Source organism: Peromyscus eremicus, chromosome 6 (genome assembly GCF_949786415.1).
Source record: "Peromyscus eremicus chromosome 6, PerEre_H2_v1, whole genome shotgun sequence".
Classification (NCBI taxonomy): domain Eukaryota; kingdom Metazoa; phylum Chordata; class Mammalia; order Rodentia; family Cricetidae; genus Peromyscus; species Peromyscus eremicus.
The window spans coordinates 34,333,684-34,405,772 of NC_081421.1; the positions used below are offsets into that span (position 1 = coordinate 34,333,684).

At 41.8% G+C, this 72,089-nt stretch overlaps 1 long non-coding RNA gene and 1 other non-coding gene across 2 annotated transcripts; one reads left to right on the top strand and one right to left on the bottom strand.

Moving 5' to 3' along the window:
* Positions 1 to 5,393: 5,393 nt before the first annotated feature.
* On the bottom strand, positions 5,394 to 35,310 carry LOC131913032 (uncharacterized). The gene is made up of 3 exons (XR_009379796.1): positions 35,180 to 35,310; positions 13,022 to 13,147; positions 5,394 to 6,365 (listed from the first exon to the last, which is right to left on the bottom strand). It is a non-coding gene; the product is annotated as an uncharacterized LOC131913032 (long non-coding RNA).
* Positions 35,311 to 43,580: 8,270 nt separating this feature from the next.
* On the top strand, positions 43,581 to 43,687 carry LOC131913997 (U6 spliceosomal RNA). Its single transcript, XR_009380058.1, has one exon. It is a non-coding gene; the product is annotated as a U6 spliceosomal RNA (small nuclear RNA).
* The last annotated feature ends 28,402 nt before the right edge of the window (positions 43,688 to 72,089 follow it).

Below are 72,089 nucleotides of genomic sequence, written 5' to 3' on the forward strand. Positions count from 1 at the left end.
GTTAGCAAGAAGCCTGCCATGGCCATACAGTTTGTAAGCAATATAAGTCTCTGTGTTTACTTGGTTGGGTCTGAGTGGCTGTGGGACTGGCGGGTGAGAGAGATTTGCCCTGACCATGGGCCAGGCAGGAAAACTCTAGCTACAGGAGGTTTCTGGAAAAAAGATCCTAGTTCTCCACTTCCCAGCCAGATGCCAGTGCTTACAGTCCTCAAAGGGACAAAGAGATTCCCAGAAGCTCACACTCACAAAAGCTCATTTTAAATGATTGTTTCTTACTTTTTACTCTTTGGGGGGGGGGTGTAAGGATTCTGTCCTTAATTATGTCATCAGCCTGTGATGGCGTCCCAGCCTAAAAAATTGGGTGGGCCCTCTGTGCGACCTTATCCTTCCTTTCCGCTCTCTCCTTCTGTCTCCCCTCCCTCCCTCCCTCCCTCCCTCCCTCCCTCCCTCCCTCCCTCCTCTCTCTCTCTCTCTCTCTCCCTCCCTCTTCTCTCTCTCTCTCTCTCTCTCTCTCTCTCTCTCTCTCTCTCTCTCTCTCTCTCCATCTCCCTTCTGTCCCAATAAAGCTCTAAAAAGGTAACCATGGCTGTGATTCTTCCTATCAGCACTCTCCTCTGCCAGCATGGCCACTGTGGGCAGTGGCCAGCCAGGAGCAGTGCGCTGCTTAACCAACATTGGTACTGTGACTTGGATACACCACCGAGCATAGAGGACCTGCTGTGACCGCTGCTGCCTGCTGCCTCCTCCCCCATCCAGTGAGACAGTGAGACTGTGAGCACGTGCTCGACCTTTGCCTCCGCTGGACTCCTATACAGCTACCAATACTGATAACACCATGATTCTTCACCACAGTGAGTCTGCCATTCTCGCGGCTGTAGTCTGAGCTATATTCTTTGTGACAGACACCCTGGGGGTTGTCCTCAGGCTGTACTGGCAATGGCAGGCACATTTTCACTCCTGACGAGGGGGTAAATGGTGTCTAGGGTTCAACGGTGGACCAACTGCAGTGCAGCCGAGCCCTCACTTTCCCTTGATGAAGAGGAAAGGTGACTTGAGCTGATTCACAGATCTCTCTCCACTCTTCGGGGATGCCCAAGATTGTAGTCTGATCCCAGTTTGTTATTTTAATTTTGTATTTTTCTCTCGGCTACAGCCATGAGACAAAGGGGCGGATACAATACATTTACCACCTACATTGGCAGATAGGGGTGGGCACAGCATCAACCTGGCCACATAACAGCATAAACCTGGCCACTGGGAACTTCTGCCAGTGAACGGGCAAATAAGAGTTACTTTATCTCCCAAGCTTTCTGCTAAAGCTCTAAACCCTTCTCCTTCTCCACTTCTGTGTCTGCCATGTGCAACCTTTTCTGTCTGACTTCTGCTGGCAGTGGACAGGCTCAAAAGGGAAGACTTGGGCGGTTTCTATGACTCACCCTAACTTACCTTAACTCCACCCACTCATCCTCATACTGCCTTGAGAAGCACAGATGGGTCTGGAAGCAGCTAAGATCCAAATAAGTTTACAGTAGTCAGGATGGCTCTTAAGCCAAAAATCAGCTTATAGCCTCAGACAAGTCTTCCAAAAGGATTGGTTTATAGTCTGCCTACTGGCAGATCTTCCAAAAGCTGTCCTTAAGCCATCAGTCATCAAGAAAAAAAATTAGGACATGGAGTAAAATCTGTCTCTTGTTTCCCAGACCTCCCCGACTAAAACTTAAGCATCTGGAGAGCAAGGCTCTTGACCCCACAGGCAAAAAAGTCATCTGTGGCATTTAAGGTGTGCCAGGGAAGAGATAAAAGCCTGAAAACAAAATTGCCAAGTGCTGGCACTCCCTGACTCTCAAAAGCTATTGGGTCCCTGTTTTAAGTGAGGAAAAAGGCCACAGGCTAGCAAATGCCCTGCCAGGCCATCAACAGCCTTGTTAAAAGTGCCACCTAGAAAGACAAAGTCAGCTGACTGCCCCCGGGCACCAGATGCATGGGTACATCAAGCTAAGACCTCCAACAGACCTAGGCTTGGCTACAGACATGGCAGGGAACCTAGAACGCAGCAAGGAAGTGATCTGTTTCTTTCCTTCTGGACACTAGAGCCACTGACTCAGTCCTGGGAGTTTTGGGATATCACCTCTTCTTTATTGTCAGGTACAGAGGACAGCCTTACCACCTCACCAGATTTAATTGCACTTGCAGAGTTACTTAATGAAAAAAGATTTCCACCTAACATAAGAGCTCATTGCTTCACTCCAGATCCACTGCCTGTGTTTCTCACGTACATACAGACAGGGCCCTGATCTTCACTTTGTCTCTAATTCCAAAAAAATAAATTCTCATGCACCACAAGCTTTTCTCTTCCCAGTTCTCTGTTCTAACTCAATGTTCAGCCAATGATACAGGACCACCACAGAACCGGAGTCCAGAGATCATCAAGTAAGAAACTGTAACAACTAAAAGGTATTTACACACCCAGACCCCAAAGTGTCTGGGCACTACAAAAAGACTTTAATGTAAACATCTATTACTGTAAGATGCTTTTAACTGTGATGCTGATCAAGTAAAAAATAATAGCTGGATATTCACACAGTAACAATCACAAACAAAACATGCTTACCACAGTTTCTTTTCTTTTGTAAACTCTTGCCCAATTGATAATATGTTTTCATTAGATGAAGAAATATCAGTGAGGTTACACTAGAATTATTTGTGCAAATGGTGACAGAAGGATTTAAAACTTGTAAATTTAAAACCTTGAAGGAAGTTAAGAGATTCACAGCTGTGGTCTTTGGGTGAATCCTTTGGCTTCAGGATTAATAGTCCTAACACATGTGGGGAGGGGAGCTGCTGTGGGATACCTTTGTGTATGCTGTGGATATGTGTTGTACCCATTGGCTAATAAATAAAGGTGACTTGGCCTATGGCAAGAAAACTTACAGCCAGGCAGGAAATCCAAGCAGAGATACAGAGAAAGGAAGGATGGAGTTGAGATGCCAGCCTGCCACCAACAGAACAATAAGATACCAGCAGACCAGTAATGTCACAGCCACATGGCAACAAATTGATTAATAGGAATGGGTTAATTTAAGATGAAGGAGCTAGCTGGCCAGAAGCCTGAAATATAGGCCATACAATTTGCAATTAACATAAGCCTCTGAGTGATTATTTTATAAGTGGCTGTGGGACAATAGGTGGGAGAAATTCTTCCCAACCCTGGGCTGTGCGGGACCAGAGAAACAAACTTCTGTCTACAATTGGTGCACAACACGGTAGCAAGAATTTCCACACAAAACCTGAGACAGATTTAAAAAAAGATTCTAAAATGTTGCTAAAAACAGCTTCTTAGTTGTGTCTCTCAGGAGAGTCATGATACAGAAACTCTGTAGCATGCAGGCTTGAACTGCAGTATGGCAGATTCCTGCTGTGGTACACAGAGGTGTCTCCAAGCCATGCAGTGTACTGCATGGTGGATTTAGCTTTTGCTAGTACAGAAAACAAAAGGTTTCTGGGCTACACACTGCTGGATGGAGGCATAGACCCACTGCTCCCAGAGTTGGTGGTGACCATGACTCCCAGAGCTGCTAGTAAATGTACCTGCACCATCTTGGGAAGCCGAGGTGGGTGGAGCCAGCAGCTGGAGCTGCTGCTTTGGTCCAAGCCATGCTTCAGGTTATCTCAATGGTAAAAAAAAAAAAATGATTGCAGATACACAATAGGACAGATTCAGATGGAAAAAACTTCTGAACAGTTTACAACATATGTCAAAAGATACATAGACTTGAGAGGGAGAAGAGAAAGGATATCAATAGTCATAAAAATAAAATAAAGTCTTTAAAAATATACAAAATATTTAATAAGCCATGTAAAGATTGAAATTACACAAAGTGGGCAGCCAACTATCTCTGTCATTTCTAGAACTTTGGAAGTTGCTTACAATGCACTTCCTGTTTACTTAGATACTATTATATCCTTCTGGCATCTTTGATGTAGTTGAAGACTAAATAGTTACAATTTTCCTTGATTATGATAAAAGATAAATTAGATATAAATCTTCAGACTCACAAATATAGGATAGATGACAAAATAGTTTCTTTAATTTTGACAAATACAAATAGACTAGATATTGTAACTGTAATTCTTGCATGATAACTGTTCTATTATATGTAATTTTACTATGTTAAAGGTAAAACCTTCCTTTTTGATTAGACAAAAAAGGATGTACTGTGGGATGTCTTTCTGTATGCTGTGAATATGTGTTGTTCCCATTGGCTAATCAATAAAGCTGTTTTGGCCTATGGCAAGAAAGCTCACAGCCAGGCAGGAAATCCATGCAAAGATACAGAAAGAGGAAGGTCAGAGTGGAGAGAGATGCCAGCCTGCTGCCAAAGGAGCAACAAGATGCCAGCAAATTGGTAATGCCACCGCCACATGGCAACATATAGATTAATAGGAATGGATTAATTTAAAATGAAAGAGCTAGCTAGCCAGAAGCCTGAACCACACTGAAGCCATACAGTTTGCAACTAATATAAGCCTCTGAGTGATTATTTTATAAGTAGCTGAGGGACTGTGGGTGGGAGATATTCATCCTAACCACAGGGCCAGGGAAGACCAGAGATACTTCCATCTACAGGCAGCTCCTGGATGGCCTTGTTGATATTAAGATAATTTATGTAGTCACTTGGCCTCACTGACAGGAAGGTAGAATTTTGAAGGTCACTCATTCTGATGGCATATCGGTTCTCATGTCCTAAGTAGAAAAAATACTAAATATAGATTAATGATAAGAGTGATGAGTGATCAAATAGACCTTTCAGTGAGCATAAGAACACATTAAAATGAGTTGCATGTTTCATCTGGCTCCTGGAGTCCTCAGGGAAGAATCTTTAGTAAAGCAGGTGTCTAAGTACAGGCTTTAAAAGTTCAGAGGATAAAATTTGAACATGTTGCCTAGTTACAAATCATGTAAACTACAGATCTGCAAGAGCCTTATAGCTCTAGACTAATGATCTCAGTCATGTGCCTTCCAAATGTCAAAGAGTTATGAAAGAAGAAAATATATTAATTTCTTGTTGTTTATTATCATTTCAATAATTTAACAACACATGTTAAAATGGCTCTGATCAGTATTTTCTCCAGTATGATTCCTGATAGAGTTATAGAGATAGCTCATTTCCCATTGTAAGTTTTGAAGCCAGGCTTCTCAAGTGGAGTGGAGTGGTTTTCCTTATGCTTTTTTCCCACTGTTTTCCATAAGACAACTATCAGGGAAAAGTCACAGGATACTAGAAACACAGAAGCCCCTGCAAAGCTGCATTAACAAGACAGAAGACCATGCACTCTCTTGTCTCCATTTACATGCATAATACTTGGTTTATTGTTTCATGCTTTCAGTCACTTCCTCTACAAAAAATTTTCAAAGATCCTGTACTGTCAAAATGGCTTTCCTTTTTTACAGGAAGTCTCCTTTCCTCATTTCTCATTAATCACTGATGAAACTGGGAAGCTCTTGCTTTCCTCTTCCTTGTAGAACAGATGCTATGCATTTGGGACAAAAACTACAGCACCGATGTAGGTTTTTTCCTACAGAAATGATTGGGGTCCAGGAAGCTCAGAAACATCTACAGATGGTACAGAAACATCTACAAGGGCACCAGGATAACATTTAATGAAAACATAAGAACTCAGTGTATTTGCATTGAGAAAGGAGCCTGTGCTCTTTGGTGTTATGTCAACCTAATAGAACCCAGAATCATTTGGGAAGAAAAATTCTCAATTGACAAAATGCCTTAATATTGTCTGACCTGAAGGTAAATCTGTGGTTCAATTTCTAAATAGTGATTATTTGCGACCTGCATGGCTTGGGTCCTGGGAATCTCTCTAGGAGTTGTGAGGGAATGAAGGAAATACTGACCCAGAGATATACATACAGTATAGCTAGGGAATTTTCTAACCCTCCACAACTCAGACTCTCAGGATATTTATTAGGTACACCACAAGTGTAGGGGTTAGCTCATTTCCCAGGAGGTCTCTGAAGGTGACCACTTTCAAGATGTAAACACCCAGGAGGAGGAAGCTGCAGCTGATAGTCTTACATACCCTGGTCAATAAACACTCAGACGAAGACTCCCAATGAAAGCTGTGTTATTTCTCTGGAGCCTGGTCCGTGTAAGGAGACAGATTTGCTGATTATTCCATGTGTCCAAGTCTTTGAAATCTCCAACATGGTCATGGCTTTGTCATAAAACACCTTCATTCAGGAATCCTCTAATCCACTAATTCAGGGAATTCTCTGCTCCTTACAGTAATTAACGTGGGAGGCCCCATCCAATATCTCGATGGTACCTCTTCTACACTGATGATCCTTGACACTATAAGAAAGAAGATGGAGCAAAGTAATATAGACCAAGACAAGTAAACAACAATTCTGCATGGCTTCTGCATCAGCTCCTGTCTCCAGGTCCCCAGCTTGTTTGAGTTCTTGCTCTGACTTTCTCAGCAGTGTACTCTTCTCCATTCTTCTCCAAGTACATTTGGTCATGGTGTTTATATGACAGATTATAAGGAAACCTCAAGCCAGACATGGTGCACAAAGCTGTTCTGAGTCTTGATGTCAAGATAACATTTTATAAAATTAATATACATATTAAAATAAAATAAATGTAGTTCCAGTTTCTGTCTGCTCTTTCCATGTGTATGTCTTGGGTACTATTTCTATTTTTAGACTGACCAGATATTGTTGCATGCAGAGATCTTAAGGTATGCAGTTACTCACAGCCAGTTGGAGAATAAGTGTTTGCAGGGTCCATAACTACAATTAGTATATCTACAAGGCAGTTTCTATATCTAAAGTTAGTCACCTTCCTGGAAGAGTAAGAAGAAAGCTTGTAAAAGCCAGAGAACCAGGACCTTTTCTAGGAGGTCCTGTCTTCAGTATGTCAGGGACAAGGATAAAATCTCTAGTTAGTGGAAAAATACAGACCCCCATAAGACAGGGAACTAGATCATCTTACAGTCAGGTTGCCTAGCAACAGGACATTGAGGCAGAGCCCTTGACCCTTTCACCCTGTAAACATCCTATACAAACATCCTTAGCTTGCCCCACCTTATGCAGATGACAGCTTCTTGCTTCCCCCCACCCTGCAGAAACTATATAAACCCTCTTGGAGAAAAATAAAGTTGCACCTTGATCAGAATCCAGACTTGGTGTGTTTTGTTGTATCTCCTGTCCCTATCACTCCATCCTTAGGGTGGTAGAGAACCCATTGAAGCCCTGCAGGTGGGGCAAACTGGCACCCAACGTGGATGAAACCACCTCTTGAGGATTCGGAACGTCGTCTCCTGGAGGAAGACCAAGGCCTTGGTGAAGTTGTTGGATCCCCCTGAAATTGCCCGGTTCAGGACGCGATCCCGGAGGAGGGCGGAGACAACGCAGGTAAGAAAGTGACGAGCCATGGGACAGGCAACTTCGTCACGAGATTTATTTATTTCTTGCCTAAATGAGCCCCTCAAGATACAAGGAACTAGAGTAAAGAAAAAAGACCTTAAAGCCTTTGTTGATTATTGATATTTTTAGGATCTATAAACATTCCCCTGACATAAAAGAGGTTATTAATATAGGAGAAGAAAAAAATCTTCAAAGAAGCCTTTCGCTCCCCCTCTACCTGCCCTAAGACACCCCCCCCCCCAGCGCTTTCTGGTCCACCTTCAGTCTGTCCCTCTGTTCATGACCTGCACTCTATGGAAGAGGGGATGCTCACAACTTTTAAACCTAACAATCCCCAGGAGTCTGCTTTTGCCCATCCTCATCCCTCTGTTAATAATTTGACCTCTAACTCCCCTCTAGACCCCACCGAGGAGGCTTCCTTAGAGGAAGGGGCGGCCCGTTACCATAATCCAGACTGGCCCCCTTGCAAAAATCTTCCCTTAACACAGGGGTCCTTGGGCCCTTTTATACCACCTCAAAAATCTCCAGCAGTTCCCCCTTCCGAAATGCCCCCTCCCTATATTTCTCCATCTTCCCATTTTTGTGGGCCTATTCTTGATGAGTTGGCTCCCCCTGTCCCAGATCTTGGTTCACTGAGACGGGCCCTTCAGGCTCGCAGGGAACATGTTGAGCTTTTAAGGGAATTGAAAACTCTTGACAAAGAACTTAAAGCTCTTGCCCTTGAAGTGGTGGCCCGGGTCCACTAAAACCATCTCAAAAATCTAGTAAATCCAAGAGTAAGCCTCAGCCTGTCCTGGCATTTCCTGTTACCAGGAGCCAGACCTCTGGGGACTCATCCGAGGCGGCCACCCAGAGTGGCCCCTCAGGGGGTTTGGAAGATCAAAATGAGGAGGGGGAGGAGGAGGAAGAACCATCACCAGAGGACCCCCAGCCAGGACAGACTTATCACAAATTAAATTTCCGCCTAGTTGAAAAGCTGAAATCTGCCTGTGCTCAGTATGGTCCTATGGCTCCTTTTACATTAGCCTTGGTGGAAAACCAGAGCGAACATTGGTTGACCCCTAATGACTGGTATTTTCTTGCCCGCACGCGCGGCTCTTTCTGGGGGTCACTTTGTCCTCTGGAAAACAGAATTTACAGAAAATTGTCGAGAAGTTGCTCAAAAAAATGCTGAACAGCCATCCTCAAAAACTTGGACTCTAAAGAAACTCCTCGGCAACCCCCCTTATGATACAAATGCAGCACAGGCAAAATTCCCTCCTGGCCTCCTGGCCCAGATTCAAAACGCGGGGGTCCGGGCCTGGAAATGCCTGCCCCAAAAGGGTTCGGCTGCCACCTCATTAGAAAAGATTCGTCAGGGCCCTGATGAACCTTTTAGTGAATTTGTCTCTCACTTAAATGATGCAGCTGAGAGACTTTTTGGGCCAAACGAACACGAAAGCACCTTTGTTAAACACTTGGCCTTTGAAAATGCAAACCCTGCCTGCCAGGAAGTCCTCTGCCCTCATAAAAACAGAGTGGACCTCTCTGAATATGTGAGACTCTGTTCAGGTGTTGGCGCCACCCATGCCATGGGATCAGCTATAGATGCTGCCCTCAGGGCTTCACAACAGCCTGGAGCCCGCACCTGTTACTTCTGTAAACAACCAGGACATTTCACTAGGGAATGTCCTCAGAAAGGTCACAGCCTCGCGCCCTTAGCCCAGCCAGCTCAGGAGGCCGCCTCTATGAGGCCCCTGCCTTCCACTCTCTGCCCCCGCTGCAACAAGGGCCGTCATTGGGCTACAGAATGCAGGTCAAAAGTCAATTATCTGGGTCAGCCTCTTCCTCCGTGGGTGCCGGGAAACTTCCAAAGGGGCCAGCCCCTGGCCCCAATGCCTCCAAGAGCGCACCCTGGGGCCTTGAGGTCCACTCACCCCCTGCCTCCCCAGCTTCAACAAATTCTCCTGCCCCAGTTCCATTCTCCTCCCTCCAGAGAGCAACTCCAGGCAGTGCCAGATTGGACTTGTGTGCCGCCACCGAAACAGTATTAAACTCCCTTGAAGGGGCTCAGGTCATCCCTACAGGGGTGACAGGGCCCTTACCTCCTAATGTTTATGCACTTGTCCTTGGCCGCGCTTCTGTGGCCCTCTGTGGTGTCCAGGTCTACCCTGGCATAATAGATAGTGATTTCACAGGTGAAATTAAGATTCTGGCCACTGCTGTAAACGGCATGGTCATGATTCCTCAAGGTACATGCCTGGCACAGCTAGTTCCTCTACCCTCCTCTGTCTGTGATAATCCCTCAATTACAAACACCCCTCGGGGGTCAGCTGGATTGGGCTCCTAGGACGCCTACTGGGTCCAGCCTGTTACTCAGGATCGGCCTACTCTCACCCTTACTATAGAGGGAAAGAAGTTTCAGGGTATCTTGGATACAGGGGCAGACACCACAGTCATTTCACAGTCTCACTGGCCGTCCGCTTGGCCACTGGTTCCATCCCTCACTGATTTAAAAGGAATCGGTCAGTCTAATAATCCTTTAATTAGTTCAAGGACACTTTCCTGGAAGGATAAGTAAGGAAACCAAGGGACTGTCACTCCTTTTATGGTTCTGCTAATGGTGTTGCAGCCTTTGTGGCCCAAGGCCACCATACCTCCTTCCTAATGCCTTTCTGGTCAGCGCAGCTGGTTGAACTTTCAGCAATTTTAAAGGTTTTTCAGACCTATTCTGATCAACCTTATTAATATCTATACAGATAGTGCCTATATTGCCTTTTCCATCCCCTTGTTAGAAACCTCTCCAGCCATAAGGCCTACCTCCAACGCCACCCCACTTTTCTCCCAGATTCAACAGCTTGTCCTGACTCGCCAACACCCATTTTTTATAGGCCATATTAGAGCCCATAGTGATCTTCCTGGACCATTAACTGATGGCAATGCACAGGCAGATGCTGCCACCAGGCTAACTTTCCCTGTCATGGTTGGCTCAGTCCTACAGGCCCAAACTGCCCATAAGATCCACCATTTAAATTCTCAGACCCTCCGTCTTTTTTTTAAGATCTCTAAACAACAGGCCTGAGAAATTGTCAAACAATGTCCCTCTTGTGTTGTTTCTCACCCTGCCCCACACTTGGGAGTCAACCCTCGAGGCCTCCTTCCCAACCAAATCTGGCAGACAGATGTTACTCATTGCCCCGAATTCGGCAGACAAAAATTTATCCATGTCTCTATAGATACCTTTAGTGGCTTTATCTTCGCCTCTCCTCAAGCTAGGGAAGCCACAAAGGATGTTCTTTCTCACCTGATTCTTGCCTTTACTGCCTTGGGAAAACCAGCTAAGATAAAAACAGACAATGGCCCTGCTTATACCAGCACAGGCTTCAAAAAATTTTGTGATAGTCTACAAATTATTCATACCATAGGGATACCTTACAATCCCCAGGGACAGGGCATAATAGAACGAGCCCACCAGACCCTAAAGACCTGGTTGGCTTGCCTCAAGTCTTCTAACCTTCATTTTACCTGCCCCAGAGATCAATTGAGCCATGCTCTGTTTGTTCTCAACTTCCTCACCATAGATGCTGCAGGGCACTCTGCCGCTGACAGGCACTGGCACCCTTCTCCAGATGCCACCCGGCCACTAGCCATGTGGCGAGATCCCCTCATGGGGTGTTGGAAGGGCCCCCGACCCGGTCCTTATTTGGGGACGAGGTTCAGCCTGCATTCTTGGCCAGATACACTCTGCTCCCAGATGGTTACCAGAACGCCTGGTTAGAGCTGTAAATATACCTGATCTGCCCAGGAGAGATAGCCCCTCTCCTGAGGAAACTTCTTCTGTTTCAAATGCTGTCCCTCCGGCAAGCCCTCCAGGCTGTTGTCCTCACCCACAGCAACCCCCACCAGCCCTTTAGCTCTGTTATCACTCTGTTCAGAGTTCCTGTGGGGGGACAGTGGGAACTTTACAGCAAACTGTGTTTGAGACCTTTCACACAGTATACAAGGCCCATAGTTAATCACGTTCTGGGCTGAGCAGGGACACTGCTTGTCACAAATCCAGTCTGACAGCAGGGGTCATGTTTCCAAGGGCAGTGCTGAATTTTTATCCAAGGTGTCAGAAAGACTTGTCAGACCTGCTGGCCTTGGTGTCACAGGCAGTCATAGCCATGTTGGGCCAGCTTGACACAGCCTGTGGCTGGCAGGTAGCACAGCAAACAGGGTAGCACCAGAGATGCCACTCAGGGCACCTAGGTCCCTTCCACCTAGACTAACCTATTATTCCTCAGATCAATTCCTAGATCTCTAGGAAGAGAAGCCGCCCTGAGATGACTGCCTTGACAGGAGCCTGTTACTGCTATCACCTTAGCAGTCCTTCTGGGGGTTGGAGCAACGGGAACAGGCACAGGAATTGCTTCTCTGGTCCTGTCCAACCAACATTACGCTGATCTTCAACTGTCCATAGATGAGGATATTACCCAATTTGAACAGGGAATTTCTGCCCTCAAGTCATCCCTTTCCTCCCTAGCTGAGGTAGTTTTACAGAACAGGAGAGGCCTGGATCTCCTCTTTCTACAACAGGGTGGCCTTTGTACTGGGCTCAAAGAGAAATGTTGCTTCTTTACAGACCACACCGAGATAGTCAGGGACAGTATGGAAGGTTAGAAAAGGACTAGAAAAAGAGAAAAAGAAAAGGAGAATAAGAGCTTGGGTGGTTCTAGAATTGTTTTTCCAACTTCCCTTAGCTAATAACCCTTTTTCCCTCCCTCCTAGGACCTGTTGTAGGCCTGCTCCTGGTCCTTGCCTTTGGGCCATGGGCACTTTCCTGGCTCACTCGGTTCATCCGAAGCCAAATAACAGACCTGCTGGCCAGGCAGATTCAGGTTCATTACCACTGCTTTGATATGCAGGACTCCAGGGTTGAAATTTCCCCTGAGAGAGATGCCCCACACAGACCCCTTCACTCGGGGGAGGCTGCACCTGTGTGTGGGAAAAAGGCTCACTCAAGGCATGATTGGAGTGCAGCTGGGACTGCACAGGCTGGGGACCATGGTACCCCAAAATCCGGAGAGCCTGGATTATATGCCCTGTTGCATAGCGGTTGTGCAGTAACAGCCTTGCGCTTACCCATTTCCGCTCCTTCAAAAAACTGCACGGTCCATTGATTCCTGCACTATGGGGACGCCTGTGGTGCTTGAGTATGGAGAGACATTCCCTCTCGGACCTTTTTTCACAACCTTTAGAGGGATAGGGCCTCTGTAATCCTCCATTGCAAAGCCTCTTTCAGAGCCCTCATTTTAGACCATTCGAACCTGGTTTATGCTGGCCCTTAGATTTATTACTAAGAAGGGGGAGATGTCAGGGACAAGGATAGAATCTCTAGTTAGTGGAAAAATACAGACCCCCATAAGACAGGGAACTAGATCATCTTACAGTCAGGTTGCCTAGCAACAGGACATTGAGGCAGAGCCCTTAACCCTTTCACCCTGTAAACATCCTATACAAACATCCTTAGCTTGCCCCACCTTATGCAGATGACAGCTTCTTGCTCCCCCCACCCTGCAGAAACTATATAAACCCTCTTGGAGAAAAATAAAGTTGCACCTTGATCAGAATCCAGACTTGGTGTGTTTCCTTGTATCTCCTGTCCCTGTCATTCCATCCTTAGGGTGGTAGAGAACCCGTTGAAGCCCTGCAGGCAGGGCACAGTATATGAGAGGAAGGCTGCACCTGAAATTTCAACAATATAATTGCCCCAATGATACTTAAAAAATGGCAGCACCAATTGAACTGCCACTATGCATGGGTAAATCTCACAAAACTTCATCCTTAGATGAAGAGCTAAAGACAGTCAATGGCTACTCAGAGGGAGAATCAGTCTCCCCCAGGGATTAGATAATTAATGGTTTATCCTGTCCCAATTGTTCATTTTTAAACACACATTTTTATGAGCAACATTAAATGTGCTTTTTCTCCCTGCCCTTCAAACACACACACACACACACACACACACACACATACACACACACACACACACACAAAACAACAACCAAACAAAAAAAAACCCAACCAAACACAAAAACAAGATTAATTTTTAGAGGTCATAAAATTAAAGAGGAGTGAAGAGGATGTGGGAAGGGATGAAGGGGCCAAATGAAGGGATGGAAATTATGTAAATACAATATTGATGTATGAAATTCTCAAATAGATTTAAATTCAAGAAGATTTTATCATATACTTAGATGAGGGTTAAGACTCACTAACTAGTATAAGTATTTTTTAAATACTTGTGAAAGAACATTTCATATGATATTTACATTTGAGGGTATTTAAGCTTAAGGGAAACAATGAAAACTTTAACAATTTTGGGTTACATTTTTTTTTAACTCAATCAATGCCTCCTTAGGTTTCTCAGATGCTTACTCAGGAGTGAGCATGATACTTCTTCCTGGCTAGAAGAAAAACACAGTTGATAATCTTCCTCAGCATTCTGGAAAACAGAACCAAAAGTCATAATGTACCTTCCCCAATACTCACTTTAGTACACATTTTCTTTCCTCTTCCGCATCTCTAAAACTGGAAAGTCTGAGGCAGGCAATAATAATTCTGTTCTGTGTAAGAGGAGGCTGCCATTAAAATTAACAGTGGTGAGTTCAGTGGTCCCTGCTCTCCCTGAGAATCTTCAGATTCCTGTCTTTTCATTTCTGGTAGAACAGATTTATCAATGCAAACTGTATTCTTTTTACTACATTTTTGTGACACTGGGAATAGGAAATCACTCCATGCCCTGTTTCCAAGCAAGAAATTGTCCCTGTCACCCATCTCCCTACAGGCCTTGGAGAAAATTGAGGTTTGCTATAATGTGTTTCTGTCCAGACAACTTATTATCCCAGTGCCATGTGTCCACCATGTCTATGATGACTGAGCAAAGCTAAATTTAGAAGCCTTGGAATGTCAGCAACCTGAGTACAGGAGACAAAAACTAGGGAGTCCTTGTGGGGGAACTAGAACATGAAATCAGCATTTCACCTTCATTCTGAGAATCTCCAAGGAGAAAGGAAGGTATCTAAGTTTTGTAATAACCCAGAAGAAAAAAAAAGATACAAAACACATTAACACTGGGATCCATTTGAAACAACCAAATATAAGTTATGTAGTAGCTATTGAATTGTGTCAGAGCCCCACATGAGGTACCAAAGAAAATGCATTAAGTAGAGTTATGGCTTATTAATAACTTGTTTACTTTTGATTCCTGATAGAAAATAATTACCTTTACATGCAGAGTGAAGTCCCATTTATTATATTATGATAGTAAATGAGTGCACTCCTACACATACATGTATACACACATGCTGTGGGATGGTCTGTATGTCAAGTGTGTTGCTGATTGGTCAGTAAATAAATTACTGATTGGCCATTGGCTAGGCAGGAAGTATAGGCGGGACAAGGAGAAGAATTCTGGGAAGTGGAAGGCTGAGAGGGAGACACTGCCAGCCGCCACCATGACAAGCCACATGGGAAGATCCCGGTAAGCCACGAGCCATGTGGCTAGGTATAGATTAATGGAAATGGATTAATTTAAGATATAAGAACAGTTAGCAAGAAGCCTGCCACAGCCATACAGTTTGTAACTAATATAAGTCTCTGTGTTTACTTGATTGGGTCTGAGCAGCTGTGGGACTGGCGGGTGAGAGAGATTTGCCCTGACCGTGGGCCAGGCAGGAAAACTCTAGCTACAAATGGCGTCCAACGTGTTGGCAAGAGTTTCCACCTAAAACCTGAGTAAAAAGATTCTAAAATGGAGCTAAAAACAGCTCCTAGTTGTCTCTTTCAAGCTAGCAGCAGCCTGCGTGTTTGAGCTACTATGGCGGGTTCCTGGTGTGCATGCTCAACCTGCAGTATGGCGGGAATGAGGCCTCTGCAAGTGGCACATTAAGCTGTGTGTTGGATTTAGCCTTTGCTAGTACAAAAAAAAAAGAGGTTTCTGGGCTACACGCTACTTTGATAGAAGCATAGACCCACTATTTCTGAGAGTTGATGGCTTCCAGAGCTGGCGGAAAACGTACTACCGCCATGTTGGGAAGCTGAAGTGGGCGGAGCCAGCAGCCATAGCGCCAGCGCCATTTCAGGCTTAGAAGGCTGCAGTTTAAAGCAATAGGCTCAAGCTAATATAAAAAAATAAGCCACGTAAAGATGGCTACCACACAGAGAATCTGGATTATGTTCTCTTTGATATTTGTGATTAAAGAAAAACATTTGATTACAAAAGCTGTTGAGTTATGCCAAAATGTATATTTTAAAGGTACCTTGACTTCAAAATTTGGATGTAAGGATATGTTGCTTTGGAAAGGAGGCTCTGATTTTGTTTCCACAGAAAGCCAGAGGCTATGGATTTGTTCAAGATTAAAATACATCAGGTTTGACCAGCCAAGACCCCCTGAAAGGTCTCCGATGACACCATGGCCCTGATGATCCAACATCCAGAATGGTTTCAAGGCAACTGGCTCAGACAACATACCCTCATGGACTATTCCATAATTCTAAAATTTTCTTTGTATCCCCATAAGATACAGCGCCCCCCTCCAGCAGGAAGTAGTAAGAGAAACTACGCCCAAATTCCCAAATATACCAAGCTGACTTTGGAGATATGTAAAGGTTAAAACCTTCCTTTTTAAGAAAAGAAAAGGGGAAGTGCTGTGGGATGGTCTGTATGTCAAGTGTGTTGCTGATTGGTCAGTAAATAAATCACTGATTGGCCATTGGCTAGGCAGGAAGTATAGGCGGGACAAGGAGAAGAATACTGGGAAGAGGAAGGCTGAGAGGGAGACACTGCCAGCCGCCACAATGACAAGCTGCATGGGAAGATCCCGGTAAGCCACGAGCCATGTGGCAAGGTATAGATTAATGGAAATGGATTAATTTAAGATATAAGAACAGTTAGCAAGAAGCCTGCCACAGCTATACAGTTTGTAACTAATATAAGTCTCTGTGTTTACTTGATTGGGTCTGAGCAGCTGTGGGACTGGCGGGTGAGAGAGATTTGCCCTGACCGTGGGCCAGGCAGGAAAACTCTAGCTACACACACACACTAAAATTAAAATGAATGGCCTATATTTAAGGTCATTTTCAAAATATGTTTCCCTCTTTACCAGTTATTTTCGGCATCATCTATTAGATCCTTGATACAAGTATTCAGAGGACACAGCTCTAGTGATATAGTCTAGATGAAATTGTATATCAAACCTATCATTCTGTAATTATTAATTTGAAACCTTGTTCTTAAGAAATAAATCAGTATCAAAAATGTCTACATGACAAAGAAGACATAGAAAAAGTGGCACCAAAGATATCTAATGTAAAATTGTATTGACAACTTTACATCATGTTCATTGTGTGTATACATATATTTACAAACAATTCATACAATTCATGTATACATGCATTTTCATATCTCTCTCTCTCTCTCTCTCTCTCACACACACACACACACACACACACACACACACACAGGGTTTATTGTGCTCTAGCAGTACAAATGCACTTCACATGCTGCTCATTGATTCAACATAAAGGTTGGAGAAGCCATCCTAAAAAGAGAAGAAACTCAAAACATTGGTGCTAAAATCAGGAACAAGACAAGTCCATTAATATCACTTCTCAATGTAATTCTTACAATTTCAGCTAGAGCAGTAAAACAAGGGAAGGAGATGAAACAGAAACAAATGATAAAGGAAGAGGTCAACATATATTTATTTCCATATGAAAAGATTCTATATATAAAAACATAGCATGCAAAAACAAAACACCTCCTAGAGCAGATAAATATTCAGAAAAGTAGCAGGATACAAAACTAAAACACAACTATCAGCATCCTTCTTCTATGCAAATGACAAAAAATAAATCAAGAAGACAATTCTATTCTCAGTGTAATAAAATAAAACAACAACAACAACAACAAAACCCTTGAAATTGATTTGATCAAAGAAATAACTGGTTTGTGCAATGAAAACATTAACACATTGAAAAAAGTAATCAAAGATACCAGCATATGGAAAGACCTCCCATGCTCACAGATTGGCAAGATTAATGTGAAAATGGCCAACAAAAATTTTAAAAGTAATTAATTATTTTTGAGTTTCATATGGAAATACAAATGACTGAAGATATCCAGAACAAAACTAAATATTAATCATCATTAAAACAACTACATGCTGGGGGTATTATTATAAAAGATCTCAAGTTATGCTGCAGTGCAATAATAAATACAAAAACTGTTCTGGGAGAAAAACAGTCACCCATGGAGTAGAATTGATGTCTTCATACAAATCCATATTGCTACAGCCACCTGATTTTTGACAAAGAAGGCAACCATTCACATTGGAGAAGATACAGCATCTTCAATAAATAGTGCAGTACAAACTTAATCACTACATGTAGAAGAATAAAATTTGATCATTGTCTCTTGAACTACACAAAACTCTCTGGTATCCTGGATCTTATATAGAAGGAAATTAGGAAATTTATGCAAACTCATTGGCACAGGAAAATACTTTCTGAACAGAAAGCCAATAGTGCAGACATAAAAACCAACAAGTAATAACTGGATTCTCATGAAGCTAAGAAGTTTCTGTACAGCAAAAAGATACCATCATTTGACCAAAGATACAGCCTACAGAATGGGAAAATATCTTTTCCAGTTCTTATACAGTGAGTGTCTAGAATACATAAAGAACTTTTTTAAAAAGATCAAAAAAGTAAATGACCTATATAAAAATAATCCTCAAAACATGTTATACAAAAAACCTACTTTTTAAAATTTTAACATCATTAGCCACCTGAACAATAAAAATTAATTGTATTTTAAGTTTTTGTCCTGCCCTAATCAAGATGGATAAAATAAAAACTCAAATGATGACAAATGCTGATGAAAATGTTGGAAAGGGGGACCACTTATTCACTCCTCGTGGGAATGCAAATCTGTCCAACCACTATGGAAATTGGTGTGCCAGTTGCTCAAAAAGAAAGAAATAAACCCACCACATGGTTCAACTGTACTATTCTTTGATAAACACATGGACTCTCAACCTACTTTATAGGTACCTCTGATCATTAATGGTCATCTGTGCTCTCCTCTTCATAGATAGAAAAAACATCTATATGTTCATCAAATGATGAATTGATGAGGGAAAGCGTGTATATATTCTCAGCAGAATATTACACAACCATGGAGAAGAATGAAAATTTGATCTTCACAGATAAATGCAATGAGTAGGAAACAAGTACTTTAAGGTAACGCAGACTCAGACAGACAAAACCCGCACATTTTCTCTTCTCTGTGAATGTTAAGACTCTTTACACCAGGTAGCGGTGGCACATACCTTTAATTTCAGCACTTGGGAGGCAGAGGCAGGCATATCTATGTGAGTTTGAGGTTAGCCAGGTCTACGGAGCTAGTCCCAGGACAGTCAGGGCTACACAAAGACACTCTTTCTCAAAAACCAAAATAACAAACAAACAAAGACTCTTCAGATATGGTGTGTTTAATTTGAATGACCATTAGAGGTAAAAAAAAATTACTAATGGGTAATATGGAGGTATTGTCTAGGGAAGAGATATATATAACATTGGGTTATGGGTGAACAATGTATGCAGCAGGAAGGGTTAAGTGGGTGGGAAGCTGAAGGTAAGGCAGACAAGGAAGTATGGGAAAGGACAAATAACACTAAAGTCTATCAAAAAAAGTCATGAAAAGCCACTTGTGCAGAACATTCATACATATCAGGTCTTGAATGATTGTTTAAAAGGACATAATTGAGTCCTATAGTAGTTGGATTGCAGAAGCCCCTCTCCCAGCTAACCTCCATCCCTTTCATTTCAGTCTGGATAGACTACACTTAGTCCTGCTAGAGCCTGCATTCAGGAGCTGTTCCCTCCACATAACCTCCATTCCCTGAGGATTTCACCTTTGGTCCTGGTATAAAAGTAGACATGTTGACTGATGGACTTAAAGTTAATATCCAGGCATAAGTCAACACACCTACATTCTCCTGATTTTTCACAAAGAAGCCAAAAACACACAATGAAAAAAAATAATCTTCAGCAAATGGTACTAGGCCAACCAAACAGAATCATATACAACATCCTGCCAAAAACTAAACTCCAAAATGAGAGCAGATTCCCTGCGTCTGATAGAAGAAATGTGAATATTACACTGAATATTAGGACAAAAATAATTCTCAGTAGCATCCAGCTATGAACTCTGCAATCTAGAATTGTGACTTTCCTGGAAGTTATACTGGTGAAATAGGGCATATATGATGGAGTTTTTGATTGATTTTAATGCTTACTCCAGGAGATGGTACCCATAAATGATACTGATAAAGTAACCAGGATCTGAGAGTAGATAAATCATAGTCCTTTAGGAAAACTGACTACTAGTATTCTGTTACAAGAACATAAAATGACTCCTAATGAGATATTGCTATACCTTACATAAACACATCAGTCAACCTTCATCAGAAAAGCTTCTTTTTTCAGTTTATTGTAAGAAGAAAGAGATACCCAACTGGAAAGTTAAACAGAATTTCCATTTGACTTAACAGCTCTTGTCTTGGGTGTAGACCCATGAAAATGATATTCCACAACCACACAAAATTCTGTGAATAAAATTAACTCACAACATGGTTCACAACTTCCAAAAAGAGGAAAGAAACTAAGTATTCAGCCATTGAATGTCTAAAAGAAATCTGGAGTAGACTGTAGGAGAAAAAGTATGAGAGTTGTGATCTGGTTTAGGGATCATTTACGATAAGGAAAATGTTCTTGGCATAATCATGTAAGTGGCCACTCTTGTGAATGAACAAATATTGTCACTCATGATCAATTAATTATATGCTATATGTAATTTAACTCACTTTTAAGAAAGATAGGGACAAGTTTATCCTCAAAACACTTTTACTATCGGTACTAAACTTCATAATGAAGTTGTCTATAGGTGGTCAGGAATAGAGCATGTATTTTTGTATTTGAAAATATACTCAACCAAACCCTTTTTTCAATAAAATACATTCTTAAAAAACTGCTGTAAGTAAACTGTGTAAAAACCAAGGTTTTATATTTTGTACTTAAGTACTTAATGGGCACTTGTCACTTATGAAGAACCTTTGAAAATATTTAGTTTTCAAATAACATTACCTGATCTCTGTTTACCCCACTTTATAGATCAGGCAGTGTCATAATGGCTAATATCCCAAAATAGCAAAGAGAGGGTTGGCATTGGGCAGTCTAATAGCCAAGCACAGATCAGAACTGTGGGGCCTCTCTGGCTCATCATCTGTGTCCTAAAGCTTCCGTTTGGGAGCACCACTCCGGAAAGTAACTCTTATTTATGTAGCCTTGTCTCCCTTTTCTTCCTGGGACAATCAGCATTTCAAATGAGATTGCATACTTACATTAGGAGTGAGGTGATAAATTATATAAATGTGTTACTGATAAATCTACAGCTACCTTGGAAATACATAAAATGTACAATAATATGGCTTTATACTCAAACATTTTCTCATAGGATGCCTAATGTGTTTCTTTCTCTTAATAACCAGATCTATCTGGCTATGACAATAATTATCTAAAGTGGTGGGATTAATGACATAAGCCACCTATTATAGATGACTTGGTAAATTCTTGATTGATTTTCTACAGGGGCAAAACACAGAATAAGACCTCAAAAAATTGTTGAATGAATAAAGAATAAAAATATATGTTAGTACAGAAGGGTAAAAATCCATTTGATTTGTTTTACCTTAAGAATTAGAGATAATACAATCTTTGATAATCAGTATAATATGAAGTAAATACATTCTGACTATTAGTTACAACCAAGGAGTCTCTGTACAAATGGGGATGGTACTTCTTACTGCTACAGCCTCTCCTGATTCCACTGGTCCATGGGACACCACCTATTGAATATTTATCTCCCAGTGATGACTTTCTCATTGACACTTTCGACTGCAGTAGAGAGGCTTTTCTTAGTACAGGCCAAACACTAAGAGAGCAGATAGTCAATAGTCAACCAAATACAAAAGTTGAGGAGTTACATGAAATTAACCATTTCTTGTAGCAGGGCTCCACTGAGTAACAGTTTTAAAAGATACATTATGGATAAGGACATTTAGGAAGTTGTACTAAGAACTGACTCAAGAATCAGAATTTGAAGAATAATATATCATGGAGGAAAAAGAATCAGCAAACATATTGAGAGAAGAGAAATGTCCATATTACAAGTAGTGTACAATAGCTGTGTCAAAAACTACAGCAAAGCCAAGATATGTAACTCCTCAGAAATGGCCAATGGAGTAGCAACATATAAGTCACTGAGAATACTAAGCCAAAGAGAAACAATATCTGAAGAATGATAGGAATACTATTGTAAAAGACCATAAAATGCAGTATTTTCCTCAAAGATTCCAAATCCCTGATTCCTTCAAATGATAAATATGTCCGGTAGGACAGATACCATGCAGATTTCACTGACATCATGATCCTGAAGCCCATCAGCTCCATTCTCATCCCCTAAGATACTATAAGTTACAATGACCTACCCAGATAGAAGTCAGTCAACTGCCACTCTAGGGAGAGTCAGATTTGAAGAATAATAGGGATTCAACCAGCAGTTGTTGTCTAAAGTGGAATGGAATGCATTGGAAGAAGTAACAGCTTTCTCTGAGGAAACCATAGTTCCCAGGTGACCATCCTCCACAATAATCAAATTCAAATTCTGAATGAGCCAAGAACCAGACCCTTCTGAGTCTCCAAGGAAGAATGCAGGTCTATCACATTCTTTTTTTTTAAGAGCTGAGGACCGAACCCATGGCCTTACACTTTCTAGGCAAGCGTTCTACCACTGAGCTAAATCCCCAACCAATTTCTTTTTGTTTTTAATTTTATAATTAATTTAATTTTACACATCAGCCACAGATTCTCCTGTCCTCCCTCCTCCCGCGCCCCCCCCCCCCCCGCCCTCCTCCCAATCCACCCCCCATTCCCACCTCCTCCAGGGCAAGGACTCCCCTGGGGATTCAGCTCAGCCTGATAGATTCAGTCCAGGCAGGTCCAGTCCCCTCCTCCCTTCACCTAGGCTGAGCAAAGTGTCCCTGCATAGGGCCCAGGCTCAAAACAGCCAGCTCATGCACTAAGGACAGGTCCTGGTTCCACTGCCTGAGGGCCTCCCAAACAGTTCAAGCTAATTGACTGTCTCACTTATCCAGAGGGCCTGATCCAGTCGGGAGCTCCTCAGCTATTGGTTCATAGTTCATGTGTTTCCACTAGTTTGGCTATTTGTCCCTGTGCTTTTTCCAATCATGGTCTCAACATCTCTCACTCACACAATCCCTCTCTCTCTCTCTTGTCAATTGGACTCCCAGAGCTCCACCTGGGGCCTGGCTGTGGACCTCTGCATCTGCTTCCATCAGTCATTGGATGAGAGTTCTATCATGACAGTTAGGGTGTTTGGCCATCCAATTACCAGAGTAGGTCAGTTCAGGCTTTCTCTTGACCATTGCCAGTTGTCTATTGTGGAGGTATCTTTGTGGATTTCTGGGCACCTCTCTAGCACTTTGCTTATTCCTATTCCCATGGGGTCTTCATTTATCATGGTATCTCTTTCCTTGTTTTCCCTCTCTGTTCTTGATCTAGCTGGGATCTCCTGCTCCCCTAGGCTCTCTTTCCCTTGACCGTTGCCCTTCATTACCCCTGCTTATGACCAGTTTGCTCATGTAGATCTCATCCATTTCTCTGTCATTGGACGATCTCTGTGTCTTTCTTAGGGTCCTCTTTACTAGGTAGCCTCCCTGGGGTTGTGAGTAGCAGTCTAGTCATCCTTTGCTTTACATCTAATATCCACCTATGAGTGAGTACATACCATGTTTGTCTTTCTGAGTCTGGGTTACCTCATTCAGGATGATTTTTTCTAGATCCATCCATTTGCCTGCAAACCTCATGATGTCATTGTTTTTCTTTTTTCTTTTTTGGTGATGCATGCCTTTATTTATTTACTTATTTATTTTTTGAATGCTGAATGCCATTTATTGAAGGAGGGAGGAAGTCTTAAATACAGGCTTACAGCACAATGGGAGAACCCCAGAGGGCAGAAGTTCACTACCGATGTTTTACAATCTTGCATCTAAGCTATTAACGCCCAATATGCAGGATACACAGACAAGAAACTTCCCTTAAGCACTCAGGAGGGTGGAACCCAGCAGGGAATTAGCATGGGGAGGACATCAAGGTCAAGGTCAGCAAGCAAGGCAACAGTTACTCAAAACAGGGGCCAGGGCCCTACTTTTTTACTAAAAAAAATGAGCTTCTGACTTAGGTTGTGTGGGATGTCAGAAGGTCACCTTACCCATCATAGAGACACCTGCCCAGGCCACACAGGCGCTCTGTCTTAGGTTGGTGAGCACCCCCCAGGCATTACCCATTTCAGAATACTCATTATCATACAGGCTCAGTCATTTGTGAGCTGCAGGGTTAACTGCTGCCAAAGATCTCAAAGTGGTGCTGGGCTTGCAATCTGTGTGTTTGACACAGAAAAGACCAACAGAAGTCCTAACCCACCCATAGCCAGGAGGCTAAAGGCAACTGAGCTATTCCCTTCCTTAACCAGCCTTACTGAAAATTGGAGTCCTTGTAAGATGGTATCCCAAAAGCAAATGGAACTTCAGTTTATAAATTTCCACTTTCAAAGCCAATTGAAATGTATATAACTATTGAATTAAATTTATCATGCCCAATAGAATGGAAGATTAACTAACTGTGGTAGCTACTTTTGCTGCCAGGGTCTCCACTGTGCTAGCTGTAGTAAGCTATTATGAAATGGCAATCCCAGAAACAGTAGCAGCGGTGGCCGCCACTGCTATAACAGCAACAATGGCAGCAGTGATGTCAAATTCTCTTCTGGAGCGCATGGGCATCCACTAGCATGAACACAACTCCGGGAACACAAACCACCAAGGCCCAATTTTCTTGATCCCAGCATGACTTAAGCTGGCAGTTCTGAAAAAGAACAACTAAGAACTATAAAGAAAAAACAGGCAGCTCACAAGGAGCAGAACTAATGGTCTCATACTGGCTACATTCAGGCTCACAAATTTTAAGGTATCTTCAAAGGGGGCTAAATGAATTTCAGGAGGCCAATAAATGTTGCACAGAGCCACTCCTGAAAAGTAGGTACTACACCAGCTTGAAAAGGATTGTGAAAATGAAAAGGCTTAGCTGGCATGCTGCTGTTAACAAATGGAGGTCAGTGACCTTCAGGGTTATCCTTAATCTCCAAGGTGTCTGAATGACATGTTCTCAAACATACTTGAAAAAGCAGTTACCATACATTACCTTCTGGAGAATCCAACCACATGGCTACAGTTCCTAGACTTGTGTTAATGTTTGCCAAGGCTGGCCATGTTGGGCTCTCAATCCCCATTGGCATCAGAAAGGGAGAGTTTTTCACAAAGGCCCAATAGGTCTCTGCCATGTTGTGCTTCAGCAGCAGCCACAGGGCACACACAGTGTTCAGGAACCCAAAGAGGAACCTCATTGTCCTGAGGAAAGACATAAACAGAACCCCAGGCCCACACCAACACCAGATTGGGTCCCCCCCCCAAGTGCCAGTAGAAAGATCCTTCCATCGCTCCTGGGGGTGATTTGCAACAGGAGCCCTCCAGTGCTTATCTGCAGCAGATACTCCAGCAGAATCCGCTGATATAAAATTTAAAATATATAAAACAAGGGAAAGAACAGAATGTGGAGATAAATGATGAGCCCCTAGCTCCCCCCTTTTTACTTTAGCAAAATATGTTTGTTTGGTTTTTTTAATAGTTCAAATTTTTCTTTTATTTTTTATTTTTATTTATTTATTTATTTAAATTAATTAATTAATTAATTTTTCTATTATCAGCTTGATACAGTATAAATTCTTATCTTAATAGTGAAATGTTTCATTGAGGCTTGCTCAGTAATTGAGTAAAACCAAAACTTATTATAAGCCACAGTCATCCTAGGGTCCCCCATGCTATATATATACATATGTATATATGTATATATATATATATATATATAGCCTCCATGGTTCTGTGGGTTGCAGTCTGATTGTTCTTTGCTTTATATCTAGAATCCACTTATGAGTGAGTACATACGATGTTTGTCCTTCTGGGGTATGGGTTACCTCACTCAGGATGATTTTTTTCTAGTTCCATCCATTTGCCTGCAAATTTCATGCTGTCATTGTTTTTCTCTGCTGAGTAGTACTCCATTGTGTATATGTACCACATTTTCTTTATCCATTCTTCAGTTGACGGGTATCTAGGTTGTTTCCAGGTTCTGGCTATCACAAATAATGCTGCTATGAACATAGTTGAGCATGTATCTTTGTGTATGATTGAGCATTCCTTAGGTATATGCCCAAGAGTGGTATGGCTGGGTCTTGAGGTAGTTCAATTCCCAATTTTCTGAGAAACCACCATACTGATTTCAACAGTGGTTGTACATTTGCATTCCCACCAAAAGTGGAGGAGTGTTCCCTTTGCTCCACATCCTCTCCAACATTGACTGTCATTAGTTTTTTTGATCATAGCCATTCTGACAGGTGTAAGGTAGTATCTCAGAGTCATTTTGATTTTCATTTCTCTGATGATTAAGGATGTTGAGCATTTCTTTAAATGTCTTTCAGCCATTTGTGATTCTTCTGCTGAGAATTTTCTGTTAAGCTCTGCAGCCCATTTTTTAATTGGATTGTTCAGTATTTTGATGTCTAGTTTCTTGAGTTCTTTATATACTGTGGAGATCAATTCTCTGTCAGATGTGGGGTTGGTGAAGATCTTTTCCCATTATGTAGACTGTCTTTTTGTCTTATTGACCATGTCTTTTGCCCTGCAAAAGCTTCTCAGTTTCAAGAGGTCCCATTTATTAATTGTTGTGCTCAGTGTCTGTGCTATTGGTGTTATATTTAGGAAGTGATCTCTGGTGCCAATGTGTTCAAGAGTACTTCCTACTTTCTCTTCTATTAAGTTTAGTGTAACTGGATTTATGTTGAGGTCTTTGAACCACTTGGACTTGAGTTTTGTGCATGGTGACAGATATGGATCTATTTGTAATCTTTTATATATTGACATACAGTTAGGCCAGCACCATTGTTGAAGATACTTTCCTTTTGCAATTGTATAGTTTTGGCTTCTTTGTCAAAAATCAGGTGTTCATATGTGCGTGGATTAATGTCATGATCTTCAATTCAATTCCATTGGTCTGTATGTCGGTTTTTATACCAGTACCAAACTGTTTTTATTACTATAGCTCTATAGTAGAGCTTGAGGTCAGGGATGGTGATGCCTCCAGAGGTTGCTTTATCATACAGGATTCTTTTAGCTATCCTGGGTCTTTTGTTTTTCCATATGTAGCTGAGTATTTTCTTTCCAAGTCTGTGAAGAATTGTGTTGGTATTTTGATGGGGATTGCATTGAATCTGTAGATTGCTTTTGGTAAGATTGCCATTTTTACTATGTTAATCCTACCTATCCATGAGCATGGGAGATCCTTCCATTTTCTGATATCTTCTTCAATTTCTTTAGAGATTTAAAGTTATTATCAAAAAGGTCCTTCACTTGTTTAGTTAGTGATATCCCAAGGTATTTTATATTATTTGTGGCTATTGTATTTCTCTGTTAAGTTTCAATTTGGCAGATCTGTCCAGTGGTGAGAGTGAGGTGTTGAAGTCTCCCACTCTTCATGTGTGGGGTTTTATATGTGATTTAAGCTTTAGTAATATTTCTTTTACATATGTGGGTGCCCTTGTGTTTGGGGCATAAATGTTCAGAATTGAAACTTCATCTTGGTGGATCTTTCCTGTGATTAGTATGTAATGCCCTTCTTGATCTCTTTTGATTGATTTTAGTTTGAAGTCTATGTTGCTGGATATTAGGATGGTTACACCTGCTTGCTTCTTAAGACCATTTGATTGGAAAGTCTTTTCCCAGCCTTTTATTCTTAGGTAGTGTCTATCTTTGAATTTGAGGTGTGTTTCTTGTATGCAGCAGAAAGATGGGTCCTGCTTTCATATCCATTCTGTTAGTCTGTGTCTTCTTATAGGTGAATTAAGTCCATTGATATTAAGGGGTATTAATGACCAGTGATTGTTCATTCCTATTATCTTTTGGTGGTAGTGTATGTGTACTTCTCTTCTTTGGGGTTTACTGCTGTGGTGTTATTTATTGCCTGTGTTTTCGTGGGTGTATCTGAACTTCCTTAGGTTGGAATTTTCATTCTAGTGCTTTCTGTAGGGCTGGGTTTGTGGATAAGTATTGTTTAAATCTCGTTTTGTCTTGGAATGTCTTGTTCACTCCATCTATGATGATTGAAATTTTGCTGGGTATATTAGTCTAGGCTGGCATCCATGGTCTCTTAGCATCTGCATTACATCTGTCCGGGTTCTTCTGGCTTTCAAATTCTCCATTGAGAAATCGGGTGTTATTCTGATGGGTTTGCCTTTATACGTCACTTGGCCTTTTTCCTTTGCTGCTCTTAATATTCTTTCTTTATTCTGTACATTTAGTTGTTTAATTATTATGTGGCGAGGGGACTTTTTTTGGGGGTCTAGTCTGTTTGGTGTTCTATAGGCTTCTTGTATTATTTCATAGGCATTTCCTTCTTTAAGTTGGGAAAGTTTTCTTCCATGATCTTGTTGAATATATTTTCTGTGCCTTTGAGTTGGTATTCTTCTCCTTCCTCTATCCCTATTAGTCTTAGGTTTGGTCTTTTCATGGTGTTCCAGATTTCTTGTACATTTTGTGTTATGATTTTTTTTGGAATTGGTATTTTCTTTGACTGACGAATCCATTTCCTCTATTGTATCCTCTACACCAGAGATTCTCTCTTCCATCTCTTGTATTCTGTTGGTTATGCTTGCATCTGTGTTTCCTGTTTGTTTACTCAGATTTTCTATTTCCAGCATTCCCTCTGTTTGAGTCTTCTTCATTGTTTCTATTTCCCTTTTCAGGTCTTGAACTGTTTCCCTCACCTGTTTCATTGCTCTTTCATAGTTTTCTTTAAGGCATTTATTGTTTTCTTTCACTTTTTTATTTGTCTTTTCCTTTAGTTCTTTATAGATTTCTTCCCAGTTTTTGTTTGACTTTTTCTCATTTTCTTTATTGATTTCCTCCACTTTTTTGTTTATCTTTTCCTCAATTTCATTTTTTATTTTTTCTTGAAAGGCCTCTAGCATCTTTATGATGCTATTCTTAAGGTTGCTTTCTTCTGCTTCTTCCGCCTTGTAATGTTCAGGTCTTGCTGTTGGAGGAGGGCTAGGTTCCGGTGATGCTGTATTGCTCTTTATGTTGTTGTATGTACTTCTGCTTTGATGTCTGCCCATCTCCTCATCTAATAGGTATAAGAGGTGCCTGTGTCTGAGTGAGTTGCTGTTGGTCCACTCTGTGTTTGTTGTGTCTATGTCTCAGAGGGCCCTTCTGGGTCTAATCTTAGCTCTTGGTCTGATTGGAGCAGGCAGCTTCCATGTCTCAGCGAGCTGCTCTTGAGTCAACCCTAGCTAGTTGATTCTGTGACTCACAGATTTGTTCTTGGTCTTATCAGGGCTCTTGGTCCAGTCAGAGCTGACAGATTCTGTGTTTCAGGAAGCCTCTCTTGGTCCAATGAAAGGTGGCAGGTACTACTTCTTAAAAAGCCACTCTTGGTCTAATCAGGGCTGGCAGATTCCTTCTCTCCTGAATTTACTCTTGGTCCAATGACGGCTCTTTGTCCAATGAGAGCTCTCTCTTTCTCTGGGCCAGATGGGAGCTCTGGGCTGGATGGGAGCTGGGGGCTAATCTCCAAGTCTCAGGAAGTGGCAGATGGGTGTGGAGGCAGGGTGTATAGATTGCAGTGTCAACTGGGGGGTCTTGGAGAAGGGGAACCTTCTCATGGGAGCCCTGCCTGCTGGCCAGCAACTGGGGCCAAGTTGGGCAGGTCTTCCCCTGGAACGGCTGGGGCCCAGGGATGGGACCTAGGGACAGGCCTCCCTGGGTATGAACCCAGTCACTCACCTCTGAGCCAGATGGGAACTCTGCAGCCCTATCATATTCTTGATGAACCTGTTCCATCCTGAGTATAGGAACTCTGAAGTCCACCTGCCCTTACTGCCTGTGGAATTGAAGCTTATCAGAGTTGTTTTTAGTGATTAAGATTTTAACAATTGTTACACATGTATTTTATAGCACTTGGAGGGGGAGCTATTGCTGCTGTATCAAATGCCAAAAATGTGTAACAAGCAGAAAACAGATTTTTGAAAAGTTGAAGACTTTTAAAGAACAAAGTTTGTCTTAATTTGAGCAAATTGGTACCCACATGCAGAATTTTGTAGAATAAAGCTCAGCTATTGAGCACTCTGAAGAGATTATGAGATCATTAAATTGAAGCATTATTTCTTTAGAGTATGTATGAATCATCATAAGTTCATATGGGCAGCAGTAATAATTGTAAAGATACTGTGTATGATCAATCTTAGGAACACATAATTAAGGCTCATGGAAGAGATTCTACACATTTTGTATCTTTGGTAACTGATATATCCATATTAGAATTGTGCCTCTGACTATGCAGAACACATAGTTTTAAAATTATGAAGTTACATATTTAGTAAAAACAATGGTATTCTGTACATAACATTCTTATATTAAAAGTTATTGTAAGTAGTTCTAAGAGGCAAGTTCATACCACTAATTGCCTACACAAAAACTTAGAGATATCTAATAATACTAACTTAGTAACTCTATTAAAAGCTTAGAACAAAAGGAAAAAAATCACAGGCAAAGAAGGAGACGTGCAAATATAAACTCAAGGCAAAAATCAAGAAAATAGAAAAACATCAAAAAATAAATTAAATGAAGAGTTAGTTCTTTGAGAAAATCAAATGAGATTACCCAATCCCTGTAGGTGTAAAGTTTCTGTCCCACCAGCAACTCACAAATTATTGACATGAGACTTATATTAATTATAAATGCTCAGCCAGTAGCTCATGCTTATTACTAATGAACTCTTACACATAATGAACCCATAATTCTTATCTATATTTAGCCATGTGGCTTGATACCTTTCCTCAGTACAGCATTCTCATCTTGCTTCCTCTGCATCTGGCTGGTGACTCCTGACTCTGCCATTCCTCTTCCCAGCATTCTTAGTTTTGTTGCCCCACCTATACTTCCTGCCTGGCTACTGGCCAATCAGTGTTTTATTAAACCAATTCAAGTGACAAATCTTTACAGTGTACAAGAGGATTATTCCATGGAAAACCCTACCCAAATTAACTAAGGCAGAGAGAGAACATCAAAATTAAGAAAATTAAATATGAAAAGTGGGATATAACAGTAGACACTGAGGAACTCCAAAGCATGATAAGGACATACTTTAAAAACCTATACTCCATCAAATTGGAAAATCTAGAAGAAATTGATAATTTTCTTTACATATACATACAACTTACCAAAGTTAAATCAAGACCAGATAAGTAATTTAAACAGATTATCACTCATAGTGAATTAGAAGCAGTCTTTAAAAGTCTCCCAACCAAAACAATCCAGGTCCAGATGGTTTTAGCACAGAATTCTACCAGAACTTTTTTAGAGTTAAGAACAATAATCCCCCAAATTATTCCACAAAATATAAACTGAAGGAACATTGCTCAATTTATTTTATGAAGTTACACTTACCCTGATACTCAAGCAACATAAAGACCCAACAAAGAAAGAGAATTACAAAACAATTTTCCTTATGAACATACTTGAAAAAATACTCAATAAAATATTTGCAAACTGAATCTAAGAACACATGAAAAAGATCATCCCCCCAATATCAAGTAGGGTTTATCCTAGAGATGCAGGAATGTTTCAACATATGTACACTGATAAATATAATCCTCCATATAAACAAACCAAAAGACAAAAGCCACATGATACAGTTAGTATCCAATTATGACTTGGTACTACCATTTTTGTTTTTCTGAGTTTGTGTTACCTCACTCAGGATCATTTTTTTCTTCTTCCAACCATTTGCCTGAAATTTTTATTTTTCTTACCAGCTGTATATCCTCCATAGTGTAAACATACCACATTTTAAAAATCTATTCTTCCGTTGAGAGACATCTAGGATGCTTCCAATTTCTGGCTATTATGAAGAGAGCCACAATGAACATGATTGGGCTAGTGTCTCTTTGGTAAGATGAAGCACTCTTTGGGTATATGCTCAAGAGTGATATAGCTGAATCTTGTGGTATATCAATTTCCATCTTCCTGAGGAAGCAGCACACTGATTTCCACAGCAGCTATACAATATTTTACTCACACTAGGAATGTATGGGTATTTCACTGACATCTTTGCCAGTATGACCTGTCACTTGTTTTATAAATCTTAGCAACTCTGACAGGTATAAGGTGAAATCTCAAAGTAGTTTTGATTTGCATTTCACTGTTGGTTGAGTTTCCTCTATTGACAATCTCCTCTTTAGATCTGTACCCTATATTTTAATTAGTATATTTATTTTCATGATAACTGACCGAAATCTGTAAAACCACAGATGCTAATTATAGATTAAGTGGCCAGGGGAAATCAATGTCAAGGCAAAGAGAAATAGTTATGGATGGATGGGGTGGAAGTTCTAACCAGAGAATCAGGTGGAGAAGGGTGAGACGGGGTGACATGAAGGGGAAAGTCAGCTGAATTTGAGGAGTCTTCTTTGTGTCTTGGAGACTGTTATCTGCCCCTAAGCAGTCAGGAACTAAATAGAACCGTATGAATTCGGAAAAGGCTGACAAGGTTCATCAGGATTGGAGAATCGGCAGCAGATTAGAGCACAGACTTCCTTTTATAGTATACTTAGAATGTCTTAGGTACATAACCTATAAAATGGAAGACCATGCATATTAAGCTTCTGAAAGGAATTCAGCAATAAGAGCTAGAATGACTAGGAAATGTAACAGCATATATAGGTGGTGTAAGAATGACACAATATAAGAAGTGTAAGGTATTAAGATTTGTCCTTCCTAAAAAGATTGCTTTACATCAAGTAGTTGTGGTATTACTTAATTTAGAAACAAAAGAATTCTTTTCCTCAACAAATTCCTATAAGATTATAAATATAAATATAAATATAAAAAATTGAAATAACAGCTACAATGGTTCCTAAGCCTGAGTGGCTTAGTCTAATTTGCAAGTAATATGATTCGCCATTAAAAGTTAAAAAAAATACTGTTCAAAGGATGGTGATTCACCTGGACTGACCCAAATATTATCTAAAGCATCTTGAAACCACAAACTGATGCCAGCTTTAGAACAAGCTGCTATATTATGCTTGCTTAAGCTGAAACAATCTGTGGAATTCTGGGAACAGCGATGTGGAGTTGATAAAATCTATTCTATCTGTACTTAGCCTATAACCCTGGGCATACTAGAGAAGTATTCACAGGACAAAATGATGTGATCTGTATCTCTTTAGAAATAATGAATCTGTATAAATAAGAAAATTTTCTGATTGCTATTCAGTCAGTTTGCAAAGTCTTCCCATCTGGGTGTCTGACTCAACCTTCCCTTCCCATGGTCCTTACATCCTCTCTGGAACCCTTTCACTGTTGGGGCTGGCCCCCCGCAATTTTATTTTATTAATATCCCTTAGACACTTCCTTCTTTTCTAATGAGAAATAGAAAGAGGATAGATTGGAATGGGAGGCCAGGTGAGAAAGAACCGAAAGGAGGAGAGAGAGAAGAAACCATAATCAGGACATGCTATTTGAAAAAAACAATTTATTTTCAATGAAAGGTTAAAATAGAGAAATCAGAAAAAACACAATTGTAGCTAGAGTTTTCCTACCTGGCCCACATTCAGGACAAATCTTTGTCACCCACCAGTCCCACAGCTGCTCAGACCCAACCAAGTAAGCACAGAGACTTATATTGGTTACAAACTGTATGGCTGTGGCAGGCTTCTTGCTAACTGTTCTTACAGCTTAAATTAATCCATTTCTATTAATCTATACCTTGCCACATGGCTTGTGGCTTACCGGGATCTTCACATGCAGCTTGTCGTGGTGGCAGCTGGCAGTGTCTCTCTCTCAGCCTTCCACTTCCCAGAATTCTTCTCCTTGTCCCGCCTATACTTCCTGCCTAGCCAATGGCCAATCAGTGATTTATTTACTGACCAATCAGCAACACACTTGACATACAGACCATCCCACAGCACACAATGATGTAAAATATTAAGGATACTACAAGATGGGGACACTAGGAACCTAACACAATAACATGGGCCCCAGTGTTACTTTCATGTGAATAATAATCATCACATTACTTAAAGAAAAACATTAGCTTAATTGTTATTGGAGAAAAAACAAATGTTTTGTTTAAAAAAAACCAGAAATAATTCTAAAAGTATTTAGGTCCCTTTCTACAAGTAAAACAAGACAAAACCGGCCTTTCTTTGTGACAACATGAAAATGAGCAACTTCTTTTATTTATTTTTTTAAGGTTTATTTATTATGTACACAGTGTTCTGTCTGCAGGCTAAAAGAGGGCACCAGATCTCATTACAGATGGTTGTGAGGCACCATGTGGTTGCTGGGAATTGAACTCATGACCCCTGGAAGAGCAGCTAGTGCTCTTAACCATTGAGCCATCTCTCCAGCCCGAAAATGAGCAACTTCTAATGTATAGTGTATATGACCAGACTGCTTTTCACAATTACTTAAACATTTCTGTCTGTGTAAAAGCTACTAAAGTAAAATAAATTTAACAATGCAAGAAAAGAGGTTGAAACTAAGAAAAGGCTTCAATTAGGTTCATATTCAATGATTACAGATGTCACTAAAATTAAGGAATGAAAATGTACATTCACACAAATTTGAAGAGGATTAATTACTAGAGATCCCATTAATCTATGCAGTATAGCTACCTATACAGTATGTTTGTATATACACACCCATATGTGTGTGTACATACATATTTAGCTCATTTTCTATGCTGCATTCTTCAAGAAAGACTCACATAAATACAACACGCTTACTGAGCAAGGACTTAGACGAAAACGACAAGAAGGGATAAAAAAAGTAGTTGTCCCCAAAACTGAAAAATTTGAGAAGGTATATAATGACAAGAAGGGGTTAAAACAAACCAACAAACAAAAAAAAACCAAAAAACATAGTTGTTCCCCAAAACTGAAAAATTTAGGAAGGTATGTGAACAAGTAGTTCCAATTTATTTACATACTAGCATAAAAATTCAAGTGAGTGAGAATTCTTGGAAAGTAATTTCTGTCATAAGCATTGTTCAAATTTTGAGAAATAGGTGCAGAAGAACAGCAAATAATTTTGGAAGGATCAAAAGATTCTGAAAAACAGGAGAGTTTGTAGGACTTTGGATGAAATGTGACCACTATCCAGTAATGATCTATGGTCAAAATATTTAAAACAACACAACTGAGCAGGGCATAAAACCTCAATATAACTCCAAAAGCCATTTTAAGATACAGAGGTTTTCCTACCATGTGGTTCAGAACATATCTCCCCTGACAGTTTAGAGTCTCCTTTCTTTAGAGAGCAGCACTTAACGTTATTATCCTAAGTAGCTTTTCATGAAGCTAGAGCTGTAGTGTAATAATTAGTTCACACAATATGGAAGAATCAAGATAGGACATCTCCTGAGACCATCATCCTATCCTAAGGATCAAAAGTAGATATTAGAGAATACCTTTTCAGCAGAGCCTGGAATGGAGGGCCTTTCAATGGACTTGAAATTCTCTTTTTCCTCCATGGCACTAAACACCAAAGATAGCTCCAGCAGTTGGCAGACTAACTACTGAAGTCTGAGAAGTCTGCAGTTGTGACGGTGACTGACCTCTGTGACGTCAGAGTTCTGAGGATTATGACATAACTGACAAAATGATATGTGCTTTTCCCTCATTTTTTTTTTAAATCAAGATACAATTTTAGATTCAAAAATAGTTTCAGGGATGAACAGAGATACTGTGATGACACAAATTTGTACAATAGAAATATTATCATTCATTCATATCAAAAGTAACCTGTATCCCCAAACCCTAGTGTGCTATGATAACTATATATAAAATTATTTCCCAGTGCTCATTGCTGTAAAGTTTAAAAGGATAAGAGTCGTCTATCAATTTGCCCTCTAGTCACTGTAACCTTGATTATGTTGCATCAAATCAAATGTCATCATGTCAGAGACATGAATGAGACAGCATGTGGTGAGACATGAGCCAAACAGTGAAGACAGGCTTACTGTTGTCCTCTGTTAATTATGCTCATGTATCTACTAGAAAGGTCATACTAAATCAACTTTAATCCCTTCAGAGAACAGCACTTGCAATTACAGGGTGGCATCCTTGTGGGTCTTATTTCTTAGAAAATGCCACCCTCTCTCAACATTGCCACATTATTATTGCTTATACACAAGTATATACATATAAATTATATATGCTTTACATTTCTATATAAATATGTCTAGTTATGCATATATATACATACATACACACACACACACACACACACACACACACACACACACACATAAATAGTTCTTGCTGACCCTGTTTTCATTGTTTGTGTGTCTATGATTTCACGGCCGGCCACTCTGCACTGGAAAACCAACACAGGGGTTAGATCCTGGGAAAATGCTATTTTTCCTTTTCCCAGCAATCATTAGTTTTCTGTACTTCCTTTTCTAGACACGTGATGACCCTGTGAAATATCTTCTCTTTACTGTTAGCATGTCCATTGACAGTGCCATTGTTCTGGTCTTGTTTATGAAGCTGTTTCTAGGACAGACTGTTTTGCAGCAGACTTCCTGTGTTTTGGCTCTTACAGTTGTCCCAACCCCTCTTCTGTGATGTCCCCTGAACCAAAGATGCATATAGATCTATTTACTGGGACTGGGTTTCCCACAATTTAGTGATAGCTAGTGTTTCCAATTGTGGCTTTCTATGCTGGCCTCCATTTTCTGTAAAGAGTGGCTTCTTAGAATGGGAGGGAGTGGTATCTACACTTACCTGTGGGTATAAGGACAAAATTTAGAACTCAGTAAGGAATTATGATGGTCTAGCAAAGTAGTGGTAATAGATAGTTTTCCAAGGTCCATAACCTCACTAGCCTCAAGAAGCTGGCTAAGATTCTAGTACCAGTTTATGATTTCCCTCCTCTTGAGTTAGAAGTCTAGTTAGACAATTGTGGGGAGCCATTGAGTGAGTGCCACTTCTCACAACTTTACATGATCTTATCTGGCTGGTAGTTGCCATGGTCCATATATGCTGTAGTTAGATAGGACTGCATATCTGCTTCCCTCCTTTGGAAATTTGTATAGTATTCTCTGTAACCATCGAAGCTAGAACACAGGAAGTGGCTTTCAGGTTAGATTCAGCTCCAATCTTCTAAGTCCTGTGTCCATAGTGTGTAGCATCCTCAGTAATATGGGCTCATCATCAAGCCCTGAGAGGAAACTGCCAACAAGGTCAATAAACTGCATTGCTTGGGGAGTTGTTTAGATTGCCCTGACCAATGATTTGAAGGACATTTCTCATGCCTGGCCCTGGTTTTATAATAACAACAGTTGGCTTCTTGTGTTGACCATCCTTTTTGTAGCTCTCAAGCCATTATCCATTATCCATTTCTGTGGTGGTTTCTTTTCAAGAACACAGTATATTGAGGAGCATAAGCTGTATTTGGGCTGTTGGAAATTCTTTTCCAACAATCATAACTGGAGTTTCACTTAATGACTCATATTACTGCATATTATTTGGATGTTCACTCATAGAGTACCAAGTATACATCATGCCTGTGGAACATATCTTTATATATTTCCTTTTAAGTATTTCACCACTGAAGGACTTGTGGCATGCTCCAGTTGGATGATATTGCAAATAACAGTTGTTAAAATCATTTGTGTACACTGAGGAACCCAGGCCATTGCCTAGACCCCTGCCTTGGCTATTTAGCAGCCACTGCAGACAAGACCCAGCAGATTGTAGGCCTCTGACTCAACGGGATGAGCCCTTGAGCCCCTGACCTTGAATTCAGCCCTAGTTACTAAGAAAACCCCACCAGATGTCCCCATATGTTAAAGAACCAATGAGAAGTAAAACTAGCAGGCTCTTGAAGTGCTTTTCTAATAAAGATGGAATGCATAATCACAGCAACTACCACAAGAGATAGCAACTTCCCTGCAGCTATAACTAACCAATTAACCAAGGACAGGTACCTTCAGCTTGGAGGTACACCAATCCTGGGTCTGTTCCTATGTAGTCCGTAGACCCCTAGATTTTCCTGCTTTACCCCCAATAAATACACTGCCTCACTGCTACTCGGGGTCTCCCCTGCTCCACCACTGTATCAGATGGACGAGAGACCTGGGTCTGAACTCACAATTAAAAGACTCTTTGTCATTGCATCAGATCTGGTTTTTGGTGGTCTGGACTTTGGGGGTCTGGACTTTGTGCCCAACCTTTAGAGGTGCCACCAGGATTTCCAAAGTCCACCAAGACCACCCTCCCTTGACTCTTAAGGCGCCAACTCTCAGATCTAGCAGGTATCTTTCTAATTTGCCCGAGAAAGCTCTGGTTTCTGTTTCGGGCTGTTGGAGCTCTTTCTGTATATACTGTTTAAGATCTAGGCAGACACACAGATCACAGGCTGGGAGACCAGGGGACGCCCAAGAATCCTGCTGGTGGGTCTGGAGACTCTTCGGAGGCGGTTGGATCCCTATAGTTCTTCTGCAAAGACAGAGTGGGTCACAACACAAGTCATTTGTCCAGTCTCTCATTTTCAGATCTGTGCACAGTTGTCTGTTTTGTTTGCCATTTGTGTGTGTGTGTGTGTGTGTGTGTGTGTGTGTGTGTGTGTGTGTGTTTTGTTGTGTTTGTTCCTCTGTTTTGGTAGTTTGAACATCCTAGGATCACAGACCAAGCCTCTAGTCATCCCACCCCACTAAGCCTGTTCCCTGATACTTTTAAGGACTTCAGGATATTGGGTGTCACGATGAATTGGACAATTTAAAGTTGGGGCACCTGAGAAACCTATGTGAGCTAGAATGGCCTGCCTTTAACACTAGGTGGCCACAAGAGGGCACTTTTGACCAATCTATTATTGGAAAACCAAGGAGATCATCCACAGAAGACCAGGACACCCTGACCATATTCCTTACATTTCTGTGTGGGAAGACCTGGTCTATTACCACCACCACCACCACCACCACCACCACCACCACCACCCCACACACACCCTGGCTTAAGCCTCTAGTCCTGACTCAACTGCCACAAAAGTCACAGGTTCTATGCTAAAGGAAAAGGGTGTGCCCAAGAAAGCTACCCCTTCTGCCCTGACCCCGCCCCCCCATCTTGCAAGGGAGGACAGAGGAAGACCTCCTCCTCTCACCCCTACCATAACCCTCACTTTCCCCTCCAAACCCTCAACAGGTACCCCCTGCCCCTCAGGAAGAAGCCAAAGTAATGGCCAGCCCCCCATACAATTGTCGATGCATTCCCTATTGAAGCTACTGGACACCAGCCACACTCTACCACCTTGCCCCTCCAGGCAATAGGGCCACAGAATGAACAGGGGAATGTGCTATCAGTACTGGCCATTTGCTATGGTTGACTTGTATATTTGTAAAAAACCAGAACCCTCCCTTTTCTGGTAACCCAAAAGGACACATTAACCTATTAGATTCTGTTATTTTTACTCATCAGCCTTTTGGGCATGATTCTTAGCAGTTATTACAGATTTTGTTCACAAAAGAAGAGAAAGAATGGATTGTGGTGGAAGCCTGAAATTTGGTCCTGGGTCCTGATGGCTGTTCCACCACTAACCAAGCCCTCATCAATGCAGCCTTCCCACTGACCAGGCCTGAATAAAATGTCAATATACCTGAAGGTAGGAAAAGCCTCAAAAATCTACCCTCAGGCTCTAATGGGGGGCCCTCAAGGCTGCTGCATGGTGACCCACCAATTTGACCAAGTTAATAACATTTACAGGAACCAACTGAGTCTCCAGTGGCCATTTTAGAGCAGCTGATGGAGGCATTCAGAGCCTACTCTGCAATAGATCTGGAGGCAGCTGGTAACAACAAATCAGCTGTGACCTTAGCCTTTGTTAATCAGGCCACCCCAGACATTAGAAATAAGATACCAAAGATAGATGGTTTAGCAGGAAAGTCTTTGTCTGAACTTCTAGAAGTAGTAGCTAAGGTGTATAACAACAGAGAAACTCCAGAGGAAAGACGGGCTAGGTTAAGGATTGAAGCAAATGAACAGGGAGACAGGATGAAGGCTTCAGAAAATGACAAGCAGAGACATGCCATGGCAATTGCAGAGGATAGGCAGACACATGACATGGCTTACCTAGTCCTGGTGGCCATGGTTTCAGATCCAGAGAAGTGAACGCAGCTGCGGTGCCTGACTGGAAACCAAGGTAGGTCTTCCTGCTGTGAGGGCAGACTCCCTCTGCAGAAAGACCAATTTGCCTCTTGTAAAAAGATAGCCCATTGGGCAAGAGAATGCCCCTAAAAAGAGAGACATAAAAAGCCACCTCCCCGGACAGGCAGTGGTGGCGCACGCCTTTAATCCCAGCACTTGGGAGGCAGAGGCAGACGGATCTCTGTGAGTTCAAGGTCAGCCTGGTCTACAAAGCGAGTTCCAGGAAAGGCGCAAAGCTACACAGAAAAATCCTGTCTCGGAAAAAAAAAAAAAGAAAGCCACCTCCCCAGGTGTTGGTGACAAAAGACAGAGAAGAGAGCGGTTGAAGGGGATGGGATTTGGTTCCCCTCCCAGAACCTAGGGTAACACTAAAATTGGAGAGGAGGCCTGTCCAATTCATGGTGGATATGGGTGCTCAATACTCAGTTCTGACAGAGCCTATGGGTTCTATAACCAAATGAAAGGGTATGGGTATAGGGAGCCACTGACATGAACCAATACTCAAGGACTACCCGAAAACAGGTGAACCTTGGGTTGGGCCAGGTATTCCATTCCTTCATGGTCATGCCTGACTGCCCATACCCCCTTCTGGGAAGAGACTTTTTAACTAAAATTGAAGCTCATATAACCTTTGTACAAGAAGGGGTGGCAGGAACAAACTTAAAAGGAAAAGCAATACAAGTCCTAATAGTACAGTTAGAAGATGAATATAGACTCCATGAACAGCCCTCCCCATCCTAAGAATTGGGTCCTTGGCTAACACAATATCCTGAGACATTTGTGGAGACGGGGGGGGCTTGCCTGGACTGGCTCAACACTGACCCCCCCATCTTGGTAGAATTAAAACCAGGGGCCACTCCAATGCGGGTCTGTCAATACCCCGAAGCACGGATGGGAATAACCACCCACATCTGTCGCCTACTTGACCAAGGGATTTTTAAAGCCTTGTCAGTCAGCCTGGAACAGCCCCTTATTCCAAGTCAAGAAGACAAACTCTGATGACTACTGCCCTGTCTAAGACTTGAGAGTGGTTAATAAATGGGTCATTGGCATTCACCCCACAGTCTCAAATCCATATACTCTTCTGAGCTCATTGTCACATAGCTTACAATGGTATACTGTGCTAGATTTTAAACATGCTTTTTTCAGCCTACTGCTGACCCCTCAAGAGACAGGCTCACTTCACCTTTGAATAGCATGACCCAGGAAAAGGAGTCAATAGACAGCTGATTTGGACTTGACTGGCCCAGGGGTTCAAAAACTCATCCACCATATTTGATGAGGCTCTCCATGAAGTTCTGGATGCCTACCAGACTGAGCACTCCAGAAATTGTCTTCCTATAGTAGGTGAATGACCTCCTGATTGCAGTTGCCACTGAAAAGGACTATAAGGCAGGGATAAGGACCTTGCTTCAGACTCTGGGAACTCTCGAGTATCGAGTTTTAGCCAAAAAGGCACAGGTTTACCAAGAAAAAGTGACATATCTAGGCTATATTCTCAAAGGGGGGCAATGCTGGCTGTCAGAGGCTGTGCTAAATATACTCACCCCAACTAACAGAGGGCAGGTTAGAGAGTTCCTGGAATCAGCCTGCATCTGCCGCCTCTGCATCCCAAGCTTTGCTGAAATGGCCAAACCCCTGAACAAAGCCACTCAGGAAGGGCAGCCCTTTGACTGGACAGATGAACAGGAGCAGTGTTTGCCCAGATTAAAACAGCTCTGTTATCAGCCCCAGCACTAGGCCTCCCAGACATCACTAAGCCCTTCTGCCTATATGTAGATGAAAACAAAGGTGTAGCAAAGGGAGTCCTACCCAGATTCTTGGGCCATGGTGAAGGCAGTGGTTTAATCTCTCAAAGAAACTGTATACTGTTGCCTCAGGATGGCCCCTGTCATGAGAATCAGTGGCCATTGCCTTGCTTGTCATAGAAGCAGACAAGCTCATCTTGGGGCAAGAACTGAATGTGACCATGCCTAATGCCATAGAAGGGGTCTTCAATCAGCCTCCCAATTGCTGGTTGAGCAATACACACATGACCCACTACCATACCTCCTCTCCTTAACCCCCCATGCCTACGCTTTGCCTTGTCAATGGCCCTAAATCTGGCCAGCCTGCTCCCTGAACCCAACTTGGATCAACCAACTCATGACTGCTCTGAGATACTTAGCCAAGTCTGTGGGACACAGCCTGATCTGAGGGGCCAACTGATGCCAGATGCTGAATTCACCTGGTACACCCATGGGACGAGTTTCATCAAGGATGGGAAAAGGTATGCAGGCACAGAGGTAGTCATGGAAGGAGAGGACATTTGGGCTGAGGTTCTTGCCCCAGGGACATCTGCCCAAAAGGCAGAACTGATTGCCTTAATCAAAGCCTTACAATTAGACAAAAGTAAGAGACTTAATGTATATACAGACAGCTGCTATGCCTTTGCTATGGCATACATACATGATACTATATATCAAAAAAGGGGATTTCTGACAGCTGAGGGAAAACCTATCAAAAATAAACAAGAAACTCTAAACCTACTAGAAGCCCTATGGCTCCCAACCAAGCTGGCAATCATTCAGTGTCTAGGACATCAAAAAAGAGACTCCCTGTTTGTTCAGGGAAATCCGTGAATGGACAAGGCTGCTAAGGCAGCTGCAGAACAAGCAGCCTCAATACTAACTCTGAAGCTGCCAGACTTGAGCCTCCATAAACTGACTGACAAGCCGGCACATACTGCAGAAAATTTGACCCTCATCCACAGCCTAACCCAAGCCTGGAAGCCCCATGCTGTGGATATTGCTCTGTATAAAGAAAATGCTGATTGGCCAGTAGCCAGGCAGGAAGTATAGGCAGGACAAGCAGAGAAGAGAATTCTGGGAACAGGAAAGCTGAGTCAGGAGATGCTGCCAGCTGCCACCCTGAGTACCAACATGTAAGATACTGGTAAGTCACAAGCCATGTGGCAAGGTTTATAGCAATGGGTTAATTTAAGATGTAAGATGTAAGAACTAGATAGCAGGAAGCCTGCCATGACCATACAGTTTGTAAGCAATATAAGTCTCTGTGTGTTCACTTGGTTGGGTCTGAGTGGCTGCAGTACTGGCAGGTAAGAAAGATTTGTCCTGACCATGGGCCAGGCAGGACTGGAGAAAACTTCAGCTACAGCCCCAAGATCTAGAAGAATGGTGGCTGACAGGAAGCAATAGAGTAATCCTGCCTGCCAAAATGGCAATGAACTTGCTGAGGCATATCCACCAAGCTACCCAAGCTAAAAAGACTTAGTTTGTGATACACTGTGGACTTTCCCTTGGAGCCCTGTCTGCAGCCTGGAACCTGATTCTTCGTGGGCTGTGATAATTTTATAGGGCTCACACCTGTAATCCCAGCTCTTGAAGGCAGCAGGACTACCCCAAGTATGAAAACAGCCTGGTCTACACAGATAAATTCCAGGAAAGCCATTCAGCAAAACTAGCTCAAAAATATAAATTAATTCATTAATTAAAAACATTAAAAACAAGGTAAATATAATTTAGTAAAAACATTTTGTTAGGCTTTGTGATGAAAGGAAAAGCACTCTCTTACATGCAGCCTCCAAACCATCCACAAGGAAAGCTTGAGTCTTTATTCAAAGATGGGATACAAGAAACAAAAAAGTCTTAAGAACTAAGTCATCTAGTGCTCGCTTTGGCAGCACATATACTAAAATTGGAATGATACAGAGAAAATTAACATGGTCCCTGTGCAAGGATGATATGCAAATTTGTGAAGCGTTCCATATTTTTACACTGTTGGTGGGAATGCAAACTTGTACAGCCACTTTGGAAATCAGTATGGTGGTTTCTCAGAAAATTGGGACTCAATCTCCCTCAAGACCCAGCTATACCACTCTTGGGTATATATCCAAGGAATGCTCAATCATACCACAGGGACACATGCTCAACTATGTTCATTGCAGCATTATTTGTAATAGCCAGAACCTGGAAACAACCTAGATGCCCCTCAACTGAAGAATGGATATAGAAATGTGGTACATATACACAATGGAGTACTACTCAGCAGAAAAAAAAACAATGACATTTATGAGGTTTGCAGGCAAATGAATGGAACTAGAAAATATCATCCTGAGTGAGGTAACCCAGACTCAGAAAGACAAACGTGGTATGTACTCATTCATAAGTGGATACTAGATATAAAGCAAAGGATAACCAGACTGCAACCCACAGCTCCAGGGAGGCTAGCTAGTAAGGAGGACCCTAGGAAAGACACAGGGATTTCCCAGTGACAGAGACATGAATGAGATCTACATGAGCAAATTGGGGGTGAGGGAGGGTAATGGAGGGGAAGAGTCTGGGGAAAGAGAGCTTAGGGGAGCGGGAGGTTCTAGCTGGATCAGGAATAGAGTGGGAAAACAAGGAAAGAGATACCATGATAAATGAAGACACCATGGGAATAGGAAGAAGCAGAGTGCTAGGGAGGTCCCCAGGGATCCACAATGATGACCCCACCATATACTACTGGCAATGGTCGAGAGGGTGCCTGAGCTGACCTACTCTGGTGATAGGATGGCCGAACACCCTAACTGTCATCAAAAACCCTCATCCAGTGACTGATGGAAGCAGATGCAGAGATCCACGGCTAGGACCCAGGCAGAGCTCCAGGAGTCCAATCAATGAGAGAGAGGAGAGATTCTATGAGCAAGAGATATCGAGACCATGATTGGAAAAAGTACAGAGACAACTAGCCAAACTAGTGGAAACACATGAACTGTGGACCAATAGCTGAGGAACCCTCATTATACTGGACTAGGCCCTCTGGATAAGTGAGACAGTTGTTTAGCTTGAACTGTTTAGGGGGCCCCCAGGCAGTGGGACTGGGACCTGTCCCTAGTACATGAGGTGGCTTTTTGGAGCCCCCAGTGCCTATGGTGAGACACTTTGTACAGTCTTTGTGCAGGGAGGAGGGCTTGGACCTGCCTCAACTGAATGTACCAGGCTTTGCTGAATCACCATGGGAGACCTTGCCTTGGAGGAGGTGGGAATCTCGGGGGGGGGGGGGGCGGGCGAGGGGCGGTTGTGGAGGGAAGGCTGGGAGTGGGAGGAGGGAGAACAATGGAATCTGTGGTCGATATGTAAAATGAATAGAAAATGTCTTAATAAAAAAAAAAGAAAGAAAAAAAACCTAAGTCATCTAACTGCACAATTACCCTACTGTGAGAAAACCCACTAAAGATGTAAAAATTAATATAAGATATTTATTAAGAAAAAGTCTTAATCTATTTACTAAAATCATACCAAGGAAAAATACTTTCAAACATCAAACAAGTATTTCTAAGGAAGGGAGCAGCTCAGTGGTAGAGCAACTACCTAGCATGAACCCTGCCTAGGTTTCACTTTCAATTCGAAAATAATCTAGTATAATGAGGAATCTAAGATATGCAAAAATATCATTATTGGAAAATCAAATAAGCTCTAAAAAGAAGCTGAGTAATAATGATGATTTAGAACTAATTCTTGTAGACATAGGCCAAAAAAGACAAAACACAAACAGAATTCATACAGATCTGAATGAAAAACAAAATTATTCTTCAACTCTGAATCAAAACCTATGCAGTATGAATAAAGGAACATTGTTAAATTTTACATGTTTAAATCATAAGCTGGTCAGTGGCCTGTGTGAAGGTAAGAGCATCAAGACAAGGCCATCCTCAGGTGAATGTGGAATTTAAGGCCACCCTGGCCTACTAAAGACCAGGTCTCAAAATAAGCAAGTTTGACCTCAAATATTTAGTCCACATATATTATTCTACTTTTTCAAAGCACAACAACATTTATTGGTCATATAAAAAAGATCTCAGCCAGGTGTGTTGGCACATATTTTAATCCCAGGGCTCTGGAGTGAGAGGCAAGGAGATCTCTGAGCTTGAAGCCTGCCTGCTATACTCAGCAACTCCAGGTCCACCAAGAATACATATTGACACTGTTTCAATGAACCTAAAACCAAGGCCAGGCATGCTGGTGTAAGCCTTCCTTCCCAGCACATGGGAGGCAGAGACAGGAGGATCTGTTTAGGAGTTCAAGGTCAGCCTGGTCTACATAGCAAATTCCAGGATAGTCAGGGCAACATAGAAAGAACATGAACACACACACATACACACAAACCTTCAATAGCAGTATTAGTATTTAAAGAACCCTTAGGATATGTGCAGTGAATAAAGTTACACAGAACTGGATTTTTTGTTCAATTTTTTTTATTGTAATTTGTATGACATAACAGTATGTTCTGAAAAGTTCTGACCTCATAGAACTAGTCTGTTCTGGTATCCATAAAATATGCATACTATTTTGCGTAATTGCAAAATATGATACTTGGAATAATTTGGTTACTATGAGGAGATCATGAATAGTTTTTTCATTTAATATTACTTATTTAAAATAATCATTTTGAATTTTATCAATAGAATAGAAAAACATTTTTTGTTTTGGTTTGGGTTTTTTTGGGCACATTCTTTCTATGTAGCCCTCACTATCCTGTAACTTGCTATGTAGATCAGTGTGGCCTTGAACTCACAGACAGATCCTCCTGTCTCTGCCTCCCATGTGCTGGGAAGGAAGGCTTACACCAGCAAGCCTGGCCTTGGTTTTAGGTTCATTGAAACAGTGTCAATATGTATTCTTGGTGGACCTGGAATTGCTGAGTACAGCAGGCAGGCTTCAAGCTCAGAGATCTGCTTGCTTCTCACTCCAGAGCCCTGGGATTAAAATATGTGCCAACACACCTGGCTGAGATCTTTTTTATATAACCACTAAATGTTGTTGTGCTTTGAAAAAGTAGAATAATATATGTTGGCTAAAAATTTGAGGCCAAACTTGCTTATTTTGAGAACTGGTCTTTAGTAGATCAGGGTGGCCTTGAATTCCATACTCACCTAAGGATGGCCTTGTCTTGATGCTCTTACTCCCACACAGGCCACTGACCAGTTTATGATTTAAACATGTAAAAGGTAGCAATGTTGTTCCTTTGTTCACACTGCATAGGTTTTGATTCAGAGTTGAAGAATAATTTTGTTTTTCATTCAGATCTGTATGATTTCTGTTAGTTTTGTCCTTTTTGACCCATGTCTACATGAATTAGTTCTAAATCATCATTATTACTCAGCTTTCCTTTTTTAAAACCCATTTGCTTTTCCAATAAAGATATTTTTGCATATCTTAGATTCCCCATTATCCTAGATAATTTTCATGTTGGGAGTGAAACCTAGTCAGAGTTCATGCTAGGCAGTTGCTCTACCACTGAGCTGCCCCCTTCCTTAGAAATACTTGTTTGATGTTTGAATGTATTTTTCTTTGGTATGATTTTAGTAAATAGATTAAGATTTTTTCTTAATAAATATCTTATATTAATTTTTACATCTTTAGTGGGTTTTCTCACAGTAGGATAATTGTGCCATTAGATAGATGACTTAGCTCTAAAGGCATATAATTTATCATGTATCACATCTTTGAATCAAGACTCAAGGTTTTCTTGATGGTTTGGAGACTGCATGTAAGAGAGTAGTTTTTTTTGTTGTTGTTACAAATCCTAAAAAATATTTTCACTAAATTACATTTACCCTGTTTTTACTTTTTTAATTAATAGATTAATTGATATTTTTGAGCAAGTTTTGCTGGATGGCTTTCCTGGAATTTATCTATGTAGATCAGGCTGGTCTCACACTTGGGGTAATCCTGCTGCCTTCCAAGAGCTGGGAATACAGATTTTTGCCCTGTAAAATTATCATAACCCATGAAGAATCAGGTACCAGACTTCAGAAAAGGCTCCAAGGGAAAGTCCACAGTATAGCACAAACTAAGACTTGTTTATCTCAGAGGTTTTAGGGAAGGGAAAAACTCACACATACTATTGATGGTTTCTTTTCTGTATTTTTTCATGTTGTTCTCATCATGCTGTTCTCTCTCATGTTGTTCTTTCTCACTGATCTGTCCTCTTATGTCTTATTACAATTTTATATATGCCAACAAACTTTTTCAGGCAATAAGAGTCATAAAACAGTCACATTCCAAAGGTAAAGATTGTGTGTAACTTCTAATTATTCAAGAACACTTGCAGCCCTCATTTGGTGCTACAGAGTCAAGTTATTTTCTGTAGCCTTGACTAGTTAGAATATATTTTCACAAATTGAGGTCAGGAAAGGGTGCAAGGACTCATTTGCCAGCTAGAAATAATTGAGCTGCTTTGTTTTTATGACCTAGCCAGATAGTACAGCAGTATGTCCTTGTGAACTTAAAGATTGGGAATGTTTATCTAAAAAAAAACATTAGCAAGGCACCTGGTCTAATCTAAAACTACTTTGAAGTTTTATATCAGCTAACAGTGTACAGCTATCTTGGCAGCTAGGGAAATTCAATTGTTTTCCTATGTCAACCTTAGCTGTGATCTAAAGCAGCTTTTTAGTGGAACTCAATGGTCCCTGACTATGTCAAAATTGTACAGCATCTTCCTGCCAATCCACAGTTATAAATGTGCCCAGTAGATCAGGATGTATTCATGAGATAGACACACTATAATAAAAGTAGTGGAGGACTCCCCACACCATATACATTGTAGCAGCAAGCATCCAGGTACACTACAGAAGCAAAATACATTCTGGAAGCTGTATTCTCACAGGCCTCACTTGAAGGAGACATACCCGTCAGATAATTTCTATTCTGCTGAGCAGGCATCTGAACTTTAATTGCTACCTGCTGTTGCTCTGACATGGCCATGGCCACCTGCATAAAATATCATTTATCTTCAAGTTATTTTCTTCCCTAAGACCAGCAGCAGGTCATGTCAGGTCAGTCATTGTAGCTTGAAGTGCTTGTAGTTGGGCAAGACTGATGATTGCTTGCCTCCTCCTTACATAGCATGTTCCAGCACTATGAAAGCAAGTCAGTGAGATGAAGCTTTAGTATCTTTACCAGTTTGATTTTTGCCATGCTTTATGACTCAAGCATATGGTGGCTTCAGCAATAGGGTCTTATCATCAAGTTCTTGAGGATAACCAACTTTCTCAGACTGGAAGCCTCTGAGTCCAAAATGAATCCAAAATGAATCTCAGCTGAACTGCTGCTAAAAGTCTAAAAGCTTAACCAGGCTCTAGTTCCTGGTCCTCACGCCTTATATAACTTCCTGTTTCCTGCCATCACTTCCCGGGATTAAAGGTGTGTGTCACCTTTTTTTTTTTTTTTTTTTTTTTTTTAATGGTTGCACCAGTTTGAATTCCCTCAACTTGAAATGAAGTTCTTTTTCCTCTTATCAATGACAGCATGTGTCATTTTTTGGTTTTTCACCTTAGGCATTCTGCAAGGGTGAGATGAAATTAGAGAGAAGTTGTAATTTGCATTTCCTCAATAGCTAAGTATGTTAAACCCTCTTAATTGTTTGTCAGCTATTTGTATTTTATTTTCTGAGAATTCACTATTTAGCTCTATGTCCTATGATTAATATTCAAAATATAAACACTTAAAAACTCTTTTCCTTCCCCATTCCAATCACTTCATGTCCCCCTACTTACTCCATCTCAAATTGATTGTCTCTTGTTTTTTTGTTAATATTATTGCATTTATATTTATATGTCCATGCACATAAATATTTAAATATAAGCTGCTGAGTCCATCTGGTATTTCATGTACTTACATGATTTCAGGGCAGACCACTTTGTTTTGGATTGCCAATTAGGAGGCTCATGCTTGGGAAAGAATAATCCTCCATCTCTCAATAGTCAATAGTCTCCTGTAGCACTTTGTCTAGGGAGAGATTCTCATTAGATCCCTTCCTCCGACATTATATTAGTATGCCTACTGAACATGTTTTCTCCATCACCTGAGATCTTACAGATCTTTCAGGGTTCAGGATCTGTCTACCCTGCGGGCTGTGGATTTGGGTTCCCAGCTCCTGTTCCCAGCTCCTTCTCTGGAGGGTCAGGTCTCCTCTTCCAGGGCCCTGTGGTTTCAGTTGATGGCTGCCCTGCTGTCTCCACTGGCCTTGATCTTAGAGCAGCTCTCCAGTTTAACAGACAAGCATTCCCCATCCTGTCAATTTCCTCAGGGCTGAAGTCACCACAGGATTCTCATGTCCTCAGGTCCTCTGAGTTAGGCTAAAAGAGTATCTGGAAGGGCATTTCCTGGGAGGAGGGTGGTTTGTCTGTGAGCCTGTTGTGTGGGTGTGTCTGTGAGAGACTTGCCTAGAGGTGTACCTGAAGATTGCTGTGCTTAAGGAGATGAGTGGAAGAATTTCCCTGGATTTGCATCAGGGAGTGGATGTATTTAGAAGTTGATAGGCAGGCTTGGCTCAGCAAGGCAGGAAGGTGGGGCTGCACAAGCTCATAGGCCCTGCTCACCACCCCAGCTCTTGTCTTGCCTATCTGTGAATATCTGTGGAGGAGAGGAAGGTATTCCAAGAGCATAACCCTGCCTGTTCCCTTGCATCCCTGGAACTAGTCCCTGGAGATCCACAGGACCTGAGTCTTGCTGAGCAAGGAGTCAACCAAGTCTATGATGAAACACAGAGAGGTGGAGGTCATACTGCTTCTGCTGTAGCATTCAGGAGTGGTGGGATGCTGAGAATAGCCATACAGGTGAACCTCTGATACAGGGAAAGTGAGGCACGTATCTATCTGCCCTTCAACTTTTTAAGGACCTTCTCACCACCAGGTTGTCTTCTGATTCCTTAGCCTGTAAGCCACTCTCTAGACCCTTCTTTGAGCCCAAGTGCCTTCCAGATACTTTCTGGTGCCCATCTGCTTTACAAAGCTTTCCATGGGCTTCTACTGCCTTGTGAGCCTTTAGAAATTAGAGATGACTTTGCCATTAAAGGCTAGGCTCACTACCAAAAACATAAGAAGTTGCTTGTGTTTTGAATGTTCCTGGGGCAGTCTGGCTAATCCTTAAAAGTGAGCTCCTTAATAAAACTGGAAAGTTTTTAGGCAGACAAACTCATAACAGTTGTTTTGAGGCATTTGCTATTTTGTATTTTAAAAACTAGTTATATTGGCTATTATCAGAATTATGGAGGTTTTTGATATTATAAATTGTTCCTGTTTCTAATAGAAATAGGAACAGGTTTTGGTCTCTTGGTAAGAATTGTTGTAATTGCAGTCAGAATGGTAAAGACCACTAATCAACGGACAACAAATGTTGGAGAGGAAGTGGGGAAAAGAGAAACATCATGAGCAAGAAGGTGGATGTGCATAGTTAGTATAACAAATGTTATACTTTATTATGCTGATGGCCATCGCACAAGGTTCACTGTCTGAATTCCTAACTATGATCATTTCCCCAGGGCTGCTCACTTGTGCAATGTATCTTAGCTGAAGGTTAGGTCCAGTGACAGAACTCTAATTGGAGGTCAGGATCCTGGGAAAGACGCTCCAGACACAGTGAAGATCAAGGTGGCATATCTCCAGATGTGGAGAGCAGTGCATTACTCTTGGTTTCTGCCTATATACTGTCCAGTGGGCCTCATGGTGTTATCATGAGTGATTGATGTGATTGAATTCTGGTTATCAAGTGAAGCCTTAGTTGTAGTGGGGTTCCTGACTAAGCTATTTTTACATGTCTAAAGGATATGTATTTTTTTTACTATGCTCATAACAATAAGGCTTCTGATTCACAAATATTTGGCCATGAATAACAAATAATACACAAGGATGCCTTGGAATTAATAATGGTATGGCTTTTTCTTGGGCAAATGATAAAATGCAAAAAATAATAGTTTACCCTGTACAAGTTATTGGAAGCAGAGCTTTTAAAACAGGAATCTCGGGAAACATAACCAGTATTAAAGAACTGCCTTATTAGTCAGTATTAAAGAAGTATCGTTAGATAGTGCTGAGCAACAAGAATCAAACAAAAGAAAGCTGAATAGAAACTGTGTATAAGATAATGTAATAAATAGTACTTCCTAGGTTCAATATGTTAAACTGAACCTTAGAGAAATCACAAGGCAGTCTTCAGATAATACATGGCATCACTACTATAACCATGCTTTGGTTTTTAATGAATGTATGTAGGCAATACAAAGATACAGCAAATATATAACAAAACATCATTAAATAGATGTGTACAGCATCCAGTACAGCACAACTAAAAAAATCCCTCTTAAAACTATGATGATCTAGCTTAGTATAGAGAGATCTTTGTATAGAGGGTTTACCCTGTTTTCTCCATGGATACACATCTGTAGTGGGCAGCTGTTCCAGCCTTGACCTTAAAACATTGCTCCTAGAGTGACTGCAGGTAACTGCCACACCTGCCTATGACCTGCCCCTGGGGCATGGCCGAGAGGTAGCCCCTTAAGACTCAAGGTGCATATGTGCTTGGCCTCTTTTGGATATCTTGTGTTCCTGGAATCTGGATGGGAGATCAATCCTGAGTTCTCCACTGGATGGTACCTCATTTCTCCTGGATCCTGTAACCAATCCCTATTGGCTGTAAGTTATCTCAGAAATAAACCTCTCTTAATTACCAGATAATTTACATGGAATTGCCTTGTTAAATACAGCATTATACATCCAATTAGCTGTTTTTACCACAGACATGTGACCACTATACATAAAAGCTGAACAAACAATTACATCCTAGCATCTTATTCTGTAACAGGCCTGGTTTACATACTACTGTTTGGGGTGTTTTAGAGGCATCTCCCCCCCCCCCCCTACATGCCCCAGTTAAATTCTACTTTGTATGACTTACTATATCCTAAGCATTGCTAAATCCTTTATATCACCAATTCTACTCTTATACATCATAGCTTAGTAGTGGAGTGTACATGAGATGCCATTTGTAATCTCCACAATATTAACTCCAAGTGGATCTTACACATAAATGTTAAATTCAAAGTGCAGAATTTCTAGAAGATACTTGAGAAACCTCTGAGTTTTGCAACCTGCCTAAGCCTTGGGCGATTTCTCTAAGGCACTGAGAGGGGAAAAAAGAATTCCTTCTCTAAAACTAGGAATATGCTTGGGAGAGCTGGTAAAGGTCTGGGACCAGGGCTTTTGGGAAGATCCTGAGAACCATCTCTTTTTTTTTTTTTTTTCAATTTTTATTTTGCAATACAATTCAGTTCTACATATCAGCCACGGATTCCCTTGTTCTCCCCACTCCCGCCCCCCCCTCACCTTTCCCCCCAGCCCACCCCCCATTCCCATCTCCTCCAGGGCAAAGCCTTCCCTGCAGACTGAGATCAGCCTGGTAGACTCAGTCCAGGTAGGTCCAGTCCCCTCCTCCCAGGCCGAGCCAAGCGACCCTGCATAGGCCCCAGGTTCCAAACAGCCAACTCATGCCATGAGCACAGGACCCAGTCGTCCCACTGCCTGGATGCCTCCCAAACAGATCAGGCCAATCAACTGTCTCACCCACTCAGAGGGCCTGATCTAGTTGGTGACCCCTCAGCCATTGGTTCATATTTCATGTGTTTCCGGAGAACCATCTCTTTCCACACCTGGGGCTGTGGTAATCAGTCCCAGCCACTGTGGACTTTGTTTATAATGATGTTCTAGAGATACCATGTTCCTCTTGTGCAATAGTGTCAGATTAGCCTCCTTCTGAAAATGTATACTTTAAAAAAAAAAAAAAAAACTGAACCCATTAGTTTATATTAACTAGAGACTTGCTGTGGAATTTGGCTCAAATCTCCAGCCAATCTGGGATAGGTTTGTGCTTCAGGTGGAAGCCAGGGCTGGGAACCACTGTATTGTTTCCCTTCAGCTCACCCAGTCCTGTCACTCAGGCCTCACTAGCCAATCAGGAAGTCGAGCAGACTCACCAGTCAGATGGAAGGGTTCTTCCTCCTGACGCTAGGGTTCTGGCTCAGTTTCTCTGCAGAGAAAACCGGAAGTTGGCTCCTGTGTTGTACCTTGGGTTCTGCTGTGGATAGAGCAGCGGTGACATGGTAATCGAGGAGCTTCTGTTCCCAGAGCGGGAGGAGTGGCCGGCCATGGTGAGCGAGGGGATGCTTTCCGCAGACTGGGAGGAGCGCCGGCTGAGCCGTGGGAGCCCGGTGGTAGGTCCTCCCTGGGCTGGGTGGGAGCCAACAGCCAGACGCAGATTTGGCGTGGTCCTGGCTGGTCCTGTGTGTCCTGCGAATCCCATGTGTTCCTTCCTGGTCCTGCGTGTCCTATGTGGTCCTTGCAACCCTGCTGGCTGGGGCGCAGTCTCTGAATAACTTCAGTCTGTGGGCTGTGTTTGTGCAGAGCATGGGAACAGGACTTACAAATATTTTTGTTGTTGATGTCACTATGAAATGCTGGGGCCTATAGTGCTCGTATTTTCATAATGGAAGGCAGATTTGCCAAACGTGGAGAGCCCTGGTCTCTCTAGTATCTTTCAGAAGTTCTGCACTTTTAACATTTAGGTTATGATTTGTATGTTGTTAATATCGTGGAGCTTGTAAAGGGCATCTCCTGTGTAGAGTGGCACTCCACTGCTAAGCTGTGATGTAGAAGAGTAGAACAATGGTAATAGAATTGACGGTATAGTGATTTACCCATTTTTAGGAGACATTAAGTCACAAAGTAGAATTAAGCTGAGAGGGCTGTCTCCCAGATATCCCTAAGATAAGTAGTATTCTTATTATTGTACCCAGAGTTCCCCAAAGACCATCAAGAGGCCAAATTTGATGTAAAAGTAAAGGATCTTTTTATTCTTGCTAGTTAACTAGGGCCTCTCCATTCACCTGATGCAGCAGCAGAGCAGGAGAGACCCTGAGCAGCAATGGGGCAGAGTTTTTATTGGGTGTTGGGGTCTACAGACTACTTAGGAACAGACTCAGGACTGATGAACCTCCCATCCAGAGTTGCTGTCCTTGGTTAACTTGCAGCTGCAGGAAGACTACTAGCTCTTTCAGTGGTTGCTGTGGTAACTCCATTTTTTCTTTATCATGAATCTACTAGCTGTAACTTTTAATTGGCTTCTTCTACCATATGGGGACATCTGAAGGGGTTTTCCTGTAACTAGAGGCAGGCCCAAGGTTGGGGGATCAAGGGCACATTGTACTGTTCCAGGGGCCTACATCCTGTTGGGTCTTTTCTGAAGCCTGTCATGGCTGCAGAATAGCCAAGGCAGGAGTCTGGGCAGGGGCCTGGGTTCCTCACTTACCATGCCTTTTAGGGATTAGTATGATAAGATTAAATGTGTTTCCCCAGGATTAACCAGCCATATTCCTATAATAAAGGAGACAACCCTGATTTACAACCAGCCAAAAGGGTCCTATTCCCTGCCCCCTGGAACCCCCAATTAAAAACAGGCCTCTAACCTGCTATAACAGGGTCATAACCAACATTAAGTCCTGGTGTGCCATTAAGGATATATTAAGTCTAGAACAGCGCTGCATCTCCGATCTTTTTCAAAGGTGTTTTTGAACAAGGTCTCTGATGTAGATTGAAGTGGACTTGAACTTATCCCCACAGGGCATTCCCCTTGCTATTGTCCTGAGACTAAGCACCAGGAATTCTTGGATTGCAGATCTGTAGCACCACAGAGTTCTAAAGTAACCACTTTGAGTCACATAGTGGACTGTACATTGCAGTAACAGGAAAGTATTTGTGTGTGGATTATGGCATCTCCCTTAAGACCAGAAGAGGAGGAGGAACAGTGTCCTGTGTACACTGCAGGGGGAAACAGACTAGGCAATAGCTAGATCATGGGCTGGAGTTTAAGCAGTGAGCTGCAGAGGTCTCCATCATAAAAAAGGACCCTCTGGGCAGGGGGAGTGACTTTCTATGTAATTTAACTCCTGGTATTATTCCTTCCATGTGAATGAAGATAGGCAGAATTGGTGGGTGTACATTTAGGGAGGGTAACTTGAAGTACTGAGTCTTCAGTTTCCAGTTAGGGAACTCTCCTATGCAGATATGTGCATTCCTGGTTGACACAGTTAAGTCAGCTCAGAGGTTTGAGAAACAGGCCATTGGCTTTAACTCCATGTGTCAGCTTATAGCACCCAGCAGCTGACACTTTACATGGGAAAGTCCTGCAGTGTCTTATGAATGGCATTCTCTCTAGCAGGGAAGTGCCTACTCTGTTGCAAAGTCAGTATTGTTAAGTGTTCTTCCAATTATTTCTATCATTTTAAAAAGTCAATTAGTGGTACCATTTTTTAAATTTCACTTTCTTTATATGCATTATAGCTCTAATCTCCGTTTGTTTCTGTTTTCCAATGTTCCCCAGCCATTAATATTTCATTCAATTTTTTCTTAGGTACTATTTATTTATTTATATCAGTTTATAGAGCAGCGGTTCTCAACCTGAGGGATCAAGGCTCCCTTTAACAGGAGTGGTCTAAGACCATCAGAATATGCAGATATTTCTATTACAAGTCATAACAGTAGCAACATTTTAGTTAAGAAGTAGCAGTGAAAATAATTTTATAGTTGGGTTCACCACCTCATAAGAGACTGTATTAAAGTGTGACAGCATTAGGAAGGTTGAGAACCACTGGTTTAGATCAATGTCTCCTGTAGCTCAGGCTTGCCTTGGTTTAGACCAATGTCTCCTGTAGCTCAGGCTTGCCTCACACTACGTAACTGAGAGTTGCTTTGAACACCAAATCCTGCCTCTGCTGCCCAGTGCTGGGAAGACAGTCCTGCAAATCCTTCCATGCTGGGCCTTGACTGGTCAGTGAGATGGAAAATAGACCAGTGAATGAGTGTCCTCCATCCTTGCTAGATTTCAATGTGAAATTACAGATGAAGTGGGACCTGTGTAAGTGTTGAGTTCACTGACCCACAGTAAAGCAGGTGTAGTCACAGCACAGAAAGGGATGGCAAGAAGGAGGTGAAAGCTTTCCTGCTGTGACAGGAGTTGACAGTAGCAATGAGTAGTGAGGTCATCGATTGTAGACATTCCATAAATGTCCTGACTGGCCATTTCTCTTTTTCACAGACCAGACAATCAAGAATCTGGACAAAGGGCCGGGCAGTGGTGGCGCACACCTTTAATCCCATCACTTGGGAGGCAGAGCCAGGTGGATCTCTGTGAGCTCAAAGCCAGCCTGGTCTACAGAGTGAGATCCACGACAGGCACCAAAATCACACAGAGAAACCCTACCTCAAAAACACCAAAAAAAAAAAAAAAAAAAAAAAAAAGAATCTGGATAAAGAACTGAATTTTCGTGAAACCAAATTACAGTACTTATACCAGTTCAACCTAAATAGAAGAACTGGGTAAAATGGTATGGCCCTGCCTAATGTGACTGTTTTCCAGGTTTAAGATGTACAGCCTGGGAGAAATGCATGAGTAGTACTTAGTGTGCTCTAGTACACATCCCTTGTCTCTGGAGCACATGGCCATAAAGCCTATTTCAACTTTCCAACATAATTTTTTGGATTATAATAACCTCATTTCCACTATCTCTTTCCTGGCTCCAAGCCCTCCCATAGACCCTTCATTGTGTTCTAATCCATGGCCTGTTTCTGCTTTAACAGCAGTTACTGTTTGAATGTGACCCGTGTTTGGCTGCAGGACCTCCCAGCTCTGAAGCAAAACCTTGACACATTTTTTTTCCCCCTGGGTTTTCGAGACAGAGTTTCTCTGTGTAGTTTTGGTGCCTGTCCTGGATGGAATTCACTCTGTCGACCAGGCTGGCCTCAAACTCACAGAGATCCGCCTGCCTCTGCCTACTGAGTGCTGGGATTAAAGGCGTGTGTCACTGCCTCCTGGTAGCTTATAGGTTCTTTCCAGGATTCTCTTCTGCTACTGTAGCAGCTGTAAGAAAGACCACAGCCATGCCATGACGAGTGTGGGAACTACTGTCCCCAGACCAGAAAGAACAGGTTGGTTGAGCTGTCAGAGTCTGAACTGCTGGGACTGGGATGGACCCTGAACCAGACTGTTTCTGTTGTTTCCTGTGGTGACATGGGCAGTGGCCCTTGGTCTCTGAGCCTTAGTGTGTGTGGATTCCCTGGGGAGGAGAAGGCTCTGCCACCCTGGCACGGGAGGCTATGAATGCTTTTTAACTTTCTGCTGCTGCCAGCCACCATGGTGTGACTCAGTTCCAGGGGACAAAAGGAAGTTCTGAGCTGCAGAGGTATTTCAGGTTTGCATGATTTTGGGCAGGTGGATAGGGCAGATGCCACATCTTGTGGGATGGAATAATCTATGTGGGAGGAATCAGACATTAAATTACTCTTCTACAGTGTTTTCTGTGTGGGCATCATTGGGGCTGGGTTTGCCTGAAAACACAAGGGAGCATGAAGGCTGCAGAGCTATAGCAGGATCTGCAGGAGATCACCTCCCTTTGCAGAGAGAACTCTAGAACGTGAAGCCTCTCTTAGAGAAATATCAGTAGCTAGAGGGTGAGAAACAACAGTTTAAGGGTCACTTAGAGTTGAAAGTCATGAAACCTGTGTTTATTTAATTTCTATACACATAGAGTCATAGGTAGCTGCCTGCCTTTTATCTTACCTTAAACCACTGGACTATAGGCATGCACTATTGCAACTGCCTTTATAATGCAGAAGTAGAGGGGTAGTTGCAAGGTGAGTACTTTATCTGTTAACCCACTTTCTCAGCCCTAAGTTTATTATGTAGAGATTTTCGGAGTGAGTCTGTTTTGAGACACAGTCTCACTTTCTAATCCTGTCTGACCTGGAACTCACTATGTAGTAGATAGCTAGACTTGGAACTCACCGACATCCACCTGCCTCTGCCTTATGTGACCACACCTGACTTAAAAGAGATGTTTATCATGGATTTAACACAGATATTAGTGGAAAGAAAGGACTTTTGGATAGTGTAGTCTTGTGAGGGAGAGCCACACTTAAGAATTGACACAAAGCCATGTTTACAGTTCTGTTGACTTTGTAAGTTTCATTTCAATGGGTCCTTAGGGAGTCTTTCTCTCACACACTCTTTCTCATTCCCTCTCTGTCTCTTTATATTGTCTCTATCTCTCTGTCTCCTCTTCTCTTTGGTAAGAAGATCATAGCTCAGTTGCTAATTTGGCTTGGGTAAGATTCTGATTTAATAAGGTAAAAGCATGGGTCAGCAGAGTTCTCCAAGGTGCCTTACTCTACATGGGGTTCATATTCCTGCCCTGGAGATCCTTAGCAATTTGCTGCTTACATCTGGGAAAGGAGTATGTTCATACTCAAAAAGTTTTATTTACTTTGCCCTCAAACATGGCTTATAGGTATTTGGGATATTACTAAAAAAAAGGAATATTGTCCCTGTCTACAAAGGTAGTCTACATAGCAAATTTTATTAATTTTGTATCCTGATTAATATTGATTTTCAACTTGATAAGACCTAGAATCAGCCAAGGGTTACTCCTCCACTCACACTTGTGAGGCCTTATCTAGATCATGTTGTACATCTGGGTTGTGCTTGTGGAAGAAGAAATGGATAGCACCATTCCATTCCATTCCATGGGTTTGGCACTGAGTTATATAATAATGACCAACTTTTTACTGTCTGCTTCCTGACTATGGATACAGTGTGATCAACCACCATTACCCTCCACCATGCCTACTTCTTATAAACATTCTTTTTATTCACTTCTAAAATTTTACCTTTTGAGCGTCCACATGTTCATGCTGACACCCAATAAAGTGGAGTAAGAAGTCACCAAAGCCAGACATGGTGTCCCAACCCTCTGATCACAAAATTTAGTAGGCAGAAGCTGGAATTTGAGAGTTTCAACAATGTGAAAGGAGTGAGTGTACAATGGGGTATGGAGTCATGTTCCCAGGAGCAGACAGGAGTATGTTGGGCCCAGGAAACTCTCCCCAGACTATAGCAAGCCCATGGGCCTCTGGACAATCTCAGATCTAAGGCTCAAGGTATCTTCTTCCATGATGCATGTGCACCCCAAGGTCTGAGCTGTGGAGGTGTGAGTCCCAGTTGCCTTGAAATCCAATGCACAACATTTCTATAGTTGCGTGGTCTCAGGATGTGAGGGTAGGGGATGGGGAGAAGACTTTGCCAGGCTGCTGATTGGATGGGGTTAATATCTTTCTGCCTCTTCCCTGCTCACTTTCAAAAACCAGCAAGCCAAGCTGGTTTCAGGAACAAACAGTAACTACAAGGCTTGGAATAGCACTTCCCAGGCTCCATCAATGCACCATCTCCAGGAGGTCAGGACTAGATGGCCCAGACAGTAGAGACTCCAGGGAGTTGGGACTGGGACTCAGAGAACTTCCAGTGCCTCCAATGCCCTGGGGACACTCAGGTCCTCTCCTGTCCTTTCCCATCTCCTTCATGTCTCCTCCTATCTACTGGGTATATTTTTCCCCTTTGTATCCTCTCAAATTCAGTAAGCTCTCAGGTAAAAGTAGAATCAACATACAGTAGACTCAAGGAATAGTTACTACTTTTGCTTTCTATCTGGGCAGAGCCCAGACTGTTTGGTAATTTGCTGGGATTCTTCTGCCTCGGTATCTTGCCTGCCAATCCAAGACTGAAGGGCTCATGAAGAGCTGATGACACTGGAACAGATTTGAAACACCTGCAGAGAGGCCCTGAGAGGTCAGTGAGTACAGTGGACACCTGAAGGAGTGGTAGGTTCCTGGACTGTAGGATGACCAAGGAGAGCCGCAGTTGTGGAGTAGAACTGGCATGGTAGGCAAGCTGTGTGCTAGGGATGGCAGAGCCTGAAACATGGAGCTTCCACAGTCTCTGAGAGCCCAGAATATCATTAGAGTCTCAGAACTTGCACAATCTAATACAGGATGCTCTTAGGTTTTAATTTCCTTAAATGTGATTGATTTGCTATTCTCCTGTTCTCTGCTTTTTGAAAACAGTGGGCTGTTACTCATTTTTTTCAAAGAATATATATTTGTGAGACTGTAGACTTACTAAATTTTGGAATTTTTAAAGACTATGGGATTTAAGAAGGTAAGAATGTTTTACATTATTATTAGCATGATACTTCAGGTACCATGGATGGAAAGGTCTTGTTTGATTGGAATGTATCATACAATTATGAATCAAATGAATGTTTTCCCCCTAAGGTACCTTGAGTCAGATTATTTTATCAGTTTAATAGAAATGAGAATACTCCACTGCCCTGTTTGGTCCTCAAAATGAAAAGATCCTGGATATGAATTCATGGGCATCTGCGAGGCCTCCTTCTGAAACACATTTTTAATAGTGATCTTCAACATACAAGTTTGAGTCTTCTTCTGTGTCACTAATGTACATTTCCTTCCTGCTCTCTATTACACTGTCGTCAGCCCTGCAACCATATACAACCAACAAAAACAGACTCAGCAGGTTACCTTCATGTATTTCAGCATACTTACTCATACATACTTGACAAGGAAGAAGTTGGAAGGGAAACATAGGAAAAGGGATGAGTGAAGAGAGAACGAGGGGAAAGTGATGCTGTATCTTTTAATTAAAATGTGTAGAAATAAAATGTAAATAATAGAAGGGGCTAGAGAGATTGCTCAGCAGGTAAGATCCCTGGATGTTATTACAGAGGACCCAGGTTCCATTCCCAGAACCCACATGGTAGCTAACCATTTGTCCCAGGCATATCCTGCCCTCTTCTGGCCTCTGTAGGTACTGTGCAAAGACACATGCAGGCAAAATACCCATATAACTAAAATTTTTTAAAAAGTTATAAAAAGGAAAAAATTGAAATTCTGTACAGCGATGTCACAGTCCTGAGACAGAAAGCAGCCAGGGCTAGTGAAAATAAACTCCTTCTGATCTCCATGGAAGCAGCTGTCATGTTTTTCTGAGTCAGCCTGCTCAGAGGCAAAAGAAGCCTTGTTCTGAGGTTACAATAGCTCAGCAGAGCCATCCAAATAAGAGCAGCGACCACAGTGGTGATAGGTGACTTTTCCTTTGTGTTTTTTGCATTTATGTTTTCTGTCCTTTGTTATTGTGAGAATAGCAGAACTGTATATGAATGTGTGCAGACTCCCCAAGTAAAATCCCCATATGTCTGTTGCTTAGGGAAAGCGTTGCTTTGGAAATGACTCCTATGTTCTCCTTGCCTCCTGCAGGTAAGAAATCTCAGGTCGTCTGTCTTGGCTCTTGTTTTGACTATTCTTGGTAGACAAAATGACTACCTCTGGAATTAACTAATACACAAAGAATTAGGTAAAGGTAACGAAAGCCTTTAGGGAACTGCTTTAAAGATTTTTTCTCTCAGAATCCAAAGGAGACTCTACAACCAGCAGAGGAAAACTAGATTAAAGGATAGAGGAATGAATCTACTCACACCATGTGTCCATGTGTCTATATTGTTCTAAGTAAGTGTCATCTCTACAGTGAGGATACCAGCTTATAAAATTGGCAATGCAATGTGCGGCTTGAATTTCTCAGGATCATAGAAAAAGGTGATAGAATTCACACACAGAGCAATAACTGTCAGGTTTCGTTGATGGCACAAGGTGGGAGTGGCTAATGATAGTTTTCTGGTGATGCCAACTAAGGATTAAATCAATAGAGGGAATCTAAGAGAGCAATTCATGTGCTCAAACTACATTCCTAAGTATGGCTCGGTTTAAAGTTAAAAGTCTATTAATAGTGAAAATCATGAATAAGGTAAAACTGTTTTTTCTCCCTGCTCTGCTTCCAAAGGTTCTCAGGAGCTGTTTTTCCAATGGGCTGGGTAAGCATCCTGGATTACTAGGCAACCTGCATAATCAGTAGAGGAAGATCTGCAACTTTTCCTCTGCTGTAGCACTTTTGCTATAATCAGTTGCTTAAAAGGAACTTCTTAGATCTAAGGATTATACCTATTGCTTAAAGATGCACAACAAAGATAGGATTAAGCTTAATTTGCACAAGAAACAAGAAACTGGCACCTTCTAGTCCCTCAAGCCATGGTGGCCAGGTCCTAGAGGGTCAGTGGGAAAGTTTACTCTTCTCTAGGAACTAGCAAATGGCTGATTACCTTTTCCACTATATCTCAGTGTTTACAAGCAATAAATCTCTAAGCTAAAATCATGTGTTAATAAACTGAGGTGAAAGTAAGTATAAGGAGTTAAGAATTTAAGGTTAGTGAGGTTGGCTTGGGATAATTTTTACCTGCAGGCAACATAAACCGGGGTACATTTCTATCTATCTGTATCTATCTAACTGTCAACAATGTGGTAATGTTTGATAATGTCTCAAATTTTTGCCTGCATGACTGTTTTCACACATAGCTAGGGACATTATGAATATACCCCAAATGCATAGGGGAAATTGTGCCCAATAAATGATCAATCACACTGGTGGAAGCTTTTGTGAAATGAATCCCAAGGTAGTAACAGATGAGAAAGCTACAAGAAATTCACTGCAGGAAATAGCCAATACATTGAAAAGGCAATAATTCCAAAATGCCTTGTATTTGGGCTTAACTCCTCTACCAGAACCCCTGACTCTAATGAGTTGGCCTTGTCAATGATGGCTGAGTTTCTACTTCATATTTCTGTGATTTGCAGCAATTTGGGTATACCTGTGACAGATTCTTCTTCTTTTTTTTTTTTTTTTTTTTTTTTGGTTTTTCAAGACATTGTTTCTTTGTGTAATTTTGGAGCCTGTCCTGGATCTCTCTCTCTGTAGACCAGGCTGGCCTCAAACTCACAGAGATCCGCATGGCTCTGCCTCCCGAGTGCTGGGATTAAAGGCGTGCGCCGCCACTGCCCAGCTGAGAGATTATTAAAGGTTTGAAATGGGAAGACCCTTGGTCAGTCTGGATCTTTGAGGTGATATGATCCATCTTTAATCTTGGCCAGACCTTCTAGTGGCAGCCTATATATTTATATAAAGAATATTGAAAAAGGAAGCTCTTTGTCTTTGCCTGATTGTCATGGCTTTGCCTAGGAAGGTCATTCATTTACTCTCTTTAGAGCCCAGTTCTTAGGAATTCTGGTATATACTAAAGACCATCCAAGACGTGCAGCCTCAAGGATTGAAGAAGTACTGAATTCTTGACCTTTCCACTGGTAGACAGCCAATGCTGGACTAGCTGAATCACAGACTGTGAGACATGCTAATAAATCCACTTTCTACCTACATAGGGAGACTGATTCTATCAGTCCTGTTCAAGCAGAGAACCTTACTAATACTGTTGTTTTTTTTCCACCTGCCCAGAGGAAGATGTTGTAGCTAACAGTAGTGCTCATAAAGGCATCCTTCCTTGTTCCATCTCTCTCTAAGAATTCAACTTGTTGTGAAGACTACACTTCATATTGTTGTTAAATTGCCAAGAGATTGAAATGAATTTCAGGAATAAAACTCCTAAAGCAATGGAACCATCATCCAGCCTTCTGATGGAAGAAAGATCTATCTTGTCTGTGATCTGATTCCTGCTTTTCTCTCCTGGTTGTCTAAAGTCCCTGTGATAACCAGGTAAAAAGTACCTGAGTTCATCAGACCTCAGTGGGAAGCCATAAAACCGACATCTCATTTTGTGTCCTAAAATCTCTCTTTAATTGTCAATATTCTGGGCATCCTTCAACCTGGTGGAGAGGGGAATCACTCCACTCCACATTGTGTAATGGGCTGTGCAAGCTAGCCACATGGTGTCCAGGAGGAAGAAGGGGAAGTGCCTGTGGAGTGCAGGAATATAGCAAGGTCAGCTATTTGAGCCAGGGGCAAGTGCTGTTGTAATGGAAATCTCTGCAAAACTGGAAAAAGTCTGGGTCTTGGGTGGAAGGCAGGGCCAGGAACCACTGTGCAAAGTCTTTAAGCACACAGTTACCCTAAGGGAGGGCTCTTGTCACTCAGGCCTCACTAGCCAATCAGGCCCTCCAGTCTGACCTGCCAGTCAGAAGAGTGCAGGGGCCCTTCCAGGACCAGGCTGCAGGCTTATCTTTGTAACAGAGTGTATACCAGTGGTTTTGTGTGCTGTCTTTGCTGTTGGAAGGAGCTGAGGGGAGCGCATGGGTGATCTGGGAGGTCAAGACAGTGAACAAGAGGCTGCTGTCCCTAGGTCAGGAGGAGCAAATGGTGAGCTTCAGGAGCCAGTGTGGCAGTCCTCTCTGGGTTTGGGTGGGAACCTGTAGCCAGATTCCCTGTCCTGTGAGGTCCCATGTGGTCCTTGCAACTCCCTGGACCCAGGTGCAGGACTCTGAATAACATTGCTCTGTAGGCTGCCTCTGCTCAGAGCATTGGGAACAGGGAATTATGTGTAGAAAGAAATCTTTGTAGTCAAGGTTAACAGGCCTTTGATGCATCCATGGAAGGCAGGCAGCCAAATTCAGAGAGGACTACTTTTTCCAGTATCTTCTAGAAGTTTTGCACTTTGGAGTTAATATTTAGATGATAGATCCATTTGCAGATAATTTTGTGGAGATTATAAATGGCATCTCTTGTGTTGAATAGCACTCCACTACTAAACTGTGATGGAGAATAGTAGAATTCGTGATATAAAGGATTTACCAATCCTTAGGAGATAGTAAGTCATAGAGAGTAGAATTTAGCTAAGGGAGGGCTCCCTCTAAAATACCACAAAGGTAGGTATATGCTAACCAGGTCTTTTAGAGATTAGGATGCTAGGATACACATTTGTTCACGAGGATTGTCCAGACATTTGCCTCCAAATCATGACAGAGGAGACACCCTTAAGCTACATCCAGCCTCTAAACCCTTCCTTATTCAAAGAGCAGGCCTCTAACAAGCTGCTCTAGGGACACTGAAGGGTCACAACCAACCTTAAGGCCTGGTGTGCCATAAATGTCCAGTTTTCTTGAGAAAAGCACTGTTCTGATAGGTGGACGAGATGACATGTATTTGAAAAGAAAAACACCATTGTGTTGAGGGCTGGCCTGATCAACAGTACTCCCTTTAGGCCTTCACACAGGGAGAAGGAAGGTGCTTCAGAGAGCCAGGAAAGGCCGGGAGTCTAGGACTTGGGAGCTTTTCCTAAGGGCCTTATGTATTGAGAATAAAACAGAGCTCCTTCTTTAAAACCAGGAACATGCTAGGGAGAGCTGGTAATGATCTGGGGCCAGGACCTTTGTGGAGGGGTTGCTTCAGATCCTGAGAACACAACTCTTATTTCCACAGGGCTCTATGGTTATCAATTCCAAGGCCACTGTGTGCTTAGCCAGTAATGTTTCTGAGATACTCTGTGTTCTCCTTATGCAGCATTGTGTGAATTGCCTCCTTCTGCGTTTGCCTCATCGTATGGTAGCTTCTGTTGACTTCATAGAAGTCTCTTATTTTCTTCCATTTCCCACTGGAAGATGCTATTCTCCTTAAGAAGTTTACTTGGCATGAGGCATAACTTGTACAAGACCTCCCTATACCAGCCTCTATTTTTTTCTGACTTCTACTTTTCCTACCCTTCTCATCCCCTGGATGAGGAGGTGCCTTCTCATCTCCCGGCACTTCCACCTCAGGACCCTGTCACTGAAGAATGACCTACTGTTTCAGGTTAGTGGGGTACTTAAGAAATAAATCTGGAATTATCTTTGCTTTGTGAGTTTCCCATCTGCCTAAGTGGCTAGATTTGCAATTTCCTGATACTATTTAAATGTTCAAAGTGTAACTGGAGCCTGAACCTAAAAGAAACTTAAGGATGACAGAACATGTGGAATGCAAAATCTGTTCCAGGCTGGCTCCTCTTTGAGCATTAGCCAGAGATCGATGCATGCTATCATTAGAGAAATTTTTCTTTATTAATCTCTTAAGTGTATGGAAGGCATATTAATTTTTTTAACAGCTGCACCTCCAACTATTTAGAAAAATATTTCTGAGAGAACTGTCTTATGTTGACTCAGGTGACCTTGATCCCAGTCTGTTGGTCCCTAGGGAAATAACCTTGGCGTCCATGATTGAACATTATAAATTCTTAGGTGACTACCACCTCAGAGTTTTACAATTCCCCATTTGTGTCATGTAGTTGTCTATCCATTGCAGTCACAGGAAAAGGATTTGCATGTGGAGCATGGCTTCTGCCTTCAGAGGAGATAGGAGGAATAGTTTATTGTGTGCACTTCAGGGGGAAACAGGGTAGGCAATCAGCTGCTAGAGTCACTATTATGAAAAAAGACTTCAGGGTGAGTGATTTTGTAATTTTTTAGCATATTTTAATCCGTATCATGAACACAGACCAGATTGCTGGGTGTACAATTTGAGAAAGTTAGTTTGAGCCAATGAATATCAAATTTCCAATTAGATGACTCTCCTTTGCAGATATGTTCAGTCCTGCTTGACAGAGTTAAGTCAGCTCAGAGGACTGAGAAACAGACCGTTGCCTGTAACTCTTTGTCAGGTTACAGATCTCAGCAGCCAACACACGCACATGGGCAAGAGCAACCAGTCTCTTATTAATTGCATTTCCTCAGCTAGCGACGATCCTACTTTTTTTTTATGTCAACATAGCTAAGTTTTTACCTTAAAAATAAATTACTTTTATCATGCTAAAAAGACACTTAGTATTATTTTTTAAATTTCCTTTTCTTTAAATGCATTTCTTTTCTGATCCCTATTTGTTTCTATTCTCCAATGTTTCTCGATCATTAATAGTTCCATTTCTTTTCTTGAAAGTGCGGTTGATTATTTAGTTATATGTAGAGCGATGTCTCCTGTAGGCTGGCCTCATGCTATGTAAGTGAGAATTGCTTGGAACACCTAATCCTTCCTCTGCTGCCCTGTACTGGTAAGTTAGTCCTGCAACTCTTCCAGACTGTGTCTTGACTAGTCAGTGAGAGGGAATAATAGACTAGTCCTCCAATCTCTCTGGCTTTTATTGGGGATCTAGAAATGAAGAGGCACCTGGGCAAGAAAGGACTTTAATGACCAACTTTGAAGCTGGTATAATGACAGTGCAGAAAGGGAGGGGCAGGAAGGAGGGTGAAACATTTCCTGCTTTGTCAGTAGTTGAGATTAGCAATGTGGTAGGTAATCAATTTCAGATGCTCCAGTAATATCCTGACTTGCATTTTTTGGAGTCCACAGTCCAGGGCAATCAAGAATCTGGATAAAAGACTGACCTTATCATGAAACCAAATTATTGTAGTTATCCTGGATCAAACAAAATAGAAGAGCTGGGTAAAATAATGAGGCTCTGCCTAACAGGACTATTATTTTCCTGGTTTAAGGTGTTAAGCCTGAGGGAGAAGTCGTGAGTAATCATTGGTGTGTTCTCATACAAATCTGTAGTTTCTGCAGCACGTGGCCCTAAATCCTGCTTCAACTTTTCAAAATAGTTCTTTGAGAGTATAACTATATCATGTCCACAGTCTCTTTCCTGCCTGCAAGCCCTACCACTGCCCCTCATGTTTTCTAATTCATGGCCTGTTTTTGCTTTAAAAATAGTTAAATAATAGCAACAGTTGCTTTTTGAATGTGACCTATGTTTGACTGTAGGAGTTCCCAGCTTAGAAACTAAGGGTTGATGCATTGTAAATTGAGTGGGTAATAGATTGTTCATACATAACACTCCATGCCTTGGAAGAAGAATCAGTCTGGGAGACTGGGAGAATTTCTAATTAAGTACTAGGGACCTGTCTTCTGGGGTGAAAGTGCAGAGGAGGGAAGGCCTGTGCTGTCTGAGTCACTTTACCCAGTCGTGGAAGGTACTAATGTCCTGAGGCCCAGCTGGGTGGCCTAGACTAATGTGGGACCCTAGGAAGGTTTAGTAATTTGGAGTACCAATAGAAAGTAGGTATAGAGAGCTGCGAGGGAGACCAGAAGCCATGCCATTGTGAGTGTGGGGTCAGTGTCTTCACGGTCACAGAGCAGGAACAGTTCTTCCAAAGTGCAGAGGTTTCTAAGTTGTGTGTGGTTTTGGGTGGGTAGATAGGGCAGATTCCACATCTTGTGACATAATCCACATGGTAGGAAATTGACATTTAATTATTCTCTTACAGTGTTTTATGTATGGGCATCCATGGGACTAGGTTTGCCTGAAACCAGAGGAGGACATTATAGTTTGCAGAGCCATAGCAGGAGATCACCTGCATTTGCAGAGAGAACTCTGGAGCATGGGACCTCTCTGTTTTGAAGAAATAGCAGTAGCTAGAGGGTTAGAAACATAACAGTTTAATGGTCACTTGGAGTCAGTTTTGTCGAAGTTGTGATGTCTGTGTCTATTTAGTTTCTATACACATAGAATCATAGGGAGCTGAGTAATATTTGTCAAGATCACATTTTTCCTGGCTGAGTATCCTTTGGTCTTTTGATTAAAAGTGGAGTATATTTTTTTGTTTTGTTCTTGACTTTTTCTCTCTATCTGATTTATTCTTTCATAAATATTGTACACATTCTTGATTGGCATAGCTTTGTGTTAATTTAGAAGTCACATTATGCCAGTGTGTGCTATCTTTTCATAATCCTATTAGCATTCTGTGCTGTGGGATGTCTTTCTGTATGCTTGAATATGTGTTGCTCCCATTGGGTAATAAATAAAACTACATTGGCTTATGGCAGGAGCCAGGTGGGAAAATCCAAGAGAGATAGGAGAGGAGAAAGGAGAGTGGGGAAGATGCCAAACTGCCATCCTAGGAGCAACATGTAATGGGATACAGGTAAAGTCATGGAAGATCTGGTAATACATAGATTAATAGTTATGGGATGAGTCAAGCTATAAGAGCTAGCTAGCAAGAGGCCTGCCTTAGGCCATACAGGTAATAATTAATATTAAGTCTCTGAGTGATTATTTTATAAGCAACTGTGGAACTGTGGAGCTGGGTGGGACAGGAGAAACTTAGGGCTAAAATTATGAGTTTTTCCACTTTGCATGTAGCTTTGGAATTAAATATCATGTTATAAAATTTTGGGAATATTCTTCGGATTGTATTCAATTCATGCTGCAAATTTACCGGAGCCAACATTGTAATATTGATGCATAATGTTCCAAAGTATCATTTATTTACTTCTTTATATTATTTAGGTTTTGTTGTTATTGTTGTTGTTAAATTATGAAATGTAGACAAATTTCAAAATGGTCTTATTAAATAAAAAACACAGAGCCAAATATAGAGGTGAAAGCCTTAGGGAGATCAGGGAAATAGGGAAAGCCACCAGCCAACCTTACCTCACCAACTCTGCAGCTTCCAAATGCGAGTTAGTTCCTGTCTACCCACACACATATGCCTTGCTGTTCTGCCATCTGATTTGCACTCTGCTAGCTACAACACTTCCTCTTCCTGTCTGTATGTACAGACCTCCAGAAATCCGTGGTTAACTAGTTTTGAATTTAAGGCATGTGCTACCACACCTGGCTCTGTTTCCAGTGTGGCCTTGAACACAGAGATCCTACCTGCCAAGTGACAGGATTAAAGGCGTGTGCTAACACTGCATGACTTCTTTGTTTACTTATAATGGCTGTACCCATTCCTCTGATCTCTAGACAAGCCTTATTTATTAAAGCACAGGTAAAGTATCACCACATTTCAGCACAATGAAAGACTTTTAGTTTGTTGGATTAAAAAGTACTAAGGGGCTTAGCAGGTGACTTACCACATATTCTTCTTGGGGGTTTCCTGAGTTCGTATACCAACACTGTAGTTGGAAGGCCCCTAACCACTTGTTACTCCATATACTGGATATCTGACCCCCACTTCCCTGCTCTGTCACCTGTACACACTGAAATCATTTCCTCTCCCACACAAACATACACATAAAAATGGGAATAAACTTGTTTTTGAAAGTGTTTGTGACTTACAAAGTAATTAGAGCAAAACAAGTTTTGGGTTTTTTTAGGTGAATAATACAAATCACACTGTTTCTTTAAAAATGTGTTGTCTTGCATTTGGTCTTAATAAGATTTCTTTTGCTTACCCTGATGTTTACTTATATGCACTCATCCATCATACTCATCCATTCATAATTGCCAGGAACTGCTATGTCTGTAAGAGATTGTGTTGATTGATGATTGATGTGGGAAGGCTCTTCCACTGAGGTTGTAATATCCCTAATCAAGTGGGCCTGAGATGGATGAGAGGGCTAGCTAAGCATGGGACAGTGACCAAGCAAGACAGAAAGACAGTAAGCAGTTTCCCTGTGCTTTTTGCCTTCAATTGTTTGCTTAAATTTCTATCCTAAGCTCTCAAAATGATGGACTGCGATCTGGCAATATCAGCCAAATAAACCTGTTCATTACCTGAGATGGTTTTGGTTAGAGAATTTAATCACAGCAAGAAACAAGCAAGTTGGAACAAAATGTGGTATACCAGAAGTAATTTTGTTAATGCAAAGGACCTTGGATTGATGACTTTTGGAGGAATATTGAAGATATTAGTACTTTAGATGGCAAAATCCATAGAAAGTTGTACACATAGCTTAATTGGCTATTCTTGTAGGATTGGGAAGATGGGAGTGTTGTGAGTAATGCATACAGTGGAGCTTGGGGTCATAGGAATTCAGGGGGAACTAGACTCCATGAAAAATTTAGCTAGAGGTCATTTGTATAATATTTTGGCCCAAAATCGTTCTTACTTTCTCCATTCCATTAGAAATTGAGTAAGTCATAAATAAAAAGTAGTGAGCTGATTTCTTAGACAATATATTGATTCTGTTGCTTGCTTATTACTGCTGACTCATTCAGGTTCTACAGTGAAAAACAAGTGGGGCAGAAAGAAATGAAAAGTCTGTGTTTTGTAGAGAAAAACAGCACTATGTAGTTTCAGATGGCAGTCCGCTGGTAAAGCCAGTAGGTACTTTCAAGGAGACTGTTACTGTTAAAGAGAACTCCCTTGCTCTCTACAGTAGAAGCCTATCAGTGTGTTCTAAGTGTAAGACTCCATCAGCTAAACCTTCAGTTTATGGATGGATTGAGCAAAGTGATTTCTACTCCCAGGATGCAACTTTACACAGAGCCTGCTGTAACTCTGGTCGAAGCATGGCAGGGTCCATCACAACTTAGAAGCCAAATTTGGGGAGAGTCACCCATGTTGTATTGTTTCTGGAAATGGGAAAGATGCACAATTTAAAGGTCATAGACTCTTTCTCTGTGGTATCTGTTTAGCACTGTTGCACCCGTCTATGTTTGGCAGAGTCAGAAACTGTGAGGAGGCTATGAGTGTTCATTGCATAAAGTTGTGAAGATGAAGCTGGGTTGCATTTTGAGACCATAGGATATGGTGATATTTTAATTGTGCTGAGATGTGATTTTATTTATATGTTAGTAAACAAAGTTTGCCCGCAGATCAGAGGTCATTAGTGAGGCAGGAATAGAATTCAGGTGGTGGTAGCCCACGCCCTTAATCCGATCACATGGCAGGCAGAGTGTCTGTGTGGTTGAGGACACAGCCAA